At 44.8% G+C, this 64983-nt stretch overlaps 1 protein-coding gene and 1 pseudogene across 3 annotated transcripts; one reads left to right on the top strand and one right to left on the bottom strand.

The window, feature by feature from the left end:
• The first annotated feature begins 6085 nt into the window (after positions 1-6085).
• LOC103880378 lies at positions 6086-8504 on the top strand (annotated as a pseudogene).
• A 4242-nt stretch (positions 8505-12746) lies between these two features.
• Positions 12747-53360, bottom strand: C1H1orf100 (chromosome 1 C1orf100 homolog). 3 transcript variants are annotated; one of them, XM_017953295.2, is made up of 6 exons: positions 53102-53342; positions 41286-41354; positions 38522-38731; positions 30606-30701; positions 26140-26312; positions 12747-12884 (listed from the first exon to the last, which is right to left on the bottom strand). In XM_017953295.2, exons 3-6 carry the CDS (start codon positions 38590-38592, stop codon positions 12766-12768), a joined length of 459 nt encoding a protein of 152 aa, XP_017808784.1. In that variant the 5' UTR covers positions 38593-38731; positions 41286-41354; positions 53102-53342; the 3' UTR covers positions 12747-12765. The 3 variants fall into 3 exon arrangements, with proteins under 3 accessions (XP_017808784.1, XP_003893730.1, XP_009194452.1); XM_003893681.4 differs by lacking the exon at positions 38522-38731 and having other exon boundaries at positions 53102-53337; XM_009196188.3 differs by lacking the exons at positions 30606-30701; positions 38522-38731 and having other exon boundaries at positions 53102-53360.
• Between the last annotated feature and the right edge of the window lie 11623 nt (positions 53361-64983).

The raw sequence follows: 64983 nt of genomic DNA, 5'->3' as shown, positions 1-64983 counted from the left end.
TTGTGGTTTTTCTATTCTAACCTCTCTGTGGCTACCTGAAGGGCTGACACATAGTGCCCATCTGTGTTTTATCTAACTCAGAATTCACCTAGGATGGAAAAGTGGTGAGCATTGCTTGGAAACATTATAGGGAGAACAAAAAAAACCACAACTGCTTGGAGCAAAAGATGATATACAGTTGAGGCATATAATACACAATCTAAAGCCCGGGAGGAAGAACAGAGGAGAGTTTATTTGAGAAATGAGGTCTTTCAAAAGTGTAAATTAGGGAATATAGAAAGCCATATACGTGCTCAGGGCAGGACGCATGCCCAGAAAAGACCTGAGAAGATCCTAAACTCTCACCTTTGGCTGATCTCTAGGTTTAGTGTGAGAAGAGAAGCCTGAGGCAGAGTTGGAATCCCTGAGCCCAGAGCTTTGTATGTGTGTGTGTGTATGTAATCCTAGTATTTAAGAAAATCTTTGTCAAAGCAGTAGCCGAACACAAACTAAAGGAACAGAGACTTCAGTAACTAATACAATAAGGAGTACAGTTTTTGCAAAAACAAAAACAAAAAAAGGTTCGAAAAATCAGTAATACAATCTTAGCCTTCAACAATCAACAGCAAACCCTAGGGAAAAGAAAAACTGATTTACAGAGTTTCCACATTATAATATTCAAATGTCCATTTTCAATAACAGCAACAAACTGCAAAGAAACAGGAAAGTATGATCTACTCACAGGAAATAAAAGAAAAAGACTAAAGCCATCCCTCAGAAAGATGATACCTCAGACTTACTAGACAAGGACTTTAAATCAACTGTCTCAAATATGCTCAGAGAACTAAAGGAAACCAGAAAAATGATGTATGAACAAAAGAATATCCAAGAAGAGAAATGATGAAAGGGAACCAGATAGAAATTCTGGAGTTGAAAAGTACAGTGACTAAAATGAAAAAATTTACTAAAGGAATTCAGAAGATTTGAGCAGGTAGAAGTAAGAATCAGTGAACTTGAAGACAGGACAACTGAAATTATTCAATCTGAGGAGCAGAAAGGAAAATGAAGAAAAGTGAACAAAGCCTAAGGGAGCCTACCATTGAGTGGACCAACATGCATTATGGGAGTCCCAGAAAGAGGCAGAAAGAATATTTGAAGAAATAGTTCATCAAAAAGTTCCAAAATTTGATTAAAGGCATGAATCTACAAATCCAAGAAGCTCACTGCATTCGAAGTAGAATAAACACAAAAGAGATCTACAATGAGACACATAATGAAACTATCAAAAGACAAAGATGGAGCATCTTGAAAGCATCAAGAGAGAAGTTACTCATCATGTAGAAGGGATCCTCAGTAAGATTAAAAGCTGATTTCTTACAAAAATCATAGAGGCCAGAAAAAAAAATGGGATAACATTTACTTAGTGTACTAAAAGAAAAAACTAAGAATATTTGACAAAATTATCCTTCAAATATGAAGGAGAAATTAAGACATAAGTAGATAAACAAAAGTGGAGGAAGAATATTACCCATAGGCCTTTCCCATCAAGAAGTGCTACATGTCCAGGCGCAGTGGCTCCCACCTGTAATTCCAACAGTTTGGGAGGCCAAGGGATATGGATCACTTGAAGCCAGGAGTTTGAGACCAGCGTGGCCAACATGGTGAAACTCCGTCTGTACCAAAAATACTAAAAAAATTAGTCAGGTGTGGTGGTGGGTGCTTGTAATCCCAGCAACTGGGGTGGTTGAGGCAGGAGAATCACTTGACCAGGAGGTAGAGGTTGTAGTGAGCTGAGATCACCCCACTGCACTCCAGCCTGGGTGACAAAACAAGACTGTCTCAAAAAAAAAAAAAAAAGCTACAGGGGAAGAGCTACAGGGAGTCTCCCAGTTTGAAATGAGAGGAAACTAGCCAGTAACTTCAAGCTGAGTGAAGAAATAAAGATCTCCAGTAAAGTTAAAAAGGTAAAAGCCAGTATTAATGTATTTCTGTTTTGCAACTCCACTTTTTATTCTACATGATATAATAGGCAAATGCAAAATGCATAAAAAATAATTACAAATTTATGCTGTTGGGTACACTGCATAGAAATGTAATTTGTGACAACAATAAGGTCAGGAAAGAACTGTATAGGAGCAGAGTTTTTGTATGTTATTGAAGTTAGTATCACTTAAAATAATATTGTTACAAATTTAGGATGTTAATTGTAATCATCATGGTAACCATTAAGAAAATATCTAAAATATATACACAAAAGAAATGATAAGGAAATTAAACAGAACCCTACAAAAAAACATCAGCTCAGGACAAAAGAAGGCAGTAATGAAGGAAATTAGATATAAAAGATAGTTCAGGCCGAGCACGGTGGCTCACGCCTGTAGTCCCAGCACTTTGGAAGGCCGAGGTGGGCGGATCAGGAGGTCAGGAGATCAAGACCATCCTGGCTAACATGGTGAAACCCCGTCTCTACTAAAAATACAAAAAAATTAGCCAGGCGTGGTGGCGGGTGCCTGTAGTCCCAGCTACTTGGGAGGCTGAGGCAGGAGAATGGCGTGAACCTGGGAAGCAGAGCTTGCAGTGAGCCAAGATCACGCCACTGCACTCCAGCCTGGGTGACAGCGAGACTCTGTCTCAAAAAAAAAAAAAAAAATTCAACTGTATGCTATCTACAAGCAATTCACTTTAATCCAAAGATACAAATAGGTTGCAAGTGAAAGGATGGAAAAAGTTATCACGCAAAATAGACTTTACATTTAAAACTGTTACAAGAGACAAAGAAGGGAATTATCTGTTGATAAAAGGGTCAATTCATCAAGAAGATGTAACAATTATAAACATATTCATACTCAGCAAGCAACAGAGCCCCACCAAAATATATGAAGCAAACACTGACAGATTTGAATGGAGAAATGGTTCCACAATAATAGAAACTTCAGTACCCCATTTTAATAATAAAATTTATTATTATTAGAACATTTAGAACATGAATAAGGAAATAGAGGACTTAATTAACATTATAAATTAAATAGTACACTTCCCCCAACAATAGCAGAATACACAGTCTCCTCAAGTGCACATGGAACACTGTCCAGGACAGAGGATAGGTTACAAAACAAGTTTAAAAATACTGAAATCATATAGAGTATCTTCTCTGATTACAATGGAATGGAGCTAGAAATCTATAACAAAGAAAACTAGAAATTCACAAATTAAACAACACACTCTTAACCAACAGATCGAATAAGAACTTCGAAGGGAAATTAGGAAGATTGCTCTTTTGCATTTTACGGATATAACGATTTTGACAAATCTCATGTCAAATGATAAAGGTATGTGATGGTAATATGTCAACTTGACTGGGATGAGGGATGCCCAGTCCCTCGGGTTAAAACCTTGTTTCTGGGTGTGTCTATGAGGGTGTTTCTGGAAGAGATTAGCATTTGAATCAATGAACTGTAAAGACTGCCTTCACCAATGTAGATGGGCATCATCCAATTTGTTGAGTGTCCACATATTTAATAGAACAAAAAGGCAGAGGAATAGTGAATTTGCTCTCTGCTTGAGCTGGGACATTCATCTTCTCTGGCCTTTGAACTTGGGCTGGGACTTAACACCATTGGCTCCCCTGGTTGTAAGGCCTTTTGGCTTGGACTAGAACTACACCACCAGCTCTCCTGGGCCTCCAGTTTGCAGATGGTAGATTGTGGGACCTTCCAGTCGCGGTGTTCATGTGAGCCAGTCCCTCATAAGTCTCTTTGTATCTATCTGTCTATCTATCTATCTGTCTATCTATCTATCTATCTATCTATCTATCTATCTGTATATACACACACACATATTGTATTGGTTCTATTTCCTTGGAGAACCCTAATGAATGCAGATTTTGGTACCAAGAATTGTACTAGAATAAGAAAATTCTAAGAATGAGTTTTTTGAATTGTTTCTGGGGCTTCTGAAATTTGCTGTGTACTCTAATTGGATTTAAAGGGGCTGATGACTCTGTATCCAGTAGTACAGAGAGCCCTAATAGTTCATGTTTGGATACTCCCTAATCAACTCCTTATAAGAAGCAAGGGGACCGGGCAAGGTGGCTCATGCCTGTAATCCTAGCACTTTGGGAGGCCGAGGCAGGCGGATTGCCTGAGTTCAGGAGTTCAAGACCAGCCTGGGCAACACGGTGAAACCCCGTCTCTACTAAAATACAAAAAATTATCTGGGCATGGCAGCGTGTGCCTGTAGTCCTAGCTACCCGGGAGGCTGAGGCAGGAGAATGGCGTGAACGCAGGAGGCGGAGCTTGCAGTGAGCCAAGACTGTGCCACTGCACTTCAGCCTGGGCGACAGCGCAAGACTCTATCTCAGGAAAAAAAAAAAAAAAAGGAAGCGACCTCAAGGGTTCTGTATATTATATTTTTGAACATTTTTTGAAAACTAAGGAGTAAAATAGCATTGGTTATTGCTCCTAAGGTCACTGAAATTGCTGAGAATCAAATCCTGGGACTTGATGAATTTCAGCGCATGTTGAATTTCCAGCCCCACAGCATCCGCTCTTAAAGCGGGGGCATTAAATAGGAAATAGTGGAATCCTGTCAATTGAAATGGGGATGTTTGGGAAGGCCTAGATAAAGCTGGAGACATTGAGCCCCTAAAATCTGATGAGTCTTTTTTGCCAGCGGTCCCCCCATCCCAGTGGAAGTGACTTCCCCAACCCCAGTGACAGTGGCGTTCCTGCTCACAGTGACGTCAGCCTTTCCTCCGCTGAGGAAACCCTGCATTACCTAAGGAAACTGTGACAGGGTGGTGATTCCCACCACATCCCCATTCAACACTATTTGGCCTGTGCAGAAGAAGATGGATCTTGGAGAATGACAGTGGATTATCATAAGCTTAACCAGATGGTGACTCCAAATTGCAGCTGCTGTACCAGATGTGTCATTGCTTGAGAAAATCAGCACATCCCCTGCTACCTGGTATGCAGCTGTTGTCTTGGAAAATGCCTTTTCTCCATCCCTCTCCATAAGGCCCACCCTAAGCAGTTTGCTTTCAGTGACATGACCAGCAGTGCACCTTCACTGTCCTGCCTCAGAGGCATATCACTTCTCCAGCCCTAGGTCATAATTTAGTTCATGGGGATCTTGATCACCCTTCCCTTCCACAAGATATCACACTGGCCCACTACTTTAATGACATTATGCTGATTGGACATAGTGAGCAAGAAGTAGCAGTAACTGTAGACATACGGTAAGACATTACCATGTCAAAGAGTGTGCAGTAAATCCAACTGAAATCAGGGACCTTTACCTCAGTGAAATTTCTAGGGGTCCAGTGGTGTGTGGTGTTGAAATATATCTTCCTCTTTCTTTCTTCTTCCTTCCTTCCTTCCTTCCTTCTTTCCTTCCTTCCTCTCTTTCTTTCCCTTTTTCTTTCTTTCTTTTCTTTCTCTTTCTTTCTTTTTTCTCCTTCCTTCCTTAGAACGTCATTTCAAACAAATTTATTTATTTGTTTCATGAGAAAGAGCATTCTAAAAGCAGTGTAGCCAGCATACAATCACATTGCTGCAGAACATTGAATAAGCTTTTTAAAAATCACAGGGCAGAGAATGGGATGGCAAATTGTTAAAATCAGGAAAGAGAATCCAACAAAGTAGGAATCCAGTTTGTTTCCCACAGTAGGGTAATCAGTTTAGGAAGTCCATTCATGGTGTTAATTACAACAATGGAATGGAAACATTTCAGTTGATACCAGATATTTTCATATACTTGTTTTGGTAAGAGATATCCTTCCTAAGGTGAAGATTAAGTTGTTTCATCTGACTTCTCCCACAACCAAGAAAGAGGCACAGTGCCTGCTGGGCCTGTTTGGATTTTTGGAGGCAGCATATTCATTTGGGTGTGTTACACTGGGCCATTTACTGAGTGACCTGAAAAGCTGTGAGTTTTGAGGGGGGCCCAGGGCAAAAGAAGACTACAACAGGTCCAGGGTGCTGTGCAAGCTGCTCTGCCACTTGGGCCACGTGACCAGCAGATCTGTCAATGGCAGGTAGGGGAGCCTTTGGGTAGGTGAGTCACACCTCCAGCCTTTGATGCCCCACGCCCAGCCTGAGGCTGCATGGGCCCGAAAACCGCTAGGAAAAGTGAAGAGGGGATTCAGGCTCAGAGAGGGAAGGACGCTTGCCCAGGGTCACGGCACCAAGTGAAGGATAGGGCCTTGCTTGTTCATCTGGATTTTCAGGGGTTGAGTCTGGTACCAGGCCAAGGGGCCTGACCAAGGAGAACATCCAAGAAGCGGTCAGTAGAGATGGCTCACCACTGTCTCTGCAAGGCTTGCCCCAGGTCCAGCCTGGCTCCTCGGCACCACATTGGACAGTGATCTAGGTGAAGACGAAGGCCTCCTCTCCCTGGCAGGCAAAAGGAAGCTCAGGGGAAACCTATCCAAGGAGTCAGTGGAGATCCTCAGGCAATGGCTGTACTTGCACCTCTGTAATGCCTGCCCCCTGGGGCCGGGGAAGCCGAGCCTTTGTGGTCAGACCAACCTGTCAGCACTGCAGACGTGTAACTGGTTCATCAATGCCTGGCAGTGGCGTCTCCCAGACTGCAAAGATGCGAATCAGTTTACCCTTTCCCGAGGTAGGGGTGAGGCCTCAGATGTGGCCCTGCCCAGTAGCAGCAGCCCCTCAGGGCTGGCTGTGTCTGTCCCAGCTCCCACCGATGTGCCCTCCCTGTCTGTGCGCTGGGTGCTGCTCCACTCAGGCCAGCGGGGAAAGCTGCCCCGCTTCCCTCCTTGGGAGCTGGAGCCCCCCAATACCCTATGACTGCTGGTAGCACACTCACCCTGCTGACCAGGACTGAGGCTGGAAGCCCCACAGGGGACTCTCCAACATGCCACCAGCCACATCCCTAGAACAAGACAAAGAGGCTTCAGCAGCTTCCAGCTGCTTCCAGTCCTCCAACTACAGAGGGCTGCTGAGATGGAGCTTGAGAAGCAGCAGCACCCATCACTCCCATTCCTCCACAATCCTTTAGTCTCTGAAAACCTCAAGCAGGTGTCTGTCAACAGGGGTGCTCGAGGCTGAAACCAGCAGTCTTGGGTTCCCGTTTGGGTCCCCTCCATACAGAGGGTTTTCTGTGGATCACTGCCAAACATTGGGATCATGTCCTCCGTCCAGAGGTCTTCAGCAGGAAGACGCCAGCTGGCATCGCTGCGCTGTGATGGGGACGCTCTTCTCTGCTGAGTCTGCCATTTCTCCAGGCCTCCCCTCAGTGAGGAGACCAGGCGATGGGAGACAGGCATGGTGCTGCTGCTACTGCTCCAGAGAAACCCTGGGACACCTTTGTTCTGCCTGGTTTCCTGGGCTAGGCTCAGGAAACCTGCCCAGTTCAGGCCTCTGTTGGGTCCAAGCTGCCCCTGTGCTGCTCTGTCAAGCCAGGTGTGGACATTCCAAGTTCATAAGCATGGACAAAAGAAAAGAGCAACCCCGCGGATGTAACAGAACTGACTCCAGCTGAGTGTGTAGGTTTTTGCTAAACTGTTTATCCCTTTTTGCTGGGGTTTGCATTAATGGCAGTAGTTAGCCCAGGTGTGGGGAATGAGAATGCATGGCTTGATGGGATCTGATGAACTGGGAGTGACCCACCATTGCAATTGGGGATTGTTTTGCAAGGAAATAGTGTTTTTATTTGGGGGACCAGCAAAATCTCTACATTAGTGTAAAATTTCAAATAGTTGTTATATCATTGGTTTGGTTTACCAAGAAAAAAGGACAGAACAAGTTTAAAAAGAAAGAATTTTGGAGCAGGGCCCTGCCAACATACTTGGATAGCTTCTCTCCTTTTGAGAGACAGCTCTTGGCCTACTACTGGGCTTTAGCAGAGACTAAATGCTTGACCATCGGCCACCAAGTTACCGGGCAACCCTCGCTTCCCATCACGAACTGATGTCATCTGACCCACCAGGCCATAAAGTTGGACTTAGCAACACAACATCCGGTCATCACATGGACGTGGTATATATGTGATTAGGCCCTAACAGGCCCTTCTGAAGGCACAAGTAAGTTATATGAAGTGGTCTAAATGCCCATGGTCCCCACTCCTTCTACACTGCTTCTCCTCAGCCTGAGTCTGTGGCTTCACCGGGAGTTCCCTATTACCAGCTGACACAGAGAGGGAAGACTGGGGTCTAGCGTACGGATGGCCCTGCGTGATATGCAGCAGCACCTGAAAGTGGACAGCTACAGCAGCACAGTCCCTCGCGGGGGCACCCTGAAGGACAGTGGTAAAGAGAAATTCTCCCAGTGAGGCATAACTTTGCATAGTAGACTTGGTTATGCACTTTGCTTGGAAGGAGAAGGGGCCAGATGTGCAATTAAATATTAATTCATGGGCTGTAGCCAGTGGTTTGGCTGGATGGCCCAACATGATTGGAAATTTAGTGACAAATTTGGGGAAGAGGGGCCAAGTGTGGTGGCTCATGCCTGTAATCCTAGCACTTTGGGAGGCTCAGGCAGGCAGATCACTTGAGCTAAGGAGTTCAAGACCAGCCTGGGCAACATGGCAAAACGCCATCTCTATTATAATTTTTTTTTTTTTGAGACAGTCTCACTCTGTCTCCCAGGCTGGAGTGCAGTGGCATGATCTCAGCTCACTGCAACCTCCGTCTCCCGGATTCAAGCAATTCTCCTGCCTCAGCCTCCCAAGTAGCTGGGATTACAGGCACCCGCCACTACGCCCAGCTGATTTTTGTATTTTGGTAGAGACAGGGTTCCACCATGTTGGACAGGCTGGTCTCAAACTCCTGACCTCAAATCCACCGTCCTGAGCCTCCCAAAGTGCTGGGATTACAGGCATGAGCCACCATACCTAGCCACTCTATTATAATTTAAAAAAAAAAAAAAGAAAGAAAGAAATTTAGGAAACAGTATTTGGATAGATCTGTCTAAATGGGCAAAAAACACAAAGATATTTATCCCATGTGAATGTTCATTGAAGAGAACCTCAACAGAGGATTTCGTTAATTAATTAATTTTATTTCTGAGACAAGATATGCTCTGTTGCCCAGGCTGGAGTGCAGAAGTTTGATCATAGCTCACTGCAGCCTCAAAGTCCCGGGTTCAAGCCATCATCCCACCTCAGCCTTCTGAATAGTGGGACTACAGGTGCATGCCTGGCTTAGTTATTTATTTATTTAGTAGAGATGAGGTTTTATATTGACCAGGCTGGTCTCAAACTCCTGGGCTCAAGCAGTTTTTCCTGCCTCTGCCTCCCAAAGTGCTGGGAGTACAGGCATGTGCCACTGCACCCAGCCAACAGAGAAGAATTTTAATAATCAGATGGATAGGATGACCCATTCTGTGGATACCAGTTTCTTTCCCCAGCCAACACTGTCATTACCCAACGGGCTCATGAATAAAATAGCCATGGTGGCAAGGAAGGAGGTGACACATGGGCTCAGCAACATGGACTTCAACTAACCAAGGCCGACCTGGCCCCCAGTATGGCACCATTCCCTGGAGCGATCAGTCAGCTACCTGGTGGCAGGTTGTTTACATTGGATTACTTCCATCATAGAAGGGGCAGCAGTTTGTCCTTACTAAAATAGACACATACTCTGGATGTGGATTTGTCTTCCTGAACATAATACTTCCGCCAAAACTGCTATCTGTGGACTTAGGGAATGCCTTATCCACCATCATGGTATTTCATATGGCATTGCTTTCTGATTAAAGAATTCAAACTTTACAGCAAAAGAAGTGCAGCAATGGGCTTATCTCATGGAATTTTTTTGGTCTTACGATGTTCCTCACTATCTAGAAGCCACTGGCTCGATAGAGCTGTAGAATAGCCTTTCGAAGAATCAGTTACAGTGCAGCTAGGTGGCAATAGCTTGCAGGGCTGCAGCAAGGTTCTCCAGAAGGCTGCAAATGCTCTGAACCAGTGTCCGGTATACGGTGCTCGCTCTCCCATAGCTAGGATTCACAGATCCAGGAATCAAGAGGTAGAAATGGGAGTGGCATCACTCACTCTTACAGTAACCCATTAGCAAAATGTTTGCTTACTGTTCCCAGGACGTCATGCTCTGCTGGCCTAGAGACCTTCGTTCCAGAAGGAGGAATGCTTCCACCAGGAGACACAATGAACCCGCTGGACTGGACTTAACGCTGCTGCCCAGCCATTTTAGGATCCTCATGCCTCTGAGTCAGCAAGCTAAGCAGGAAGTTATGTTGCTGGTTGGGGCAGTTGATCTGGACGAGCAAGGGGAAATTGAACTACTACTCCACTCCTCCACACAGGAGGAATATGTCTGGGATATGGACCACTTAGGATGTCTGTCAGCATTACCATGCCCCAACCCAATCCAGGCAGGACTACTAATGTCCAGATCCTTCAGCAATGGAGGTTTAGGCCACTCCACCCGGTAAAGAACCATGACTGCTGAGTTGTGTGTTGAAGTCAAAAGGGATACAGAATGAATAGTAGGAGAAGGCGGCATTTTATAAATACCAGTTGCAACTGTGTGGCCAGTTATAGGAATAAGGACTGTAATTGCCATATGTCCTCATTTTTTTTTTTTTTTTTTTTTGAGACAGAGTCTCACTCTGTCGCCCAGGCTGGAGTGCAGTGGTGCGATCTCGGCTCACTGCAGCCTCCACCTCCTGGGTTCTAGTGATTCTCCTGCCTCAGCCTCCTGAGTAGCTGGGATTACAGGCACACACCACCACGCCTGGCTAATTTTTGTATTTTTAGTAGAGATGCAGTTTCACCATGTTGGCCAGGCTGGTCTCAAACTCCTGACCTCAGCTGATCCACCTGCCTCAGCCTCCCAAAATGCTAGGATTACAGGGCTGAGCCACTGCGCCCAGCCTCATTTTTTAATAAGCGTGTTTGTATGTATACATACATATTTTAGGCAAAAATGTTTGCTTTATTTCCTCTCATTCCTTTATCATATAAGATGTACTGACCTTATATATAGTATTTGAGTATTGTTAATGCTACATCATAGTATTTAAGTTATGGAATATCAGGAAAAGAGTAAACGTCATTAAAAGACTTTACCTCCTCTTCTGGGAGGTAAACACCCTGGGATTAGCGTGTTTTCAGTTATATGCAGAATGTTAATATCATGTTAGGCAGGATTATGACCTTGTTATTATCTTTTTTGGAAGTTAAGTATGGTTTAAGATGTTTATAGGTGCCAAGTTGACAAGGGGTAAACTTGTGATGGTTAATTTTTTTTTTTTCGAGACAGGGTGTCACTCTGTCACCCAGGCTAGGGTCCAGTTGTGTGATCTTGGCTCACTGCAAGGTCAAACCCCTCAGGCTCAGGTGATCCTCCCACCTTAGCCTCCTGAGTAGCTAGGACTATAGGCATGTGCCACCATGCCTGGCTAATTTTTGTATTTATTTGTAGAGATGGGGTTTCACCATGTTTCCCAGACTAGTCTCAAACTCCTTTCCTCAAGTGATCCACCCACTTCTGCCTCCCTAAGCACAGAAATTACAGGAGTGAGCCCCTATACCTGGCCTGATGGTTAACTCTATTTGTTCACTTGATTGGGCTAAGGGATGCCTAGTTAGCTAGCAGAACATTATTTCTGGGCGTGTCTGTGAAGGGTTTTCTGAAGGAGATTAGTGTTTGAGTCAGTAGACTGAATAAAGCAGATGTCCTTCACCAATAGGACAGGCATTATCCAATCCCTTGAGTGCCTTAATCGAACCAAAAGATGGAGGAAGAATGAATTTGCCGTCTCTGGTTGAGCCAGAATATACAGCTTCTCCTGTCCTTTGACATCAGCACGCCTAGTTCTCAGGCCATCAAACCTGGTCCGAGACTGACAACATTGGTTCCCCAGTTTTCCAACCTTCGAACTTGGACTGGAACCACAACACCAGCTTTCACGAGCTTTCAGCTTGCAGACGGCAGATCCTGGGACTCTCAGCTTCCATAATTGCACAAGCCAATCCATCAAAACAAATCCTCATTTCATATATATACACATACACATATTCTGTTTCTCTAGAGAACCCTATCATTTGATCATTGATTAGCCCTTCACATCTAAAACTAAGGCGATGGAAAGCTACGTGGAACTCTGCATTCTTGGAGAAGTTTATCCATCGATAGGTGTTGCTTTGGAGTGAGTGAGGAGGGAGCTAACCAGTATGCTGGGGAACGGGGGGAGGGCAGGGGTCCCTGGAAGCCAAATGTAAGGTTTTTTTCCTTGGGATCCTTTCCTCTCCTTAGAGAAGACCCTTTGGCTTTCTGCCTGAGGAGCTGATGCCTAGCTGTCAGGCTTTCTTGCTTCCAAGATGGGGGTACTAACTCCTGTGTACAGACTCTCAGTTAACCCTCTTCATCTCCCTGCAGCCCCAGACTACACCTGGGTTTCTCCATCCAGAGCCCCTTGAGGGTCTCCAGTGCTAGTTTTCTTCCTAATTGGCCAAGTCCCCCAGGTTTTTTTTTTTTTTTTTTTCCCAACAGTGATGCAATTATTGTGCAGACGCAATGATCTTACCTGATCCCACGTGTAACCATTGGCCTAAATCTAAGATAGCTTGCCAGCATCAGCAATAAGAGGGAGTGGGGCTAAAATTCAAGTTCTCTTAAGGATAGATCTTGAATCCTTGTTCTAAGCTGACCAACTTAATCTGCAAAGAATTTGCAACATGTAAATATTTTAGGATTATAGCCATCTGTATACACACTTAAATTGAAAGTAGTTCTGCTGCCATTAACTTAGTCTAAAAGAGCCACCTAAGAATGCCAAACGTTATTTTGTTCAAATGCCATGGTTATTTTAGTTTAAAAGCATTTCTTTCAAAGCCGCCTCTCTCTTCACAACAGTAGAGCTCTGGCAGTGAATTAAGTGGTCGAGGATTCAGCGAAACTGTGGCTAATTTCTGGTTCCAATCTGGAATTTAAAACAAATTAAGGATTTATTTAAAGACTACTCGCTCCTAATTTTTAACACACTGTCCTTTTAGCAGTTGTGCACAATAACAAAATAACTTTTGGGGTTTAAGACAAATGAATGCACTTAAAATATGGGAAAAAGGACTCAGTCAAAAGATTGTTTCTTTGGTTCAGTCTCTGATTAAGAGGCATATTATTGAATTATGCCAAAATGTAAATAAAATGAAATAAATTACATAAATTTGCATGTTGACATTTCATTCTGCGCCCCCAAACCTTTTTAGTCTTACCTCACCAGTGCATTATTTTGTATCAGATTGCACTTGCTGCCATCCTTAAATTCTTTTTTTCTCTTTTTTCAGAGGTTTCTTTGTTTTTTCAAATTTTATTGACTATACACCTTTGGATTAGAAAAGTTCAATGAACTCCAAAACAGAATAAACAAAGTTAAAAACCGTACAAAATCAATCAGTATGTTATTTGGGAATAGATATGTATACGGTAAAAACAGTCAATAGCAAAGGCAAGATTAACACAAATTCAGGATAGAGGGTGTGTCTGGGTAGAAGGATGGGAGACTCAAAGGCTTTAAGTATATTAGGAGATTATTTTTCACAACTGACCTAAGGGATAAATAAGTATTTTTATTATTACTCTTTAAATTGGATATGTACAAAATATTTTCTGCAGGTATGATAGATATCACAACAAATAGAAAATAGGTCAGGCATGGTGGCTCAAGCCTGTAATCCCAGCACTTTGGGAGGCCGAGGTGGGGGGATCATGTGAGGTCAGGAGTTCAAGACCAGCCTGGACAACATGGTGAAATCCCATCTCTACTAAAAATACAAAAAATTAGCTGGGCGTGGTGGCAGGTGCCTGTAATTCCAGCTACTCGGGAGGCTGAGGCAGAATTGCTTGAACCTGGAAGGCGGAGGTTGCCGTGAGCTGAGATTGCATCACTGCGCTCCGGCCTGGGCAACGAGAGGGAAACTTCATCTCAAAAGTTAAAAAAAAAAAAAAGAGAAAAGCAAAGAAATCAATGAAGTTCATCCATTCTTCTGTGTTACTTATAATAACACAGACCAGAAACCTGGGAGTCACCCTTGACCCCTCTCTCACCAACCAAATCCAATTAATTTCCACTTCCTGCTTCTCTCCACGCCCCCATCACACCCTGGCCCAGGCCACCTGGACTCTCACTAAAACACTGATATCCTTTCCTGTTCCTTACACTCCTGCTGTAACCCAACCTCCACACAGCAGCCAAAGAAAACACTTTAAACCAGTCTTTCTTCAACTTGAATCTGTTTCAACATCCCATTTGCTATCAGAAGCAACAGAGTGACAAGTACATTGCCCAAGGTCACACAGCCAGGAAATGCAGAGGCAGAACTCAAAACTACTAGTCTTACTTGAGATTTCACATGTCTTATCTCTCCTACCTTGGGTGATACTGCCATTCCTAAATTCATACCCATTGGTGTTCCCTTGTATTTTATAACCTCTAATCTATAATCATTAACAGTTTTGCTTATCTGAAAATAAGAGTTCAAAGAGGGCTTCACTTTAATACAAGTATTGCTCAAGGAACCAAAGCCTAGTGTTTCAAAAGCATTGTAAAAAAACTTTTTTTTTTTTTTCAGATGAAGTCTTACTCTGTCGTCCAGGCTGGAGTGCAGAGGCGCCATCTTGGCTCACTGCAACCTCCGCCTCCTGGGTTCAAGTGATTCTGCTGCCTCAGCAAAGTAGCTGGAATTACAGATGTCTGCCACCATCCCTAATTTTTGTATTTTTAGTAGAGATGGGGTTTTGCTATGTTGGCCAGGCTAGTCTCGAACTCCGACCTCAAGTGATCCGCCCAGCTTGGCCTCCCAAAGTGCTGGGATTACAGGCGTGAGCCATTGCACGTGGCTGCATTGTAACAAAACTTTATTATATTATTAGGTGAATATTAGAGTTTATTACATTACTCTAATATTTAGAGTAATTCTCAGTGGTACTCTGATATCGCCATCTCAAAAAGATTAATTTGCCCAAGTATACATCGCTTATAAGAGGTACAGTCCACATCTGACACAGAACAGACTCCAAAATCATTAATCCTTCATTGTTCTAGTCTACACTCCTTAGTGCTTCAACAGTATCTCAAGAAATAAACATTTCTGGATATTAAGAATGGATAACATTTCACTAGCCCAAGGAGTATGACTAGAAATGAAATCTTTGAGGATTTTTAGATTTAATCGAGTGTGATCCTGTCTGTGGTCAGCAACAACATGACTTTTCAAGGTTTTTTTATGGAGTCAAATAGCAAAGATGGCCTTCTAATTACACTATATCTGGAAATGTATTAAAGTGATTTAGAAGTGTGAGGAATTCCATTCAGCAACTCTTCGTGATCCTTGTAGGCTGTACGATGGGTTGAATCATACACAGTTCGGCCAGGTGAACTCAACAGTCAATGTTGTGAGAACAGTGGGTGTTATCAACTCTGAAACGTGCTACACAGATTGGGGATGCTATGGAAAGAAAGTGTGAAATGATTTTTTGGATTTCCTTATCATCTGACAAAATGTAATTATTGTTCACGTGGATTTGTGGTGGTGACTCCTTTGAAAGTCATTGTTGGAAAATAAAATGAACAATTAGTTGATAACCACAGAGAAACTTTAACCACCTTGCTGAGAATTCCATGTATTCCAAATACGTTAATGATTTCATATAATATCACTCTTTAACAATCAAGAGTTTTTGTTTGTTTTTGTTTGAGATGGAGTTTCACTCTGTTGCCCAGGCTGGAGTGCAGTGGTGCAATCTTGGCTCACTACAACCTCCGCCTCCTGGGGTTCAAACAATTCTCCTGCCTCAGCCTCCTGAGTAGCTGGGACTACAGGCATGAGCTAATTTGTGTGTGTGTGTGTGTGTGTGTGTGTTTTGTAGAGATAGGGTTTCACCATGTTGGCCAAGCTGGTCTCGAACTCCTGACCTCAAGTGATCCTCCCACCTCAGCCTCCCAAAGTGCTGGGATTACGGGTGTGAGCCACCACACCTGGCCAGTCTAAGATATTTTTCAAGGATAACTTTGATCATGCATGATTTTTACCTTGTGTACCGATTTTAGAACTTAATCTCAGTGATATATGCAATTCCATTGTATTGGTCTTTTACAGATATTGATTATGGGACACGTTTATTCTTGATCAATACTAATAGTAACTAACATTTTTGAAGGCATAGTAATATTACATACAGGCACAATGCTTAAATTCTTTATATCGGTATCTCAATTCTATTAGGTAGATACTATTTTTATTCTTTTCACAGATGAGAATATTGAGGGTCAGAGAGCCTAAGGGTCACGCTGTCGGTAAAGGCATATATTTTATTTCAGAAAAATGAGTTATTTGAATTATTTGGCACTAGGGTGAGTCATACAAGGGTAACTTTCCACCGAGGGGCCATCTTATCCTCCCAGGCTAGAAATTCTCTGAGGACAGCGCCTTCTACATACCCTCCACTGTGTCTTGCACATAGTCAGTGCCCGAAAAATGTTTCCTAACGAAATCAATGAAATTATGTGTGCTGAGAAATAATCTTAACTGAGGAAGAATTTCCTTAACTGAGGAAGAATTTCTTAAGCAATAACCATGCTCTATCATGGTCTATATTTAATCAGACACCTCAGAGAACTGAACATAAATGTAAATCCTTGCTAATCTAGATATATCTTCTGCCCTGAAAATCTGATCAAACACCGGCCTAGGCAGGGCACGGCAGCTCACGCCTGTAATCCCAGCACTTTGGGAGGCCGAGGCGCGTGGATCACCTGAGGTCAGGCGTTCAGCCTGGCCAACATGGTGAAACCTCTTCTCTACTAAAAATACAAAAATTAGCCAGGTATGGTGGCGGATACCTGTAATCCCAGCTATTCGGGAGGCTGAGGAAGGAGAATCGCTTGAATCTGGGAGGCAGAGGTTGTGGTGAGCTGAGATCATGCCACTGCACTCCAGCCTGGGCAACAGAGTGAGACTCCATCACAAACAAACAAACAAACAATCACTGGCCAAATCGTTAGGATAAACAGCCTATACCTTTGATAAACAACTTAATATTCTTTCTCTTATTCTGTGAAAAACTCTTCCCCAAGGAATCCTTGTCAGGCCTCTTGCAGACCAGCCCTTTGCCGGCCTGTTGTTTATAAAATCATTGCCACCTATGCATCTCTCAAATGTAGATACATCTGCTAACTATTACACTGCTAACACCCGTCATCTGCTGCCTAAATCACTGCTTCTCAAACTTGGCTGTGCTATGGAATTATCTGGGGAGTTTTTTTTTTTTAATAATTATATTTTTTATGTAAGAAAGTTGACAATTTGACAATTCAGATAGGAGAAAAAAAACTACCTCCAATCTATTCCTAAAAATAATCACTGATAAGATTTTTGTTATTCTTCTAGAATTTTTAACACATATATAATTTTTACCTTTAAAACCATTGTTATTTTATAACTTCGAATTTAGCAATATGTTACTAAATTGTTCAATTTATAGATCTATGTAATTTTTTTTTCATTATTATACTTTAAGTTCTAGGGTACATGTGCACAACGTGCAGGTTTGTTATGTATGTATACATGTGCCATGTTGGTGTGCTGCACCCATTAACTTGTCATTTACATTAGGTATATCTCCTAATGCTATCCCTTCCACCTCCCCTCTCCCCACAATAGGACCCGGTGTGTGATGTTCCCCTTCCCATGTCCAAGTGATCTCATTGTTCAATTCCCACCTATGAGTGAGAACACGCGGTATTTGGTTTTCTGTTCTTGTGATAGTTTGCTGAGAATGATGGTTTCCAGCTGCATCCATGTCCCTATAAAGGACATGAACTCATCCTTTTTTATGGCTGCATAGTATTCCATGGTGTATATGTGCCACATTTTCTTAATCCAGTCTGTCACTGAAGGACATTTGGGTTGATTCCAAGCCTTTGCTATTGTGAATAGTGCTGCAATAAACATACGTGTGCATGTGTCTTTATAGCAGCATGACTTAAAATCCTTTGGGTATATCCCCAGTAATGGGATGGCTGGGTCAAATGGTATTTCTCGTTCTAAATCCTTGAGGAATCACCACACTGTTTTCCACAATGGTTGAACTAGTTTACAGTCCCACCAACAGTGTAAAAGTGTTCCTATTTCTCCACATCCTCTCCAGCACCTGTTGTTTCCTGATTTTTTTATGGTTGCCATTCTAACTGGTGTGAGATGGTATCTCATTGTGGTTTTGATTTGCATTTCTCTGATGGCTAGTGATGATGAGCATTTTTTCATGTGTCTGTTGGCTGTATGAATTGTCTTCTTTTGAGAACTGTCTGTTTATATCCTTTGCCCACTTTTTGATGGGGTTGTTTGTTTTTTTCTTGTAAATTTTATTGAGTTTTTTATAGGTTCTGGATATTAGCCCTTTGTCAGATGAGTAGATTGCAAAAATTTTCTCCCATTCTGTAGGTTGCCTGTTCACTCTGATGGTAGTTTCTTTTGCTGTGCAGAAGCTCTTTAGTTTAATTAGATCTATCTGGGGAGTTTTAAAAACGATTGATGCCTGGGACCCCCGCTTTACCACCCCACCCAGAGATCCTGATTTAATTGGTATTGGGTATAGCCTGGGCGTCCAGATTTTTTTAAACTCCAAGCAATGTAACCAAAATTAAGAATCTTTAACCTGGCCAGGTGTGGTGGCTCATGCCTGTAATACGAGCACTTTGGGAGGCTGAGGCGGGTGGATTGCTTGAACCCAGGAGTTTGAGACCAGCCTGGGCAACATAATGAGACCCTGTCTCTACAAAAAATACAAAAAGTAGCTGGGTGTGGTGGCACGTGCCTGCAGTCCCAGCTACTCGGGGGGCTGAGGTAGGAGGATCACTTGAGCCTGGGCTGTCAAGGCTGCCGTGAGCCGAGATTGCACCACTGCACTCCAGCCTGGACAATGGGAGGGAGATCCTGTCTCAAAAAAAGAAAAAAACTTTAACCACTGCAATTTCCTCCTGACTCTCCACATTCAATCTTCGCCCCATGCTGCTCCCCACCCTGCCCCTCCTTTTCTTCTTCACACTTAGAGTAACATTTTCAAAATGAATTTAAAAAAAATTTTTATTTCCATAGGTTTGGGAGGAACAGATGGTATTTGGTTACATGGTAAGCTCTTTAGTGGTGATTTGTAAGGTTTTGGTACACCCATCACCCAAGCAGTATACACTGAACCCAGTTTGTAGTCTTTTATCCCTCACAAAATGAAATTGTAACCATTACTTCTGCCCTTCCTAAAACTTTTCAACAGTTTCCCCTTATTCTCAGACTAGAGGCCAAACCCTGAATATGACCTGTGACCTCTTTCTTACTCTGGTCTTGCCGTCCCTCCACCACACCCTGCTCCACGATCCCTCCTGATTTCTATACTCCAGCACACCCTTATTTTTTTTTAGTTCCTCAAACGTGTCATGCTCCTTCCTGCCACAGGGCCTTTGCACGTGCTGTACTCTCTGTGAACCTGTTTCCCTACTCTTTGCCCAGTTAACTTTTAGCTTATCCTTCAGCTCTTGGCTCATCATTTCCTAAGGGAAGCTTTCTTTGGCTTACCATACCCCATATAAACTCTGCTTCATAGCATTTAAGGCAGGTAGACTTTTATGTCTATTTACAGTTATTTATTTTTTAGAGTTGGGGTCTTGCTATGTTGCCCAGGCTGGAGTGCAGTAGTATAATCATAGCTCATGCAGCCCCAAACTCCTGGGCTCAAGTAATCCTCCTGACTCAGCCTCCTGAGTAGCTTGGACTACAGGGGCCACTACGCCCAGTTAATTTTTAAATGTCTTCTGTAGAAGTGGGTTCTCACTGTGTCACCCAGGCTGGTCTCAAACTCCTGTCCTCAAGCTATCCTCCCACCTCGGTCCCCCAAAGTGCTGGGATTACAGGCATGAGCCACCACACCCATCCATGGTTATTGAGTGTAGAAATCTTGTGTCTATTTTTGCTTCACGTGGTATTGCTAAAACCTGGCACATTGACTGGCACTTAAATAGGCCTTCAAATTATTTACTGAAGGGATACATATGAGTAAGTGAAAGTGTTCTTGGCATCAAATATATCACCAAGTCCAGTTGATGCCATCCCCAAAATATCTCTGGAATCCATTTACTCCTCTTTATCTTCCCTGCTGGTCCCAGGCACCATCATCTCTGGTCTAACCTACTAAATTGTTTCTCAGTGGTCTGCCTGCGAAACGTTTCCCCTCCATTTTCCCCTCCAAACAGTGTCTTAACAGCAGCCAGAGGGCGGGCGCGGTGGCTCTCGCCTGTAATCCCAGCACTTTGAGAGGCTGAGGCAGGCAGATCACGAGGTCAAGAGATTGAGACCATCCTGTCCAACATGGTGAAACCGCGCCTCTACTAAAAATACAAAAATTAGCCGGGCCTGGTGGCACACGCCTGTAGTCCCAGCTACTTGGGAGGCTGAGGCAGGAGAATTGCTTGAACCCAGGAGGTGGAGGTTGCAGTGAGCTGAGATTGTGCCACTGCACTGCAGCCTGGGCGACACAGCGACACTCCATCTCAAAAAACAAAACAAAACAAAAAAAAAACCCCGCAGCCAGAGTAATACAAATAATGCCGTTAAAATATAAGATGTCACTCTTCTGTTAAAAATCCTTCAGTGTCTTACTATTGCTCTTAGAATAAAATCCAGTTGCCTGATCCCTCTTAACTCGTTCCCCACCAAATGACACTGGTCTCCTTTCTGTTCCTCAAATATGCCAAGCCCTTCCCAGCTTCCAGGCTTTTGCACTTACTGGTACTTTTGCCTGAAATGCCCTTTATATGACTCATTCTTATTTTTCAGGGCTCAGCTAAAATTGCATAGACATTTTCCCTGACTGCCCTATTTAAAGTAACTTCCTTTAGCTATCCTCATCTCCCTGCTTATTTCCCATATAGCACTACCACAATCTATGATTTGAAAAAAAAAATGCACTTGTCTATGATCTATATCCCCCACCAGAATGTCAGCTCTGCGGAAGCAGGTATCTTGTCTTCCCTGGTCACTGTACTCGGCAGATAGCAGCGTCTGGTTCATAATAGTTGCTCAACAAACAACTAAATCATACTGGGGTCACCAGCTTCCAGCACGGACCCCAGTGATTCTCGCCCCCTGGTATTCATGCCTTGTGTAATCCTCTGCACACTGCTTTAGAGCTGACTGTATGTGACTAACAGGATACATCAGAAGTGACAGTGTATGATTTTTGTTTTCTGTTTTTTGAGACAGAGTCTTGCTCTGTCACTCAGGCTGGAGTGCAGTGGCATGACCTCAACTCACTGCAACCTCCACCTTCTGGGTTCAAATGTTTCTCCTGCCTCAGCTTCCTGAGTAGCTGGGATTACCGGCATTCACCACCATGTCTGGCTAATTTTTGTATTTTTAGTAGAGACGGGGTTTCACCACGTTGGCTAGGCTGGTCTCGAACTCCTGGCCTCAGGTGATCTGTCTGCCTTGGCCTCCCAAAGTGTTGGGATTACAGGCATGAGCCACTGTGCCTGACCAAGAAGTGTCAGTGTGTGACTTTTGAGCCTGGGTCATAAAAAGCATTGCGGTTTCCACCGTGGTCTCAGATTGCTCTGTCTAAGGGAAGCTAACTGCCATGCTGTCAGGATACTCGCACAGCCCCATGGAGAGACCCACATGGAAAGGCACTGAGGTCTCCAGCCAACAGCGAGCACCAGCTCAGCAATCACGTGTGTGGGCCCCCTTGGAGGTGGATCCTCCAGCCCCAGTCAAGCCTTCAGGCAAGACTGCAGCCCCCACTGACATCCGACCAAAACCTTAAGAGAGACCCTGAGCCAGAATGCCCAACTGAGCAGTTCTCAAATTCCTACCCACAGAAACCATGAGAACATGTAAAAAAAAAAAATCATCATTAATGTTTTCAGTCACTACATTTTGGAATGATTTGTTACTCAGCAATAGATAACAAATAGCCATTCAATCCATAATTCAATAAATGAAGGATGAATATATAAATAAAAATCATCTCTAGAATTGGTCCAGCTGCAAACCTCACTAAATAGGGGACTGTCTGAAGCTGTTTCTCCTCTTATGGTCCCCAGGCTGCACCACTTTCTGGTACTGTGTTTTTAATTGTCCCTAGATCCCAAGTTGACTACATCTCTTCTGCCTAAATCCATTCTTTCTGTCAGAAGCATCACCGATTTTGCACAAATGAGAGGGTGCAGAGTTGTCTTTCATTTCTCTCCGTTTCTTTTTCTGTTCGCACTGTCCTTTTTCACTCCAAATGCTCTGCCATATGAGTCTTCTTTCCATTTCCCCTGCAACCGCCCTCATTTAATTGAAAAGCGTGGGCTTTGGAGGGTAACATATCTCCGCTTGGGCTGGACTGATGACTTACCAGCTACTTGCTTGAGTAGAGTGTTTAAAGTCTCAAAGCCTGTTTCCTCTTCTGCTAGATGGGGCTAACAATAATTCTACTACTACCTAGTTCATGGGGACTGTTACCACTAATTGCAGCGAGGAGTGTGTACACGTACGTGTGTGTGAGTATGCCACTTAGCGCAGTTCTAGGCACATGGCAGACATCCTTAAATCCTAACAGCTATCCTCAATGGTAGACTTTGATTCTTCATCTTACGAAGGAGCAAAAAGGTTCAGAGAAGCTAAGTATGTTGCCCAACACCACGTAGCTAGAACGCTCCAGGCCTGCAGTGTTGCGATGCCTGGATCCTGTCCAATGCTTCATGCCGTTCACACTGTATCACTGCAACAGTGAGCTGCTCTTCTCACCTGCAGTCCGTGCCTTCTCCAACCCATCCTGAGCAGAACTGACAGACTCATGTCCTCTAAAACTGACTGGGTCACTCCCTTGACTATGATCCTACAATGGCTCTGGTTGTCCAAATTCAGCTTCCCACACTCCTTCAGCTGCTCTTTTGTTCGGGTATTCTCTCCTACTACTCTGCCAGTCCTCATGTCATCTTTCACTGCCCCTTCTACCCTGCCCAATCAAGCCAGTATTCGCCTCACTGCAGTCCTCTCCACTCCTGTACACGCCGCACCATCCTATGCACTGTCCCTAGTTTCAGGATCCCCATCTCTGCCGTCCTTGTTTCTTCTCCACTGTGCACACCTGACCCATCAAGGCCCAGCTCCGGTCCCCATTCCTGCACGCTGCTCTTCTGGCTATTCTAGGTCCCAGTGATCTCATTTTTTTTTTTTTTTTTTTTTTTTTGAGATGGAGTCTCGATCACCCAGGCTGGAGTGCAGTGGCACAATCTCAGCTCACCACAACGTCCACCCCGTGGGTTCAAGCGATTCTCCTGCCTCAGCCTCCCAGGTAGCTGGGATTATAGGTGCATGCCACCACACCCAGCTAATTTTTGTATTTTTTTAGTAGAGATAGGGTTTTGCCATGTTGGCCAGGCTGGTCTCGAACTTCTGACCTCAGGTGATCTTCCTGCTTTGGCCTCCCAAAGGGCTGGGATTACAGGCATGAGCCAGCGTGCCCGGCCTCATCTTTTAACTCCTGCTCCCGTATTTGGTATTTAGTCAGTCCCCAAGCTTCATCTTCCCAATTGGATTGTGAGTTCCCTGCAGGACTGAAATCATCTCCTGGACTTTCTATGAACTGGCACAATATATAGTAGATGGTAAGCATTTCATTGCTTTGCTAAAATTCATTTAGCTCCATAGGTTTGGAAAGAATTAAAAACTGTTTTCTAAACTAAGCAAGGGAGAACGCCTTTTGTATCTGTTTGTCTGTCTGTCTATGAGATCTCATAGCAGAGGAGTTGCAAAGAAGGTCCTGTTGAAGGTCACTTTGGAAACTGGAGGCCCACCTGGATTTCCTCTTGCAAAGGAAACAGATTTCAAACTCCCAGTTGGTCTTGAAAGGACAACCTGCTCAGCCAGTTCTGTGGGGACGGGAACCCCACTGACATTTTCTGATCCCTTCTTTTTAGCCCCTCCTCAACCCCCAGCAACTTCTGCCGCCCCAAGCTTCATACTTCCTTCAGCCCGAACCCATGTCCCACGAATCCCTGGCTTCTATGGCCACAACGCTCCCCAGGGTCCCCTGGGACGGCAACCCCCACCACTCTGCACACCCTCCTAGCACCTCCTTTCCCAGTGACCTTGACCTCAGCTCCAGCCTCCTCCCCAGTCCCTCAGCTCCCACCGTGGTCAGGCTCCAATCTTCTCTGAGCCTCCAGAACCCAGCTTTGCCCTGCTTGAAGCCTCTCATCCAAACCCCTGCTGGCAACCCCTGGCTCCCCTGGTGGTTCCATCTATTGCCACCCCTATCCTTGGCTCAACTCCCCCAAGATCCACCTCTCCCGCCCCGTCCTGCTCTTCCTCATGGCTGTATTTGCTATTCCCTGGGGCCCAGGGGCCCAGCCCAGGCATTCCATATTTTAAGTAAATAGAAAGTGACTCTCTTTAAAGAAAACTATTACATAAATAGCAGTACAGGTGACACTCAGGTATGACAGAGGCTGTGTATCTTCAAGCACAGCTTGAAATGACCTGGGGCTGAATTCTGCTTCTCCTACCGCCTAGCTGTGTGACCTGGGGCTCATTAATAAACTGCCTCTGACTTGGCTTTTCCTACGGTAAAATTGGGAAAATAGTAGGACTTTACTTCAGGGAGCTGCTTTCAGGACTAAATATGTGCCTACCACAGTGTAAGAGCCTCCAAAATATTGAGGTTTACTCATTTTAAAAGTCTGTTGGCCAGGCGCAGTGGCTCACGCCTGTCATCCTAGCACTTTGGGAGGCCAAGGCAGGCAGATCACTTCAGGTCAGGAGTTCGAGACCAGCCTGGCCAACAGCGTGAGAACCCGTCTCCACCAAAAATACAAAAATTAGCCAGGCATGGTGGTGTGGGCCTGTAATCCCAGTTACTCGGGAGGCTGAGGCAGGAGAATCACTTGAACCCAGGAGGCAGAGGTTGCAGTGAGCCCAGATGGTGCCACTGCACTCCAGCCTGGCCACCAGCGTGAGACTCCATTTCAAAAAAAAAAAAAAAAGTCTGTCAATGAAGTAATGCATCCCAAGAACTAAAATTCAAAGCACCAGTGACAGCAGGAACACAGCAATGTTTAAATTGGTGTCTACATGTCCTCCCCCAAGGTCCTGTATGTCGGGAGCCTCAGTCCCTTTCAGTATTTATTTAATTTATTTGAGATGGAGTTTTGCTCCTGTTGCTCAGGCTGGAGTGCAATGGCACAATCTCAGCTCACGGCAACTTCTGCCTCCTGGTTTCAAGAGATTCTCCTGCCTCAGCCTCCCGAGTAGCTGGGATTACAGGCATGCACCACCAAGCCTGGCTAATTTTGTATTTTTAGTAGAGATGGGGTTTCTCCATGTTGGGCAGGCTGGTCTCAATCTCCTGACCTCAGGTGATCTGCCTGCCTCAGCCTCCCAAATTGCTGGGATTACAGGCAGGAGCCACCGTGCCCAGCCCCCTTTCAGTATTTTTTTACATGCTGCAGCCTCACATATTACAAGGGGAACTTAGAATGTCTGAAGCATACCTCCAAATGTCAAATCATTGTTGTAAAGTTTGAAATCGGGAATAAGACAAGTTCCGTTAACACTATGTTTAGGTACAATAATGACTTTGTCATGTGACAAGGGAGTCAGTGAAGACCAGGTGTGGTGGCTGACACCTGTAATCCCAGCACTTCGAGAAGCTGAGGCGGGAGGATCACTTGAGGTCAGGAGTTTGAGGCCAGCCTGGGCAACATAGTGAGACCCTCATCTCTACAAAAAAGAATTAAGCAATTAGCTGGGTGCAGTGACTTACGCCTGTAGTCTCAGCCACTCAGGAGACTGAGTCAGGAGGATTGCTTTAGGCCGGGAGTTCAAGGCCAGCCTGGGCAACATAGCAAGACCCCGTCTCTAATTTAAAAAAAAGAAAAGAGTGGTCAGACTTGAGACCGTGTGTTAAAAAGGATATATGCATTTTCATCCCTGAAGTCTCCTCTGCAGGGAGCTAGATAGGGCGGCGCCTTGGGAGGCCCCCTCAATTCTTCCTGCACGCAGAAACACACACACATATCCATGCCTCCAACTCGACTGGTCCCAGACAGGCTCCCTGAGACAGCGAGCCCATGGGAGATGCTGATCTGTGGCCCAGGCAAGGTTAATCTCAGAGAGTTAAGAGCAGTTGGCCTGACTTACCAATCTCATAGAACGGCAGAGAATAGTCTCTTTGGTAAGTGGTTTCTTTATACCACGGCTCAGCAGGCTTTGAATGTCTTCGAAAGCAAATGTATCGAATGAGCGTTTGTTGGTCGAATTGAGGCTGATAGTGATATTTTCTCTTGGGTGGAATTGTCAAGTCTATGAGCGGTCTAAATGGAAACAGAAACAGTTTGCTGAAAACCCAGTAGGAAAAAGCCGTCCATTTTCTTACCAGCTGGAATCCATTCCCTGGAAATGGCCATGAGGCTAACAAGAGAGTATTGACAAGACTCCCATAGCTGGAAGACCAGCCCTGGCAAAGCTGTAGTAGATGGTTCAGGGACTTCTGTTCTCTGTTCTTCCCTTTAGCATCCCTCCTTCTCTCCAATGACAGGTCCCAGGAGGTGATGCATATCACACTCTCCACTGGATCTGCCCATGCACAGCCACTCCCCGTGCTCCAAGGTCCCTGGTGCCCTTTCCCAGTGTAACTGTTCTGTGGATGTTTGTTGCTTCAAGGAACCAGTGCAGGCCTGGTGTGGTGGCTCACGTCTGTAATCCCAACATTTTTGGAGGCTGATGGGGGCAGATCGCTTGAGCTCAGGAGTTCGAGGCCAGCCTGGGCAACATGGCGAAAACCCGTCTCTACAAAAAAATACAAAAAGTAGCCAGGTGTGGTGGTGTACACCTGTAATGCCAGCTACTAGGGAGGCTTAGGTAGGAGGATCCCTTGAGCCCAGGAGGCAGAGGTCGCAGAGAGCCGAGACACAGCCTGGGTGACAGAGCAAGACCCTGTCTCAAAGAAATAAATAAAATAAAATAAAATAAAATAAAATAAAATAAAAAAGGAATCAATACATCTGGTTAGACTAACCACTATGTGCCTCTTGGGGTTTGATGGACTTGAAATCAGTTATAACCTTCCTGTACCCCTGTTCAAATAGGTATCCCTTGGAAAAGAAAAGCAAAGAACAACCAAAATGTAATGGCAAAATATCGTTTGTGGCAGTGTACTTTCACTGGCCCAGCTTTGGTGATATATATCAAGACCTTGAAAATCTGCACATATTTTGTCCCAACAATTAGGATGTCAACAAAGACTTAGCTCTAAGAATGCTTGTCCAAGTGTTTTTATGATAATAAAAAGAGTGGGATAGCTTGCATGCAAAAAAACAGGAAATTATTTAGACAATGACACAGAAATATGTGGGAATGCCACGCCACCATTAAAAATGATGCTGTACGGCTGGGTGCGGTGGCTCATGCCTGTAATCCCAGCACTTTGGGAGGCCGAGGTTGGCAGATCACCTGAGGTCAGGAGTTCAAGACCAGCCTGGCCAACATGGTGAATCCCGTCTCTACTAAAAATACAAAATTAGCTGAGCGGGATGGTGGTCACCTGTAATCCTGGCTACATGGGAGGCTGAGGCAGGAGAATCACTTGAACCCAAAGGCAGAGGTTGCAGTGAGCCGAGATCGCGCCACTGCACTCCAGCCTGGGCAACAAGAGCGAGACTCATCTTAAAAAAAAAAAAAAAAAAAAAGGATGATGTAGTAGGATTATAACTTTTGAAATGGAAAAAAGTCCACAATACATGTTTATTTTTATTTTTTTTCACAATACATGTTTAAACAAAGGTTTCAGTTGAATTATGCATTGAATTGAATTCATTCAATTGAATTAAATGGATAAATCATATGGTATGTGAATTATCTCAATGCAGCTATTACCAAAAATAAAAAGGTTTCAAAATACCCATCCCGTCCTATTTTGATGTAGATCTGGATGATTCTGCATGATTATCTTTGGGTGATGATATTGTGGGTAACTTTCAATCATTCCGTTTTTGATTGTGAATGTTTTCTAAATGTTATCATACACGTTTATGTTTTTAAACTATAAAATAGGTGAGATGAGCTGCTGTTGATGTGAAAACTATTAAGTGTTAGCTGAGATTTAGGAACATCTAAATCTAAAGGGGGTGATAGCCTTCTGTGAGTTTATCGCTGTGAACTAATCACACAGCGTCACAGAGGAGACGAAGACTGCTTCATCATCAGTTACGTTTGCCTGATTGGGTAACCTCGATTGTGACGGGCCTTCTTTAAGAAAGAGTGTGCTCTTGGACTTTAAGAATGGAGTGGCTCTGCCTGACGTTCAGAAAAAGCAAGAGCAAGCATCTGACCATGCTCATGGGGTACTGAACGGGTTGAGATGCTGGATGATTGGAAGGTGCTCTGTTGAGGATGGGCCTAAAGAATCATTGAGAATACCCACCCACCTCTACTTGTTCTTATTTCATGCTTATCGGGTACGTGACCTTGTAAAGTAGGTGCCTTAAATGATGGTGAGGGTCCTCCTTTTCCTACGAAAGAATGACTCCCACTGTCAATCAAAACATTAGCGGCCTGGGGAATGCATCAGTCTCTTGTGAATTCGGATTCTGTGTGACCATCACTACCAATCTAGTCACTTCTGTGTCACAGATGGCTCTGAGTGCCGAACCAGGCCCTGGTGACTGCTCCTAGATTGCCTCTGCTGGACTGCCAGCCTGCCTCTACCTCTGACTGCGTGTTTCTCTAGCACCAGAATATTCTCCCTTTTCAAGTAATACATCAATGCCCTTCTGAAGACAAGACTTTCACTCAAAGGAAGGACTCCAATACTGAAGGACATCAAGTTGGTGGAGGAATATATCTGGGGAAGGTAAGCCGTTAGACACCTATCAAGTTATACCTTGACTACAAGAGCTGAACTTAGGTCTCGTCCTGACAACGTCATTATTTCCTAGTTGTTGTTTTGTTTGGCTTGTCTTCTTTTTCTTCTTAACTAGAAGCTTAATGAGCTCATAGACTGACATTTGCATTGAGTTTTCCACTTAAGGCTAACCTTGGGCAGGCACAAGTCTTTCAGATCAAGGTTCCCTTTAATTGAGCCGTCCTCTGGTAGGACTGATATTTGGGTGCCAGGTGAGGTGGCGGTGGGAAGTGGAGGAGAGCGATGTCAGGGTTCACACAACATGGAGGGTGTCCTGTGGAGTTGGGCCATGAGCAGCTCTGGCAGTGGGGGTCTGTCATTTCCTTTCTTGTCTATCCTCTGGCAGAAAACATAGCCCTACTAGTTTAATATAGTATGGATTTGAGTTAGAACAAAGAGTCTTGAACTGGGAACCAGAAAATGTAAATGGATTCAAGCCCAACTTTTTTTTTTTTTTTGAGTTTCGCTCTTGTTGCCCAGGCTGGAGGGCAATGGTGTGATCTCGGCTCACTGCAACCTCTGCCTCCCGGATTCAAGTGATTCTCCTGTCTCAGCCTCCTGAGTAGCTGGGATTACAGGCATGCACCACCCACCACCATGCCCAGCTAATTTTGTATTTTTAGTAGAGACAGAGTTTCTCCATGTTGGTCAGGCTGGTCTTGAACGCCTGACTTCAGGTGATCTACCCACCTCGGCCTCCCAAGTGCTGGGATTACAGGAATGAGCCACCGTGCCCGGCCACCAAGCCCAACTTTTATACCAACTAACGGGGTGACCCCAGGTCAAACATGTCACCTCTCTGAGCTCCACTTCATTCATCTAATTAAAACAGAATGGCCCTTAAAGCTACTTCTTGTTTGATCATTGATTACATTTAGACTCTGCGCTGTTTGAAGCCACACATGCTGTGGCTCCCTTCTTGCATGGAGGATACCCAGGAGCCGACTATGTCACAGGCAATTAAGAGAAATGTGTAATGTATACTAGATGTTGAGTCAAAGGATAGCAAACATACGTCGAGTGCTTACAGTGCTCTGGAATGTTACTCCAGTTATTTTATTTAATAGATAAGGCAATTGATACGTGGATAAGAAATGAAAATTGCCCAAAGTCAAACATTTTGTAATTTATTCTACTTGCTGCTTTTAACCCCTGTGGTTTCCAGCCTCCTCTAACTAGAAAATAAGGTCAAAGTGCCTGTGGGCTGGGTGCAGTGGCTCATGCCTGTAAACCCAGCACTTTGGGAGGCCAAGGTGGGCGGATCACTTGAGGCCAGGAGTTTGAGACCAGCCTGGCCAACATGGTGAATCCCTATCTCTACTAAAAATACAAAAAAATTAGCTGGATGTGGTAACGTGTGCCTGTAGTCTCAGCTACTGGGGAGGCTGAGGCACGAGAATTGCTCGAACCTGGGAGGTGGAGGTTGTGGTGAGCCAAGATCTTGCCACTGCACTCCAGCCTGGACAACAGAGCGAGACCTTGTCTCAAAACAGTAAGATATAAAGTAAGAATAATGTCACCACTCATTAAAAAAAATTTACAATTTGGTATATTTCCTTCCAAACCTCTTCTGTCCACTAAATAATACTTATTTTTGCTGTCATCATTATTATGAGGAGTAGTGTATCTTCCCCCTGCCCACCACTTTTTATCATTGGAACTTTCATGACATTCTTGGAAATTGAGACTGAGGAGGGTGTCTCACCTGGGAGCTCTCTTTGCACCATGATCAAAATGGAGTCTCGCCAGCTGCCCAGGGTAATAGCCTTGCAGGTCTCTTCCTTGGTGAGCAATGAATATACTAGAGCAGCAAGTGAGAAGAAAGCCGTTCTTACAATTAGTTCATTCCAGAAGAATGCCAGCTGCGGCGTAATACAAAACGTATTTGGTCTTTGTCCCCAGTTCCTGGCACTGAGCCCCGAAAACCCATGGAATTTCCTGGTAAGAGTCTTTTTCATGCATAACGAACCCTTTTCTACCATAGCTGAGTGTATGGGCCTTGCAGGCCTCCCTCCTCCCACCACAACCTCCTGCATCTGTAATAAAATGTTATTTATGTTCAGGATTCATAAGGAAATATTTAGTGTATCAGGTATTAAGTTCAAAATATTAGGAAAAAAGAAATAAGTGGATATACAAAACCAGCAGGTGGGCAAGCATATTTCTGGAATAAAATAAAGTTAAATGAAAGGAAAAATAAAAGAAAAATAAAACCAGTGGGGCAAATGTTGATAACGGTTGAAATGTGGGAATTGGGCTGGGCGCCGTGGACACCTGTAATCCCAGCACCTTGGGAGGCCAAGGTGGGCGGATCACTTGGGCTCAGGAGTTCGAGACCAACCTGGCCAACATGGTGAAACCCCGTCTCTACTAAAAATACAAAAAATTAGCTGGACATGGTGGCACATGCCTGTAATCCCAGCTACTAGGAAGGCTGAGCCAGGAGAATTGCTTGAACTCGGGAAGCAGAAGTTGCAGTGAGCTGAGACTGTGCCACTGCACTCCAGCCTGGGCAACATTGTGAAACCCTGTCTCACAAAAAACAAAAACAAACAAACAAAGAAAAACGAGAAATGTGGGAATCCGTAAATGGAGGGCTCTGTCTGAAAAAAATAAATAAAAATAAAAATAATAAAAGAAATGTGGGAATTGGTAAATGGGGGCTCATCATACTGTATTTTTTTTACTTTTGATGTTTACAAAATTTCATCTTTTTTTTAACTGTAACAATAAGTCTGTAAAGACTAAATGTGAAGCAGCGCTGTGATGTCAAAGCACGAGGTGCTTGCAAGCCGGGGAGGGGGACTCGAGCCCTGTCTGGAGGCTGAATTTTGAGGTGTTTTGGGAGCATCATTGAGCTAACATGTGGGGACTGGGAGGGAGTGCTTCTGTAGGGTGAACGTAAGAGGGAGTGGGACAAGGGTGGGTGGTACAAGTGGAATACAGCGGGGCTGAGGGAGACCAGGCTGGAGGGCAACGGTGCGCAGGTTTTACGCTTTAAAATACACCTATTTTAATTTATTTAATTAATTTATTTATTTTGAGACGGAGTCTCACTCTGTCACCCAGGCTGGAGTGCAGTGGCCCGATCTCGGCTCACTGCAACCTCTGCCTCCTGAGTTCAAGCTATTCTCCTGCCTCAGCCTCCTGAGTAGCTGGGATTACAGGTGCCCACCACCACATCAGGCTAAGTTTTGTGTTTTGAGAAGAGATGGGTTTCACCATGGTGGCCAGGATGGTCTGAAACTCCTGACCTCAAGTGATCTGCCCACCTCGGCCTAGCAAAGTGCTGGGATTACAGGCGTGAGCCAGCGCCCGGCCAGAAATACATCTCATTTTATAGTACATTGCTTTTCCTTTTATATTATAGTTATACAACTGTAATGAGATAGGTTGGTGTAAAAGTAATTGGGGTTTTTGCTATGACTTTCAAGGGCCATTATTTTCAATGGCAAAAACTGCGATTACTTTTGCACCAACCTAATATTTTTAAATTATATGTGGTTGGTTTATATTATTTACAGATTTTATTTCAGAAGAATAGCAGAGGTATTACAAAATATCTGTTATTTAAAAGGGGGTATTGTGTCTGAAAGTTTGAGGACTACTAATGGAGGTGATAGGAAATCTTTGTGAGGTTTGTTGTTGTTTGTTTCGTTTGCTTTTAGAGATGAAGTCTCACTCTGTTGCCCAGGCTGTAGTGCAGTGTGATCATAGCTCACTGTAGCCTCTAACTCCTAGGATCAAGAGGTTCTCCTGTCTCAGCCTCTTAAGTAGCTGGGAGGGACTACAGGCGTGTACCATGTGCCTGGCATATATATATATATATATTTTGTAGTTTCACTATGTTGCCCAGGCTACTTTGTGAGATTTTTAACAAGATTCATGACATGATATAGAAAGATCTTTTTTGATGGCAATGTGGAAAACAATTTTTTTTAAAAAGACAGGGTCTCACTATGTTGACCAGCCTGGTCTGGAACTCCTGGGCTCAAGTGATTCTCCAGCCTTGACCTCCCGAAGTGCTGGGATTGCAGGTGCGAGCCGCTGCCCCCAGCCAGAAAACAAATTTGAAGACCATCGGACTAAAAATAGAAAGACTGCTTAGGACGCGATTGGAGTGCTTTATGTGGGCTGTGATGAAGCTCTGATATGATGGAAATGTGGATGGAGAGGATAGGGCTGATTGAGGATATTTTAGGAGATAGGATAGAGGGTAAAAGACAGGGAAGTGTCCAAGACAAAGCTGCGTCTTCGAGCATTGGAAAGAATCCTGCCTTTCCCCAAGAGAGGGAACACAGTAAGTGGCCATCACTGGGAAGGTGACTTTATTTTGTGATGCTTGGACATGTGGGGTCTTTCGGGATGTCCCACAGATTCTGAGCAGTCAGTAGATGCCATAAAAATTCACAGTCAGGAGGCCAGGCACGGTGGCTCACGCCTGTAATCCCAGCACTTTGGGAGGCTGAGGCGGGCGGATCACGAGGTCAGGAGATCGAGACCATCCTGGCTAACACGGTGAAACCCCATCTCTACTAAAAATACAAAAAATCAGCCGGGCGTGGTGGTGGGCACCTGTAATCTCAGCTACTTGGGAGGCTGAGGCAGGAGAATGGCATGAACCCGGGAGGCGGAGCTTGCACTGAGCCGAGACCACGCCACTGCACTCCAGCCTGGGTGACAGAGTGAGACTCCATCTCAAAAAAAAAAAAAAAAATTCAGAGTCAGTAGAAAGTAGCACATCGTTTTGCATAAAATATCTCACTAAGTATGTGTTAGATGATGGATGAAAACTGAAACTATGCCTTCAGTTCGACTCAACCAACATTTATCGAACGCACACAAAACACCCTGCACTGTGCTAGGCTCTGCAGATACAAAGCTGACTAAGAAGCAGCCCTTGTCCTCAAAAAGCTCTTCACATGCTGAAATAGTGATCTGAATAAAGGGTCGATAGGACACAGAAGAGGGAGGAGTATCTAAGACCGGTGTAAGCAAAGGGGATGGGGAGGAGATTCCAGGCAAAGGGAATTATAGGCGCCAAGACGTAGACAGAATTGGGTTCTGAGTGGAGTGTATGAGGGCCAGAGTGGGCCCGGTTGTCTAGTATGAAAGGCAAGTGCTGAGCAGGGCGAGTTCTGTCTCTGTCTATGCAAAGAGGACCTCTGGGAGCTCTGATTTGCAGAAAAACCACAGGCTGTCTGGGCCTGCTCAGTGCCTGGGATAATCTGACTGAGCCCTGGCTGGTAAATAACAATGGGGTATTAAGTCATAAGAAGAAAGAGGAACTGGCACAATAAAGGGAACAAATGCCATTTCTGAATGCACGGGGGTGGGACACGTAGCTTTCTTAGGCACCTATCCATTTTCTGAAGCACCACCTTGGAATGTTACCCCAGGGCCACACTACAGTTTAAGAATCCACCTAAAGGACGTTGGTTTCTACAGTGGCTGGGCTGTTGGCGGTGGGCTGGGTTTTGACCATGGCGTGCATACAAACACACAGCTGCTGAATACAGGTGAATAAACTCAGCGCCGCTCCTTAGAAGCAGTCAGTAAAAGCTGGTTTGAGGATAAAGAATCCTTACACCAGCACCAAGTAACACTCCCTGCCGCCACCCCTTGGGAGCGTCTCTTGGCAGGTTTTGGGAAGAGTGGAGAGACAATGGGAAGGTGCACGTAAGGAGATGGGTGTGGAGGGAGGGCTGGCTGGGTGGAGAAGAGAGTTTTGACCTCCTAAGGGGAAATGCCTAGCCAGGCCAGAGGCTGTGCATTACCCAGCCTCAGCGAATGACTGTGAAAGCACGTGTGGACTCTTCAGACTTGGCTGTGGAGCCCAGCCCAGCTCAGGGCTCTGCTCAGAGTGATTCTGTTGACCTGGGTTTCAACCAGCTGTAGAAAGCCCTTTCCTTCGCTCTGGGCAGGTGCAGGCACCGTGCATGATTTCGAGTCCCTGATGGCTTGGCTCTTTGAGGTGGTGTATTCAGTCCACATGAGAACAAACCCGTTCCCTGGGAGTGTGGCTGTAACCGGAGCGGGATCTGGGCTTAGCCACAGTCAAAATTCAACATGCATAGGAGAGGCCAGGGGTGTCTGTCCTCCAGAGCCTGGCCCCACAGCCCCAGGTAGCCTGTGCTCTTATGACTGCACTCTGCTCTGTTCCGGCTCTGTTGGGACTCATGCTCCACAGAACATTTTTACAGAAATGATCTCACTTCATCCTCACAGTCACCTCGCAAGGTAGACCTGATTAACTCTCTGCTTTATAAGAATAGCCCAAGTCCCAGAAAGGTTAAGTGGACTTTTTAAATAGTAAAGTCCACTTAAATGAGGAAGTGCCAGCACTGTGAATCAAACCCAGGTCTCTAAACTCCATGTCGCATTCTGCCACCCAAGGGTATGTGCGATGATTTTTTTTAAAATAGGAGTCCGGTGCTATTTTCATACAAACTCTGTGATTCTCTCATTTTGGGGCAGACAGCAAATAGACATTGTACACTAAAAAATAGGAAAAGCCATAAAGACACAGCAATGTTGGCTGGAAGATGCTTTTAACTCAATGAAAAGTACTCACTGCGAGCTCTTTTGTGTCTCCAGTGTGCTAGGTGCTAGGGACACAGTGATGATAATATTGTCTTTTCACTCAGGAGTTCATAATCTGGTCAGGAAAGCCGTATTTAGGCAACTATCTAATCATAGACAATGTGGTGAGCACTATACCTGATAAGAAACTGAGGCTTGGGGGAAATAAATAACTTAGCTAAGGACATGAGCTAGTAAGTCCAGAAGACGGAACTAAAGGAAGGACTAGGAAGCCCCAGACCTGTGCCCTCATCTCCCAGGTTTTACCAGCTCCAGAAGAATCTCCTCAAGGAAGTGGGGAGCCTCAGTTTCCTCATCAGTAAAATGGAAATGACACTGTCTTCTCCATTAATGAGTACATGAGAGTAAACGAGACATTTGTACTTGGTGGCTGACATCTCCCAAGGTGATGATGTGGATACAGGAGACAGAAATTATTTAGTCAGATGGAAAAGGCAACAGAGTCCTTGGCGGAATTTCCCTTTTAACAAAAGCAGCCCCAAAGTCATTTCTTTTCTAACAAAGAGCAGCCTGTAAAATTGAGCTGCAGACATGAATAAGCAAGCTGGAAACTTGCAGGGTGAATGCCAGCAGCTGTGTCCATAGAAAAGGGCTACCTGGGGGCCAGGCATGTTCAACATAGAGGCTCCATCTTCCCTTTTCTCTGTCACCACGTGTATAGTGGTGTATATTTTGTATATAAAAACAAAAACACGCAATTGAACATGACCCGGCCAGGCGGAGAACCCATCTGCATAATAAAATATTAGGGTGGGGTGGTCAGCTTCTTCACATGCCATGCAAACAACACACCTAGTCCTAACCAGTTCTTCTCATGTTATGCAAATGGCACACCTGGTCCAACCAATCTTTTGTGCCCTACGTAAACCAGACCTCAAACACCACCTCCTCAAGCTCATCTATAAAACCTGTGCTTCACCAGGGGCCAGAAGACCCATTGGGCCTCCCTCTCTCTGCAAGAGAGAGATTTTCTCTTTCTTTAGCCTATCAAACCTCCGCTCTTAACCTCGCTCCTTGTGTGTTCACGTCCTTGATTTCGTTGGCGTGAGGCAATGAACCATGGGTCGTACCCCAGAAAAATGACGCTGCTTCAATATCATCCCACGCAGGATGGGCTGGCCACACGGCTGCCTCTGGATCTTCAGAGACTGTTTCGATCGAAGTTTTAAAAATCTATTTAAATCACACATGAATTCTGTATCTTTGATCTTCTACAACACACTGAATTTAACCCACTTAAAGTGATCTTTTCAGGAGTATCCTGCGTTCCACAAACCAACGCCACACTCAGCCCTTTTCTGAGTGACAGGCCTCCAGCCTATGGCCAGGGGATGGCACCAGGAAACAGTTGTATATAATAGGATTTTTTTTTCTTTTTTTTTGAGAAGGAGTCTGGCTCTGTCGCCAGGCTGGAGTGCAGTGGTGCAATCTTGGCTCACTGCAACCTCCACCTTCCCAGGTTCAAGCAATTCTCCTGCCTCAGCCTCCCGAGTAGCTGGGACTACAGGTGTGTGCCACCACACCCCGCTAACTTTTTATATTTTTAGTAGAGACAGGGTTTCGCCATGTTGGCCAGGATGGTCTTGATCTTTTGAACTCATGATCCACCCGCCTTGGCCTCCCAAAGTGCTGGGATTACAGGCATGAGCAGCTGCGCCCAGCCAATATGATTATGAATACAAGAATTTTATGTGGCCACTGCTAAGTGTGAACCATTTAACATTTACTTTGATTCAGTGTCCCTGCTGATTTTAATCTGGTTTTCCATAGCATAGCTCTGAGGCTTGGGCATTTAAGGATGAATTGGATACATGCTTGTGCAAAACCACACAAGGGCAGGCTCAGGTGCCATCAGTCACCAGGGGACAAACCACACATAAATGACTGGATAATTTTGCTCACTCATTCATTTTAATGTTTTCAACAACCGTGCCTACAGGGCCTACTGGGAATGGTAATCTGCAAGGCAGAGGTCATGATAGTGAGTTGCAGAGAAAGGGAAGTAAGCCCGGCCCAGGGGGCTAACCTGGAGATGCAGCAAAGTGCACTGACCATAAGCACAGACGTGAGTTTAAGATCCATGTCCGCCAGTCACTGGCTGTGGGATCTGGGACAGTCATTTAACCACACAGTGCCTTGGTTTCCTCATACGGAACTCACAGTAGTGAAGGTTAAAGGAGTTCAGATGCACCTAGGACAGTGCTTGGCACAGAGTAAGAGCTTCAGAAGTATTTACCATTATTATTCTGGGGGTGGCGACAGGCAGGAAATAAAGAAACAGATAAAATAGGCCAGGTGCGGTGGCTCACCCCTGTAATCCCAGCACTTTGGGAGGCCGAGGCGAGTGGATCATTTGAGGTCAGGAGTTCGAGACCAGCCTGGCCAACATGGTGAAACCTCGTCTCTACTAAAAATACAAAAATTAGCCAGGTATGGTGGCGGGCGCCTGTAGTCCCAGCACTCAGAGGCTGAGGCACAAGAAATCGCTTGAAATCAGGAGGCAGAGGTTGAAGTGAGCCAAGATCGTACCACTGCACTCCAGCCTGGGTGACAGCACAAGCCTTTGTCTCAAAAAAACAAAACAAAAAACCAAAACCCTTTCCATCCCGAAACCCGGATGAGGAGGAAGCAGGGGAGAGAGGAACAGAGCTGGCGCCAGTATTTCCTGATTGTCTCCCCAGCAGCTTTGCCCTTTCTGGGTGTGTTTGAGATCTGTTTTGTTCACTGTGGGGCCTATTTAACTCTGGTCTCCTCTGGGGAAAATGGAAACAAACCTCTACTGGCCACTCCTTCCTGGTGCTCTGTGGTGTCTGGACCTGGCCTGGAGTCTGGGGGTTTGGGTGGAACTGAGCACAGCAGGCCCTGGGGCCCCTGGAGGCCTAAGGCTGGGCTGTCTTCAGCTCTCTGGGGCTTGTCCTCAGAGCCGCACATGGGTCGGGGGGCAGGCACACTGACGGCTCCCACTCTTCCCGCACCTGAACTAGTCTCGTGCCCCCACCCTCCACCCATAGTGCTTACCGCGGGACAGCTCTTGATGCCTTTCCTGACCTGCCAGCACATGGGTCCAATCCATCAGCAAGTCCGTGCATTCCCCCTCCAGGCTGGATCTCCCATGGGACGGCTTTTCTCCAGCTCACGGCTGCCCCTTGGCCCAGATCACCATTGCCTCCCCCTGCTCTCTGCAATAACTCCCACTGTTGTCTTCAGACAATCTGTTCTCAGAGTGAGCTTCATAAAAAGTAAATCAGATCAGGGTCCTCCATTGCATAAAACCCTTCAACCCATTGCGTGTGTAATAGCGTAAAACTCAAATGTACTGTTGTGGGCCACAAAGCCCTCCAGGAACTTCTCCTGCCTCTACCTCCCCAACCTTCTCCCAGCTCCAGCCCCCGTGTCACCGTGTCATGGCGTCTTTCATGACTCAGGGCTTTTGGACCTGCACTTCCTCCTCCCTAGACCACTCCCTTCTCCCGCCCCCCTACCCCTATCACCCAGCATCATGCTCGGCTGTTAACTGCTCAGAGAGCTGTTCCCTGAACACCCTGGCTAGAGAAGGTATTCTCCTCTGCCTGCCTCTCCGCCTTGATTATTCTCTCTCACACCCTTTTTCATTTCCTTTATAGCCTTTATCACAACTTCCAATTATTTTATTTGTTTCTTTTTTTTTTTTTTTTTTTTTTTAATAGACAAAGTCTTGTTCTGTTGCCCACACTGGAGTGCAGTGGCACGATCTCGGCTCATTGCAACCTCTGCCTCCTGGACTCGAGCGAGTCTCCTGCCTCAGCCTCCTGAGTAGCTGGGATTGCAGGTGTGCGCCACCACGCCTGGCTAATTTTTGTATTTTTAGTAGAGATAGGTTTCACTATGTTGCCCAAGCTGCTCTTGAACTCCTGACCTCAAGTGATCCACCCGCCTTGGCCTCCCAAAGTGCTGGGATTACAGGCACGAGGTGCTGCGCCAGGTCTTAAAAGCAAATTCTTAAGGTGTACCCAAGAAGGACACATCCATCCATTCACTCCTTCTGTAGTTTCTGGAAGAAAGACTTCTCTTTTTTGACCAAACATGGCTAAAATAACTCAATATTAAAATAAACATTACGGGTGTGTTGTGGCTCACACCCGTAATCCCAGTACTTTGAGATACTAAGGAGGATTGCTTGAGGCTAGGAGTTCCAGACAGTCTGGGCAACATAGTGAGACCTGGTCTCTACAGAAAATTTAAAAATTAGCCAGGCAGCTTGTAGTCCTAGCTACTCAGGAGACTAAGGCAGCAGGAAGATCAGCTGAACCCAGGAGGTGGAAGATCATAATCCAGCCACTTCACTCCAGCCTGGGCAACAGGGCGAGACTTTGTCCCTAATAAATAAATAAAAATAAAATAAAATAAACATGAGGCTTGCTCAAAGCCACGAAGCCAATGGGGCTACAAGAGGCTGACGCCCAAATCACAGCGTGAGGTTTCTGTCACAAATTTATAGCTACTCCACTTCTGCAGACTCCATCACAGATGGTGAAGGGAGAGCGGGGTTAGGATTTACAGACTCATCTGATATCAAATTTAGTACAACAAAACATATCTAGGGCTTGTTATTCTTGTGCCATAGAGGACCTTGAAGAAAGATTGAAACGGCTCCTTAGTTTCCATCTGTGCTGTCAGCTCTCATCGTGCCAAAGCACAGGGGCAGTGTGTTTTACCCCAAGCAGAGTAAAATGGTCCGATCCAAAATGTAGGCCTGCGTTGCTCAGACTTCTCAGTAAAGCTCTTCCCAAGCAAAAACCAATATCCTTCTGGTCTTTTGGGAATTTGGAGTTGCCTGTTTGCTTGGATTCTGCAGTGAGAATCTTTCTCACAACTTCCCTAAACCCAAGGTAGAGGCTAGAGCAACTCTGTGTTGGATGCAAATTCACCATGTTGGCTTCTGATTAACCCCTTTTATTAGCCCATTTTCCTATTGCTATGAAGAAATACCTGAGACTGGGTACTTTATGAAGAAAAAGAGGTTTAATGGACTCACAGTTCCACATGGCTGGGGAGGCCTCACAATCATGGCAGAAGGCAAAGGAGGAGCAAAGGCACATCTTACATGGCAGCAGGCAAGAGAGTTTGCTCAGGGGAACTCCCACTTATAAAACCATCAGATCTCATGAGACTTATTCACTGTCAGGAGAACAGCATGGGAAAGCCCCACCCCATGATTCAATTACCTCCCACCAGGTCCCTCCCATGACACGTGGGAATTATGGGAACTACAATTCAAGATGAGATTTGAGTAGAGACACAACCAAATCATATCACCCCAGGCCTCTAAGATTTCCAGTTTCTCTATAGTTCCTGGTATCAGAGTAGGTACTTACTGTAAGTTCTGCCCTTCGGCCAAACAGCGTTGGTGTTATCATACTTCAATTGTCCCCTATATCCCTTCTGTATCACTCTTTCCCTATGGTATCTAAACCCTGGGTCTCGGGGGTAATGGTGCAGACATCCGCCATCTCATCTCACTGCCACCGAGACACATATGTGGCTTCTGTTCATAAGTCCCTGTTAAATATTTCTTTGTAAGAAACTGGATTTATCAGTCTCTTTCTTTGGCGTCTCAGCTTCCTCTGACTTTTGCCAGTGGGTTTGCATAGACCTGCTCATCAAGAAACATCCAAAGAGCTTCCCTAGAACTCCCTGGCAGTGGTCTCTCAACCACTGAGCAGTAGGATGTGCAGTTCTAACTCCCCAGGCACCTGGCTGCCTGGCCTCAGCCCTGGAGGCAGTGCCTCTGGAAGAACTATACCTTGGCGGGATCAGTGGGCGACGCTCAATAAATTCTCGTAGTCGGATGGCTGTCATGATGGATGGGAATCTGAAAAAAATATGTAGAGTAAAGGATCATATTGCCAGTTTACACATAGTTCCATGGGTGAGCTATCTAGTACCACAAAGTCCATCTTGAAAGAAATCGGTAAAAATATTTGACATGGTGGAAGGATGATGCTTATAGGCTACTTAGGGAAGGAAATACAAGATTAGTAAAGGAGCAAAAAGAAATGGCAAGCATAAGGCTAATACATACAGATATGCTTTTCTTTAAAAATCAAAGGTAAAAAAATTAAGTAAGTATAAATCAATGAGAAAATAAAAAGCAAAGGTACTGCGCTAACGTTAGCTGGGCATAGTCTCCTGTCTCACCTCATTGTTCTTTTGTTTTTGCTTTGATCAGTTGTGCCCAAGATCCTGTCTCATTTCTTGCAAGCTAAGCACAACATTTCCCAGAGTCCCTCACGACAAGAATCCCGGCCAGGAATGAGAGCCCTTTCATCGGCTGTGCTTGCTTGGGATTTGGAAGGTGGACGTGAGGCAGAGGCTGCTGCCGTGATCTCTACTGGCCAGCAAGGTTGTGGAGACATAGCACTTCTTTGCAGCAAACGTCCAGTGTCTCATCTCCAGCTTTGGGGCAGACAAGAAGCAACTGTTGTGAAGGCAGTGGCTGAAGTCTGTGTCCCAAGGTTCAAATTCCAGCTTCCTGGGTGGCAGTGGTGGTGGTGTTGAGAGTAGGTTCTTGAACTCAATACTCCTGGAAGCAGCTTCCTGATCTGGACTGACATAGCTTTACCGGTGATGGGTCAGTTTGGTGGAGATGTTCCAGATGCCTCCTGGGGGCCCCACCCAGAGCCTGTTCCTCCAGCCCTTCTGAGGATTTTTTTAAGCACTTCATTTTGTATGTTAACCCCTTTCTGTTTCCCACACTGATCCTAGACTAAACATGTATGTTGTTTCTAGTCTAAAATTTCTTATCACATTTTTTTTTTTTCCCACAGGGCCTCACTCTGTCACCCAGGCTGGAGTGCAATGGCACAATCTTGGCTCACTGCAGCCTCCACCTCCCGGGTTCAAACAATTCTCCTGCCTCAGCCTCCTGAGTAGCTGGGACTACAGGTGTGTGCCACCACACCCCGCTAACTTTTTATATTTTTAGTAGAGACAGGGTTTCGCCATGTTGGCCAGGATGGTCTTGATCTTTTGAACTCATGATCCACCCGCCTTGGCCTCTCAAAGTGCTGGGATTACAGGCATGAGCCACCGGGCCTGGCCCACATCTGATTATTTACTGGAGAATATGGCTTGCCACAAGCAAACTACTACATTTAAATAATCACATAAAGTGGTGAGACCCCACCTCTATGAAAAATACAAAAAAAGAAAAAGGCTGTGTGGAGGTGCTTGCCTGCGGTCCCAGCTACTCAGGAGGCTGAGGCAGGAGGATCGCTTGAGCCCAGGAAGTGGAGGTTGCAGTGAGCCAAGATCACACCACTGCACTCCAGCCTGGGTGACAGAGTGAGACTCTGTCTTAAAAAAAAAAAAAGAAAAATCACAGGAAAAGGAGTAAACAATGGGAAGGAAAACTGAGTGGCTGGGGGACAAAGGCACACGTTTTACCATTTACCTTAGGAATTTTGCACTCTGCCTATCTATTATGTATGCATAAAGACAAGTGGGCCTGTGGTTTGCACAAACATGGCTAGTGGTGTAGCAGGAGAACACTGGACTGAGACCTACGTGACCTGAGGCAAGTCATTTCCCCATTCTCCACATTGATTACAATAGCTCTCTGCAGGGTTCAATGAGGCAGTGATGTGTGCGAGAGTGTTCCGTGTCCTTGAAAACATCTTTGAGAAAGGAGAAATGTGAGTTCCTATTGACAATCATGGATTATGTATCAGGTAACAGGTATTAACTCCTATTAGCCTCCTAGCAACCCCACAGAGTTTTATCGCTATTTACTCCCAAGAAATTGAGGTACTGAAGAAGTCAAGTAACTTGTATGAGGTTACCAAGGAACCAGGGCTGGAACCCTCTGGCTGCAGAAATATTTATTTTAACTCTTATGCTCTATCAAAACAATCACAAGGCACCCAGACCAACAGCCAACACAAAACTAGGACTATTCCGTAACCAGGAGACAGAAAGGACTGGAAAAAAAAAGTGTATGATGTCTCCTCCTCTTCCCTTTCATAGACAACGGTTAACTCATTGCCTGCTGGCTGGCTAGCTGCTTTATTTCACCTGAGTGTGTTTTTCAAAGCAACTTGAAGATTTTAAATGCATTACATTATAATGGAATAGCTGGCTATCCAACAGAGCCTAATCATTTATAATGTACTTTTACTGCTGTGATTATTTGAAAAAAAAAGAGAGAGAGAGTGAGAAGGAAGGAAGAAACAATGAAAGAGAAAATCTGTAAATGCACCTGAGCTCTGGGTTAATTTGCTAACCCGAACTCCGAAAGCTTTGTGACTGCAGAGTTTACTTCAGTAGAAGTGATAAGCTGGACAGAAGTGATAGGCTGGACAGAAGTGATGATAGGCTGGACAGAAGTGATGAGAGGCTGGACAGAAGTGATGAGAGGCTGGACAGAAGCGATAGGCTGGACAGAAGTGATGAGAGGCTGGACAGAAGTGATGACAGGCTGGACAGAAGTGTTGATAGGCTGGACAGAAGTGATGATAGGCCGGACAGAAGAGACAGGCTGGACAGAAGTGATGATTGGCTGGACAGAAGTGATAGGCTGGACAGAATAATGCAGGGTATTCAGGGTTCTTGTGCTCCTAACAAAGACAGCCCCAACTATCCTTTCGAAGATAGAGTGAGGGCTCAGTGCCTAGAAATTCTGAATCAGTCTTGTACGGGAATAAATTGGTCATGGGTTGCCATGCTTTTTTTGGATATATAGGAGATGTACATATTTATGGGGTGCATGTGCCATTTTTATACAAGCATACAATGAGTAATGATCCAATCAGGGTAATGGGGGTGTCCATCACCTCAATCATGTATCATTTCTTTGTGTTAGGAACATTCTAATTCCACTTTTTAAGTTATTTTGAAATGTAGAACAGGCCGGGTGCGGTGGCTCAGGCCTGTAATCCCAGCACTTTGAGAGGCCAAGGCGGGTAGAACACTTGAGGTCTGGAGTTCGAGACCAGCCTGGCCAACATGGTGAAACCCCATCTTTACTAAAAATACAACAATTAACCAGGCATGGTGGCGGGCGCCTATAATCCCAGCTACTCGGGAGGCTGAGGCAGGAGAATCCTTGAACTCAGGAGGCAGAGGTTGCAGTAAGCCGAGACGGAGCCACTGCACTCCAGCCTGGGCAACAGAGGAAGACTCCATCTCAAAAAAAATAAAAATAAAAAAAGAAAGAAAAAAAAGAAATGTACAATAAATTACAGACAATAATCACCTGTTGTGCTACCAAACACTGATCTTTTTTCTTCTAACTGTATTTTTGTTCCATTAACCATCCACCGTTTATCCCCTCTTCCCCACTCCCCTTCCCAGCCTCTGCTAACCATCATTCTACCATCATTCTACCCTCCATCTCCACAAACTCAATTTCTTTTCTTCTGCAAGTTCAAATTTTTTCAAGCTCCCACATATTTGTGAGAACAGGCAACATTTGTCTTTCTGTGCCTGGCTTATTTTACTTAATATAATGTCCTCCAGTTCCCTTCATGCTGTAAATGACAGGATTTCATGCTTTTTTTTTTTTTTTGAGACGGAGTCTCGCTCTGTCACCTAGGCTGGAGTGCAATGGCGTGATCTCAGCTTGCAGCAACCTCTGCCTCCCAGGTTCAAGCAATTCTCCTGCCTTAGCCTCCTGACTAGCTGGGACTACAGGCACCTGCCATCATGCCCAGCTAATTTTTGTATTTTTGTAGAGATGGGGTTTCACCATGTCTTGGAACTGCTGACCTCAGGTGATCCTCCCGCCTCAGCCTCCCAAAGTGCTGGGATTACAGGCATGAGCCACTGTGCCCAGCCAATTTCATGCTTTTTTTATGGCTGAATAATATTCCATGCATATATATCTCTCTCACATTTTCTTTATCCATTCATCCATTGATAGACACGGGTTGATTCCATAGCTTGGCTATTGTGAATAGTGCTGCAGTAAACATGGGAGTGCAGATACCTCTTTGATATAACAATTTCCTTTCTCTTTGATATATACCCAGCAGAAAGATTGCTGGATCATATGGTAGTTCTATTTTTAGTTTTATGAGGAACCTCCACACTGTTCTCCATAGTAGCATTCATTATTGCCTGGCTTTTGGATAAAAGACATTTTAACTGAGGCGAGATGATATCCCATTGCATTTTTCTGATGATTAGTAACGTTGAATTTTTTTTTTTAGACTCACTCTGTCTCTAGGCTGGAGTGCAGTGGTACAGTGGTGTGATGTTGGCTCACTGCAACCTCTGCCTCCTGGGTTCCAGTAATTCTCCTGCCTCAGCCTCCCTAGTAGCTGGGACTACAGGCATGCATCACCACGCCCAGCTAATTTTTTGTATTTCTAGTAGAGACAAGGTTTCGCCATGTTGGCCAGTATGGCCAGATTCACCTTGTGATCTGCCTGCTCGGTCTCCCAAAGTGCTGGGATTACAGGCATAAGCCACCATGCCCGGCCATGTTGAACTTTTTTTTTTAATACACCTGTTGGCCATTTATGTGTCTTCTGAGAAATGTCTATTCAGATTTTTTGCTTATTTAATTTAATTAATTAATTAATTAATTTTTTGAGATGGAGTTTTGCTCTCATTGCTCAGGCTGGAGTTCAATGGCGTGATCTTGGCTCACTGCAGCCTCCGTCTCCTGTGTTCAAGTGATTCTCCTGCCTCAGCCTCCCAAGTAGTTGGGATTACAGGCGCCCGCCACCACACCCAGCTAATTTTTTGTATTTTTAGTAGAGGTGGGCTTTCATCATGTTGGCCAGGCTGGTCTTGAACTCTTGACCTCAGGTGATCCACCCACGTCGGTCTCCCAAAGTGCTCAGATTACAAGTGTGAGCCACTGCTCCTGGCCCTTTGGCCCATTTTAAAATCAGATTTTCTTTTCCCTGTTGAATTGTTTAAGCTCTTTATACATTCTGGTTATTAATCCCTTGTCAGGTGGGTAGTTTGCAAATGTTTTCTCCCATTCTGTGGGTTGTCTCTGGTCGCCGTGCCATGCAAATGTTTTTAGAGGAATGCATTAGCAGTGGTGGTTGAGTCTAAGTCAATGCTCCTACGATAATCAGAGGACCTTGTCTGGGAGTGGTTACCGATCTTTAGAGAATTTCCTGTACCTTATGTAAGGGATACCAAATCACTTTTTTTTTTTTTTTTGCCGTTAATCATAATCTCTTGGACACATAAAGAAGTGTAGTTTGCAATAAGATATATCAGTACATTTTATTTTAGTCCATCTTAAAAAATATAGTCACATACCAAATCCAAATGTGATAACTCAAGTATGAATATATGGTAAACTTACCATCATTTTCATAGTCACAGCCAGTACTGTACAACTGTTGTTCTCAGCACCAGGAACAACATAACTTTCATCTCCCTTAAATATGTAATTGTTTAGTTGCCTTAATAAAAGACCCTCACTTAGATGTGCCCCAAGTAAAATTCTTCCAAAGCAAACAAAAGTGCTATCTGTACCCTTGCCCTACCATTCACTCAATTTCAATTATGCCTAGGAAATCTTTGAATGTTTTTATTTACCACTGAAAACATAGTATGCCCAGAGTAAATAATGCCATAAGACAATATTAGAGCCATCCATGAATTCTACACGTAAACAACTATTTTCATGTTTTTATAGTATATATATACGTGTGTGTGTGTGTGTGTGTGTGTGTGTCTATATATATATATACACACACATATACATACTTAAATTTTTTTTTTGAGACCGTCCCACTCTGTCACTTAGGCTGGAGTGCAGTGGCACGATCTCAGCTCATTGCAACCTCTACCTCCTGGGTTCAAGCAATTCTCATGCCTCAGCCTCCTAAGTAGCTGGGATTACAGACATGCGCCACCACGCCTAGCTAATTTTTGTATTTTTAGTAGAGACAGGATTTCACCATGTTGGCCAGGCTGGTCTCGAACTCCTGACCTCAAGTAATCCACCCACTTCGGCCTCCCTAAGTGCTGGGATTACAGGTGTGAGCCATCATGCCTGGCCCATACAGAAATATTTAAACCACAGCAGATATTCTATTTTGTAATTTTTAATTTTCTCTTCTTTTCTTTTCCTTTTTGAGACAGAGTCTGGCTCTTTTCGCCCAGGCTGGAGGGCAGTGGTGCGAACTTGGCTCACTGCAACCTCCACCTCCCGGGTTCAAGTGATTCTCCTGCCTCAGCCTCCTGAGCAGCTGGGATTACAGGTGTGTACCACCATGCCCGGCTAATTTTTTTTGCTTGTTTTTAGTAGAGATGGGGTTTCACCACGTTGGCTAGGCTGGTCTCAACCTTCCGGGCTCAAGTGATCCTCCGCCTTCAGCCTCCTGAGTAGCTTGTACTGCAGGTGCATGCCACCACACTCGGCTAATTAAATAAATTTTTTTTTTTTTCTTTTTGTAGAGATGGGTCTCACTATGTTATCTGTTATCTAGGCTGGTCTTGAACTCCTAGGCCCAACCAATCCTCCCACCTCGGCTTCCCAAAGGGCTGGGATTACAGGCCTGAGCCGCTGTGCCTGGCCCTATTTTATATTCTTTGTTTCTCATTGAACAATATATCATAACACTTTTTCCACATTGCTAGACTACTTTTTTTTTTTTTTTTTTTTTTCCCAAGATGGAATCTCGCTCTGTCGCCCAGGCTGGAGTGCAGAGGCACAATCTTGGCTCACTATAACCTCTGCCTCCTGGGTTCAAATGATTCTCCTGCCTCAGCCTCCTGAGTAGCTGGGATTACAGGCGCATGCTACCACACTTGGCTAATTTTTGTATTTTTAGTAGAGACAGGGTTTCATCATGTTGGTCAGGCTGGTCTTGAACTCCTGACTTCGTGATCCATCCGCCTTGGCCCCCCAGAGTGTTGGGATTACAGGCGTGAGCCCCCTGTGCCCGGCTGAGTATTCTTAATTTTAATATTTCACATTCCTTTGTGTAGTTTAGTAAGGGCCACCCACCACTCTATTTAACATAAGACTCCACTCCACCCCACTTCTGAACTCCTTTTCCCTGCCTTTACTTTGTTTTTCTCCAAAACACTTTTCCCCATTTGCCATACTGTACGTTTACTTATGTATCTTATTTATATTTGTTTCACCCTGCCCTCATTAGAAAGTAATCTCCATGGTGGTTGCAGTAGCTCATGCCTGTCATCTCAGCGCTTAGGAGGCCAAAGTGGGTGGATCGCTTGAGATCAGGAGTTTGAGACCAGCCTGGGCAACATGGCAAAACCTCATCTGTCCAAAGGATACAAGAATTATCTGGGCAGGTGGCGTGTGTCTGTAGTCCCAGTTACTTGGGAGGCTGAGATGGGAGGATTGCTTAAGCCTGGGAGGTGGAGGTTGCAGTGGGCTGAAAAGACGCCACTGCACTCCAGCCTGGGTGACAGAATGAGACCCTGTCTCCAAAAAAAAAAAAAAAAAAAAAAAAAAGGAAAAGAAGAAAGGGCAGGGTTGTCTATTTTGTCTACTGCTATAGCAGTCAGGTCAAAGATAATAATTAGCACATGGTAGACATCTGACAAATATTCATTGCATAACTGAGTGAGTTATAATTTATTTAACCCAATACCCTAATTTTGGACATTTTGGTCATGCTGAACATCTCTTTGAATATGTTTCATTCTATTGAATTTATTTCTTAAGGTACATTGCTAAGAATGAGTCAAGGCTTGTGCAGCTTCGTGGCTCCCAGGAGGATTCAGCCACCTCCATTAACTCATGTTGGCCCCCAGACCACTGAGGTGAGACTCTCCGTGCACAGAAATTAAAATTTAACAATGCAACTTTTTATCACATTGGTATTCAGAAGGTGAACCAAGATAAATGAATTAAAAATGCACGTTGCAACAAACTTCCTCAAAGTTAATGTTCAACATGCTGACTTCAGGAACAAATCTGTAAGATTTGTCAACTTTCTCAGTACGTTTTTGGCATTATATAATATGGATTAAATCAAATTTCTACAACATACAATAATAGTAAAGAACCTAAGAAAATTCACCCATCTGTGGTAAAATTTCTTAGCAAACTGTAGGGAACCTTCTCAATCTGATAGTGAACATCTACAGAAACCTACAGCTAGCGTCATACATAATGGTTAAGGACTGAGTGCTCTCTTCCTAAAATTGGTAGCAAAACAAGCATGTTTACTGTCATTACTCGTATTAAACATAGTGCCGCAAGTCCTAGCCAGCACAATAAGAAGAAAAGGAAATAAAAGGTATACAGATGTCCTTAGCTGCAAATGACATAATTGTCCACATAGAAAATCTCAAGAAATCTACAAATAAATTCCTAAAACCAACAGCTATGCTTAGCAAGATCGTAGGATTCAAGATTAACATGTAAAAAAATCATATTTCTAGATATAAATTAAAAATTGGAACAAAAATTTAAAACACAACTATTTACAATTGCTTAAAAATGAAATATGTGAAAATCGAACAACACATATACAGGATTTGTATGCCGAAAACTCCAAAATGCTGATGAAAGAAACCGGAGAAGACCTGAGAGGTAGACTACATTCGTGGACTGGAAGAGAACAAATAAAGCTAACAATTCACCGTACAATGATCTGCTTTATCTTAACAAAATCCCAGCAGGATTTTTTTGTAGATATAGACAAATTTATTCTAAAATTTATTTGGGACTGGGCGTGGTGGCTCATGCCTGTAATCCCAGCACTATGGGAGGCTGAGGCGGGCAAATCACGAGGTCAAGAGATCGAGACCATCCTGGCCAACATGATGAAACTGTCTCTACTAAAAATACAAAAATTAACCGAGCATGGTGGCGCCTGCCTGTAGTCTCAGCTACTCGGGAGGCTGAGGCAGGAGAATCGCTTGAACCCGGGAGGCAGAGGTTGCAGTGAGCTGAGATCGTGCCACTGCACTCCAGCCTGGTGACAGAGTGAGAAAAATTAATTAATTAATTAATTAAAAGAATAAAATTTATTTGGAAATGCAAGAGAACTAAAATAGCTGAAGCGATTTTGAAAAAGAGCAACTACCCTCTGGTAGAGAGGGGTGGGGAAGAACCTCAGCCGACACCCACCATCCACCAGACCTTTCACATGGGCTGGTTCGTCCAGTGCTTGAAAGAATCCTGCACGATGTTCATGATTCCTCTTAGTTTATAGAAAGTGTTAAACCACATGTTTAAGTTCACACAGCCAGGTCTGTCTGACTCCAAGGCTCAAGCCCCTTCCACTGTAGCATCACTGATCGACTGATCCATTCAGCAAAGATTTATTAACCAACTACCTTTGCCTGACCCTGCCAGGCAGCTACAGGAAACGTGTTTAGCAAAAGACACGTGATTTCACCGTCCTGTTGCTTACAGTCTGGTGAAGGAGATAAAGTCAGATATTAATCACAGAGCCACAGAAGTGCATATAAAATTAAAGCACAGTCACTACTAAAACAGAATCCTTTCGTACCAGATTACCTTCCAGGCAGCCGGGTGGCTGCGTCTCCCTCTCCTCTTTCAGAGGTCTAAAAAAATAGACTCTAAGAGCAGACAAGTCACATTTGCTTCAGAAAACCTGGACATTTTCCGTGATATGAAGCATCTGAAAAGCTTTCCTCAAGGAGAAGGACTTTCTGAAGACTTGGTTGAAAAACATTTTTAAAATTGGCGTCTATTTTTATGATAGGAAAGAATTTTAAAAAGTGTTGTTGAATCAGGCCAGCCATGGTGGCTCACACCTATAATCCCAGCACTTTGGAAGGATGAGGCAGGCCTTCCAAAGTGCTGAGGTCAGGAGTTTGAGACCAGCCTGGTCAACCTGGTGAAACCTGTTTCAACTAAAAATATACATACACAGATAAGCCGGGTGTGGTGGTGTGCACCGGTAGTCCCAGCTACTCTGGAGGCTAAGGCAGGAGAATCGTTTGAACCAGGAGGTGGAGGCTTCAGTGAGCCAAGATTATGTTACTGCACTCTAGCCTGGGCAATAGAGTGAGACTCCATCTCAAAAAAAAATCAAAGTTTGGGTACTCCCGGTACAATGTCAAATGAAACCAGTCACAATCATTTAGCAAATTTAATCAACTTACGGGCCCCCATGAAAGACAACTAGCAAGTTATGAATTAATCTGTCCAGAGAAGGGACGGAGGAAGGATATTTGAGTCAGGGTCCCAAGACTCTGATGTTCTATATCTAGTAAGATTTGGAAAATTCAGTGAGTCAATGGAAACCTGTGGAATAGTCAGAAAATGGCATTTGAACTGGTGAGTAAACTGCATCAGTTGATTTTCTGGATGCATTTATTTTATAATGCCCCTTTTCCTTGTAAGTGTTGCATCTGTGCTCATGAAATTAGAGGAAGTTCAGCCTCTGGGGGAAGCCGTGCCCTAGTGACCTGAGGGTGTAGAGAAGGCATGGGTGGAGAAGTGCTTTAGGACTGACATGACTCACCCTGCTAAGAGCATGACGACCGTTCTAACTGCCTTTGAGCATGTGTGCTGAGAGGCTGTTTAGAAGAGGGCTCGCAGCAACTGAGTTACTTTGTCAGTCCCCTATTGCTTCTGTTTTCTCAGGCAGCCAGTTTTCCCAGTTCAGGAAGGTTGGTTCCCCTCTCCCCTGATTCTCACCAGTTCTGTAGTGAATTCTGCTGCCTGAATACTCATTCTTTAAGCCCATTCTTCAGGGCTTTGTTCAGGTCCTCCGTAAGTTCTCTACCAGGCCTCTCTTCTGAGTTTCAAATGGCCCACTTCCCTCCTCGGAATTCCCAGAGCCCCTGGTAAATTCTCCTATGCATTTTGGTTCTGAGTCTTTTCCTTTTTGGTTTATTGGTTTCTGAATTAATTTATTCTATTGTTTAAGAAAAATTAGTGACAACTCTCTGCCAGGCTTTGGATAAGGCTCCAGAAATTCTTCAAACAACAAGACATCTAGGATTTTTGTTGTTGTTGTTGTTGTTCGTTTTCTTAAATAGAGACAGGGCCTTGCTATGTTGCCCAGACTGGTCTCAAACTCCTGGGCTCAAGCGATTCTCCCTCCTCGGCCTCCCAAAATGTTGGGATGATAGGTGTGAGCCACCATGCTTGGCCAAGACATCCATTTCATACAGCACTTTGTCTCTTCAGGTAAAACATGAGCTCCTAGATGTTGGGGACCACTTCGTTTTGGTGGCCACGATCTTCGCTCTCTTTGTCCTTCCCTATCTCATTCTCTTGCAAAGTGTTCGCTCTCCAAGGAGTGCTTGATGCATACTTCAGAATGAGTGAATAAATGAAAGAATCAGTCGATCAGCTAACTCAGTGACCTGTTCATCTAGTTAACAGTTTTTAAAACCTAGGTATTCTTGTATCACAGAGAACCAGATATCTTATTAAATATAGGTGTACCCGTTTCCAAGAAAAAAAAAAAAGACACGTTGAGTTAAAACTATGACAAGAATTCAAAGTTGAGAGGGATGAGTATTCACTTTCTAAAAGAAATTTTTGCTTTACCAAAAGATTTGCCATAAAGTTTCTTTATGTTGTGAGTTCCTGTCTCTAAAATATTTGAAATGCAGTCAACCATGTAGTAATGCAGCCACTAAGCGAGGCGAGAGAGGTACAGGCAGTAACAACCACACCGCTCTTACCTGCCTCGGCTGCCGTGGGCAGAGACCTCCTTGTTCTTAAAAATACTCTGAGGACAGTGATGATTACAGCTGCCTCCTGCTGCTGGATCAACTGCAGAGTGGCAGTGGCGGGGCCTGATTCCTCTACATCATTCAAAGGGTATTGTGATGCACGATGGCTTACAAGGTTTGCCAGGCAATGCTTTTCAGGTCTTAGGCTTACAAAAAGTAGAGATCCTTTGGTCTCTAGAGACAGCCCAGCTGCGCATGAAAGAAAGGGCAGGCTGGGCGCGGTGGCTCAAGCCTGTAATCCCAGCACTTTGGGAGGCCCAGACGGGCGGATCATGAGGTCAGGAGATCGAGACCATCCTGGCTAACACGGTGAAACCCCATCTCTACTAAAAAATACAAAAAAACTAGCCGGGTGTGTTGGCGGGCGCCTGTAGTCCCAGCTACTCGGGAGGCTGAGGCAGGAGAATGGCGTGAACCCGGGAGGTGGAGCTTGCAGTGAGCTGAGATCCGGCCACTGCACTCCAGCCTGGGCGACAGAGCCAGACTCCGTCTCAAAAAAAAAAAAAAAAAAAAAAAGAAAGAAAGAAAGAAAGAAAGGGCAAAAATTAGTGTGAAAAGGAAAATCATGTAGGCAAATAATCCAGGCTATCTAATCACTAGAGCTTTCTTTTCTGTAAAGATTGTCCCAAGGACAACGTAAGGTGAAAATCTGGGTGGTGCCACACTGAGGAGTCCTGCCCTTTGCAAGCTAGAATTGAGGAAGTATGGTTTGGCACGAGGGGCAGATGAGGCCAGCTCTGCCTTGTCCAAGGCTAGATCAGGCTCCAACCTGCTTCTTTGCAGGTATCAAAGGAGAATTTTAATTATTTAAAAATATGGTTCAAACCAATCCATGAAGTGTCACAATAGCACCACTACGTAGAAGCAAGCCATAACCCGAGAAAAAGAAGTGGCAAAAATATTTATTCTGACCAACCTGTCAAAACCAAACCAAAACACTGGCATTGTCTTTTTTTTTTTTTTTTGTGATAGAGTCCTGCTGTGTTGCCAGGCTGGAGTACAGTGCCACAATCTCGGGTCACTGCAACCTCTGCCTCCCGGATTCAAGCCATTCCCCTGCCTCAGCCTCCTGAGTAGCTAGAACTACAGGCGCCCGCCACCACACCTTGCTAATTTTTTGTATTTTTTAGTAGAGATGGGGTTTCACCGTGTCAGCCAGGATGGTCTTGATCTCCTGACCTCGTGATCCTCCCGCCTGGGCCTCCCAAAGTGCTGGGATTACAGGTATAAGCCACTGCGCCCAGCCAACAGTGGCATTATCTACAGTAGGTTGTCCTGGAAACAGGGACACTTCTCAGTTAAATACAGTCTGCAAGTGAGAATGTAAAATATTTCCATAAGATTCCAGATGGCACTCAGGAGAGACCGGGGCTAGGCTGGGTTCCTGCCGGGAGCTTAGTCTATATGGAACAGGCATGAAATAATGTAATAACAGAGTCTTGGTGACACAGCATTTTGTTGAAAGCAGATAAGCTAAGGAAAACTTCAATATATGAGGACAGAAGCAACAAACTGGAACCACACTAAGAGAAATGATAAATTGGGTCTGATCTGTTGAGTAAGCACCTCATATTGTTTTAGCTATTAGACACACACCATCTAGAATCTCCATCACCACCATGGAGGGAGATTCTCTATTGAAAATGAAGTATTTCTATTTGAAATGAAGGCTAAGAGAAGCTAAGGAACTTGCCTAACAGTCCTATAACCAGGCTGTAATGAATCTATGATTTGAATCCAGCTATTTGATGTCAAAGGCGTTTTAAGAGTAATAACCCATATTCTTCACTGAGAAAAAAAATGACCAAAAAATTCCCATGTTCTTTATGTAAGATATACCTGTCAATATAACAAAATGTTCAAAGAAGAAAGTTTAAAAATGAACACAGGCCGGGCGTGGTGGCTCACGCCTGTAATCCTAGCACTCTGGGAGGCCAAGGTGAGTGGACCACTTGAGGTCAGGAGTTCGAGACCAGCCTGGCCAACATGGCAAAACCCCATCTCTACTAAAAATACAAAAAATTAGCCGGGTGTGGTGATGTGCACCTGTAATCAGAGCTACTCGGGAGGCTGAGGCAGAATTGCTTGAACCTGGGAGGCAGAGGTTGCAGTGAGCTGAGATCACACCACTGTACTCCAGCCTGGGCAACAGAGCAAGATGCTGTCTCAAAAAATAAATAAATAATAATTACAAAAAAAAGAACACAAATCTCACTGGTCAGAAATTATCATTGTCCACAGTTGGTGAATATCAGTTTCGATTTCATTCTAGAAATATAAACAGATGGGGGTTAAGAGTGAGAGAGGGGTTTTATAGACAAATAATTTTAGAAAACTGGGATCATACTATATACGCCATGTATGTAAAATATAAATATATAATTTAAGTGCATTTTAAAATACTTAACTGAAGAGTCAAACCGAAGTTATGACGAATCTACACAGTGGAAGAGGTTGTGTGGACTGCTCGTCAGAACGGCCTGTGAACGACAAGGGCTGCTTTTGCATCAAGACGCTCATTGATAGACATTTCTTCAAGCCTGTGCCGTGCTTGGTGACCTCTAACACCTAGTTCTCCATTCCCCTCAGCTTTCAAATGTCCTCCAGTCTCCCCGCTGGGTTTTGTAAATGGCAAAGTTCGTGTTTCCTTAGATAAGCGGCATTGGGATTGTCCTGCAAAATGTGAACACAACACTATTGGTCTATCTTTCCACCATGTCATATTGTCCTTTGATGCTCTCAAAAGGCAAAATATTGCCAGGCCATATTGACCACCATCCAGGTCAGCCTCATCACCTTTTCTTTTTTTTTATTTTTTTTTTATTTTTTTATTTTATTTTTTTTTTGAGACGGAGTCTCGCTCTGTCGCCCAGGCTGGAGTGCAGTGGCGCAATCTCTGCTCACTGCAAGCTCCGCCTCCCGGGTTCACGCCATTCTCGGGCCTCAGCCTCCCGAGTAGCTGGGACTACAGGCGCCCGCCACTGCGCCAGGCTAATTTTTTTCTATTTTTAGTAGAGACGGGGTTTCACCATGGTCTCGATCTCCTGACCTTGTGATCCGCCCGCCTCGGCCTTCCAAAGTGCTGGGATTACAGGCGTGAGCCACCGCGCCCGGCCCACCTTTTCTTACAATACATCCAAGTCTTATCTTCATGTTTGGAAGCACATTCGTTAAATAACTCTTCCCCAGGATCCACCATTAATTCACTGTTTGGAGTCATCTTCTGTCCACTTAATCTCATACTTCTCCCTTGGTGATGTCAGAGATCTCGGAGACCTTCCTCATCTGCGTAGAACCTTTAAATCTTTAAAATAACACATGTCCTGGCTGGGCGCAGTGGCTCACGCCTGTAATCCCAGCACTTTGGGAGGCCGAGACGGGGTGGATGACCTGAGGTCGGGAGTTCGAGACCAGCCTGACCAACATGGTGAAATCCCATCTCTACTAAAAGTACAAAATTAGCCAGGCATGGTGGTGCATGCCTGTAATCCCAGCTACTCGGGAGGCTGAGGTGGGAGAATTGCTTGAACCTGGATGGCAGAGTTTGCAGTGAGCCAAGATCACACCATCGCACTCCAGCCTGGGCAACAAGAGCAAAACCCTGTCCCCAAAAAATAAATAAATAAAAATAAATAAGTAAGTAAATAAAAAAAATTACATGTTCTCATAATTCAGAAAATACAAAAAAAGTAGGAACATTAAAATAGTATGAGATTTTTCAATCCAGAGACTCTACTATTACTATTTGAGTTCATTCAATAGATCGCAGTTAAGATTGGGGTAGGGCGCCACGTGTATTTCGGTTCCCAGGAGGGAGCCCCGGCTGGTTAGCCAGAATTCGTTCTAGGACAGAGCAACTGTGCTGCGTGCTCCTCATCCACTTTCCACCTTCGAACATGGAGCCAACCCGACACAGCAGATTCCCTGCCCTTCCTCTGTCCCCTGCCGGCTCCTCCACCTCTCCAGTCTGAAGGTGCCTTTCAAACAGATGAGCCCTCTAGTCACAGAAAGTACAGGGATCCCTGCAGTGGAAAACGCGGTGCCTTGCCTCGACTCCCCTTAGGGACCACGCTGTGTCCATCCCTGCTGAGACTGTAGGTTGCCTCTTGATAACTCACAACTAAATTGCGCTTCAAGAATTGCCCTTAGGCAAAAACAAATAAACAAAACTGATGTCCAAGGTGTGTGCTCCCCACTGCAGGCAGCCGTATCCAATGACTTGTCAATATGAGGGTGACAAGGACGAACCCCCTTGCCTGGGTTTGGGACAACTGCGAAGGGTCATCCCAGCTTCAAACCCCCTGTGGAATCAACTGGCTGAGGCAGAGCTTTTGCTGCGTCTGAGTGATTTTTCCCTCTACTCAATCCTGCTGCCTTCGTTCCGTTGTGGAGATAGTTCTTGTGCCTCTCTTCTCCAGTAAACCACCTCCACACCAATCTCCCTGTCAGAGTGTTTCCCAGTGTTTCCTGATCCGAAAGAGTTGGTCTGGGAACAGGCCGAGGATGCAGACCCTAAGATGAACTTCGGGATTCCGTCGCCCACCAGCAGGCTATCAGTAAAGTCCTCCTTACCGGTGAGGAGGAGTAGGGCTGGCCTCTGGCATTCTATAGGGAAGTAACTGTTAAAACTTTCACCTAGGCCAGGCATGGAGGCTCACGCCTGTAATCCCAGCACTTTGGGAGGCCAAGGCGGGCGGATCACCTGAGGTCAGGAGTTCGAGACCAGCCTGGCCAACATGGTGAAACCCCATCTCTACTAAAAATACAAAATTAGCTGGGCGTGGTGGTACATGCCTGTAATCCCAGCTACTCGGGAGAATGAGGCCGGAGAATCGCTTGAACCCGGGAAGTGGAGGTTGTGGTGAGCCGAGATCACGCCATTGCACTCCAGCCTGGGCAACAAGAGTGAAACTCCATTTCAAAAAAAATTTTCACTTACAGTACAAAAGGACAGAGTAGGAGGAGGAGGAAGCAACTGGCAGGTGCAGTTTCTCAGGCATTTGAGAGGTTGGAGAAGTAATTATGAGAGTAATGAAACTGGATAGTTCCTGACGAATACAATCTATGCTTTGCAGTGAGACGGCAAACATCATCATTAATTTAGGCGAAGTGTGAAAGCAGGGCTCCCCCTTTGCAGCATACAGAGAGGCTCTCATTTCCTGCAGCAGGGGGGCCGGAAAAGATGAGAATTAGACTAAGGATTTAAACACAAGGGTAGTGGGGCCCCCAAGAAGAACCCAGCAAATCTGCTCTACCAACATCATGGCTGAATTTGGAAAGGATTGGTGACCTCAGATGTGGTTGAGGACAAAGAGGTCAATGCACTTGATAGCTTGCAAACTCAGATTCATCTCTGTGCAGGGTTATTGTTCCTCCCTGGCCTGATGGCTTGAAGATAATGCAGGGGCCATCTCACCACCGCCTCAGGGTTTACCCCATTTCCTCTGCTGGCCGCCAGATGATAATTACATGGAGCAGCAGCATGACCTGCAGGGGAAGTGCCTGGCCCACCAAGAGAGGAAAGAAGTGATGACTCAAAGGAAAGTCATCTGAATTTCAGTCATAAGGAAATAGACAAATTCAAACATTCTGCAACATAACTGGCCTGAACGCTTTAAAAATGATAAAGTCCGCCGGGCGTGGTGGCTCACGCCTGTAAGGCGGGCAGATCACGAGGTCAGGAGATCAAGACCATCCTGGCTAACACGGTGAAACCCCGTCTCTACTAAAAATACAAAAAATTAGCTGGACGTGGTGGCAAGTGCCCGTAGTCCCAGCTACTCGGGAGGCTGAGGCAGGAGAATGGCATGAACCCGGGAGGCGGAGCTTGCAGTGAGCTGAGATCGCGCCACCGCACTCCAGCCTGGGCAACAGAGGGAGACTCCGCCTCAAAACAAAACAAAAGAAAAAAAATTTTTGTTTTTAAATTTACAAAAGCCACATTTTGGAGAACTATCTGACATAATATTCTCAATGACAATTTAAAAATGTCTCTTTTTCAGACACTCAGTACATAGTGTTTAAGGAGAACCTGCGAGGTATTCATTCCTGTACTGGCCAGCCAGGAGTGAGGAAATTCTAGGAGACGTGGAGACCAACATAGACCAAAAGTGCAGCTCTGCATCTTGGCTATAAAACAGGGCAATAAAACCTACCACATGATGCTCATTCACATCGAGATTCCAAGCAGAATGTGACAGCACTGTGTGGTTTGCAAATGTTAGTTATAATTATATAGGACAGCCATAAACCTCAAAAACTGTGTAGACTGGGAGTTCTCACTCTGACTCATTAACATAAACTGTCCTTTGGGACAATGGCATATTGGGTATTCTCCTCAAGCATTTTTTTCACTTTCCTCTATTGTAAATTGACCATTTATAATTGTATAATCAAATATTTTATTTAGAAAATTTCAAACTTACAGAAAAGTTGAAAGAATACAATAAGCATTCATGTACCTTCAACCTAGTTTCACCAATTTTTAATATTTTCACCACATTATATATTTTTTTCCTGAAGCATTTGAAAGTAGACATCATGACAGTTAATTCTAAATATTTCAGCATGCATTTCCTCAGAATAGGAACATTTTCTGTTAACCCCAGTCGGCTGTCTCATCTAAGAAAAGAAACACTAATTTTATAATACCATCACATATACAGTCCAAATTTGAATTTTCATAAATGACCCAAAAAATGTTTTTCAAAGTTGATCTTTTCTTCGTCTCTTTTTTTCAGTGACCTGTGATCGAATCACATTCTATTTGGTTGTTATGGCTCTGGCTTCTTCTAATCTATTCCCCCTCATTCTTTTGTTTGCTTTTCATGATAATAACTTGCTTTAAAGAGTCCGTGCCAGTTGTAGAATGCTGTAGAGTCAATTTTTTTCTCCTTTGCTCATGATTAGATTCTAAGGAAACACTGTGACACAAGTACCGCATGTGGGCATTTGCGGCATACCGTATACCTTTAAAGATCTTATCAAGGACTTAAATAAAGTTCTTTTGGTTTTAAGTTATGAAATAATTACTATTAACTTGATAAAAAATTAATTTCTTGGAAGGCAGTTTATTGGAGTGGACTATAGAACTGAAGGAAGGATGGGACTTACCATGCCTCAAGGAGGCAGTACCAGGTCAGGTCTTGGGATCCCAGAAGCAGGGGTTCATGGTCCCTCGGGCACTGCCATTGATATGACGCAGCTTCCATGACACCCTGTCTGTCGGGGTCAGGTCACATAGACACAGCCACCAGGGAAATAAGATCAGGCAGCCACTCCGGCTGCTTTCTATTTAAGAGATGGGACATTTACCATTGTATAAGGCTTATAGAAAAAGGCTTTTCTTGCTTTCTTTATTTGTTTGCCCAGCAGATCAAGAGACAGGAAAGTCTCTGAAGGATCCCCCAAGCAACAGATCGTCTCCTAAGTCATAAGATCATTTTATGCATCTCATTAACCTGTGTTCCCCAGTCCTCACCGTCCTCCCCCAGTTAATTAAATCACTGACATCCCAGTCACCCAAGTCACACAGTTTGGGAATAGCCAAAGAATCCTTCTCCTCCGCCTTCGCTTTCGGTAGCTCACCAAGTACTTTCGCTTCTGCTTCCTGATAGTCTCACCGTGCTGCTCTCAACTCATCTGCTGGTGCAGTTCCTTATCACCTCTTGTTTGGACCTGTTTGAAAGACTGTGAGCTGAGCCTGTAGGTCCCCTCCCCATGGCGCAGCCCTCATATCTTCCTGGCTAACACAACCACAGTTTCGTTCAGGTTGCAGTAGGCCCAGCCCAAGAGAATGATCACGGTTGATCTCAGCCAAGTTTGGAGATCCCGTTCCCTTTTGTGTGCGTGTATATGTGTGTGTGTGTGCGTGTGTGTGTGCGCGCGTGCGTGTGTGTGCGTGTGTGTGTGTGTGTGTGTGCATGTGTGTGTATGTGTGTGTATGTGTGCGTGCATGTGTGTATGTGTGTGTATGTGTGCATGTGTGTGTGCGCACGCACGTATGTGTGTGTGTGTTTTTTTGTTCACTTTTTGGTCTCTGGGTTTTTTGTTTTGTTTTGTTTTTGAGACAAGGTCTCTCTATGTTGCCCAGGATGGTCTCAAACTCCGGTGCTCAGGTAATCTTCCCACTCCAACCTCCTATAGCTAGTACTCCAGGTGCAACCTCCTGAGTAGCTAGTACTGCAGGTGCACACTGCGACACCCAGTTCCCATTCCTTTCAGTTCTATGCTCATGGTTCTCTCCTTCGTCACAGCTCAGAGCACCTTTGTGACTTAGTTCTAACCAACATAACCAACAAGATGTAAGGAAACATCTGTTGGGGGTTTGCTACAGAATGTTTTCCTCGCTGAAAAACGAACTATCTTTTTCCACCCTCCCCTTCCATTCTCTGTGATGGGAAACAATGTCTGCAGCCCAGCAGCCACTACGCAGTCGACGCAGCCATGCTGTCACGCGTGCTGCTTCCTGGCTGCAGACACATCGCCTGTCTGCCTGGCTGATTTCTATTCATTCTTCATCTAGGGAGTGTCCCCTCCACCTAACCTTGTAATCCCTCTCCCACACCACTGATCACGATGTACTTTCTCCCTGTGTGCCAGCCCAGTTACACCTGAAGGTTGGCACGTATCTTCTCTTCTTTGTGAGAAGCAGCAGAAGTTTGTTAAGAGCAAGAAGTCTGGCCACAGAGCCCTGGTTTCATTATTTTATTTTATTTTGAGACAGGGGCTCACTTGTCACCCAGGCTGGAGTGCAGTGGCACAACCATGGTTCACTGCAGCCTTGACCTCCTGAGCTCAAAATATCCTCACAGCTCAGCCTCCAGAGTGGCTGGGACTACAGGCATGTGCCATCACACCTCATTAATTGTTAAATTTTTTGTAGAGATGGGGTCTCACCATGTTGCCGTGTCTGAGCCTGGGTTTTAAATTCTCATGCTACTACTTTACTGGTTCATTCGTCATTCTTTACTTTCAGAGCCTTAATTTTCTCATTTGAAAAATGGCAGTAAGATCATTATTATCTAGATTGTAGGATTATTACAGGGAATAAAGAATCAATGTGCATTAGCTTAGCACAGCGCCTGGTCCGTGATAACTTCTCATCGTGCATTCATTGTCCTTATTATTTCCGTTTCTGGCGCCTACACAAAATCAGTCGCTTACTAGATAGCTGAGCTCTGATTCACCTTGGAGATCTTGACTCCAAGTCCAGTGCTCCTTTTACTGACCTGAAGTTTGTGGGGTTAAAGAGGCACAGGCCTCCTCGCTAGCTCAGGCCCAAGTGGGCTGCTGGTGCTGAATGTGTGGTGACAAATGCACAGGTCCATGGCACCATTCATTTATGCCCAGATGCCACTTGGTCATCTGACTGCTTAGGATCTAGGTAGGAGTGTCTCAAATCCACAGCACCACTACAGGAATACATCCGAAGCCTGCTGGGGAGGGAGCAGGGCTATGGTTATTTTTACTTTAAACTCTACTTTTTTTTTTTTTTTTTTTTTTTTGTAGAAGCAGGGTCTCGCTCTGTCATCCAGGCTGGAGGGCAGTGGTGTGATCAGGGCTCACTGCAACCTTGAAATCCTGGGCTCAAGCAATCCTCCCACCTCAGCCTTCTGAGTAGCTAGGACGACAGGTGCGCACCACCGTGACTGGCTAATTTGTAAAAATTTTTTGTAGAGATGAGATTTCGCCACGTTGCCCAGACAGGTCTTGAACTACTGGCCTCTAGTGATCCTCCCAAAGTGCTGTGATTACAGGCGTGAGCCACCATGTTTTTTTTAAACCAACTTATGGGTGTGATAGAGACTGCTATTTGTCCCTCATATCTATTCTGTCCTTACAGAACCTCACTTTTTAGCTGCGCTCAGGGGTGACGCAACTAAAGACTGTATTCCTCAGCCTCCCTTTCCTTCGTTCAAGAAAAAAATACAGAAAGACTAAGAGCGTACAGATGGTGCAGTGAGTGGGAAAGTTACATTCTTGAGCAGGAAACCCGATCTACACAGATTCTAGGTTCTAGGGGATTTGGTTCAAGGGAGGCCAAAGGCCAAGTCGGTTTTTAAAGCCAAGAGACTGAGGACTGCGTATGTCTCATGTCAGAATATCGCAGTGTCTCAGTGTTGTGTTGACTGGCAACATCTAGTTTTGCTGGTTAGGTAAGCACTGGGCTGGTTGAAACTGTGCAGTATCTGTGGGTACCTGCTTTGGGACGGTGGCATCTGGCAGCCTCTGTTGAGTGAAGATTGTAGCGTTCAGTGAAACATGCATTAGTGGCAGCAGGCTGGGTGGCCAGGTCCTTGTATGTCACATTTAAGTGTGGCTATGTGTCTAATTTTGGCCAAGGAAATGCAAGGGGGAGTGTTTTGTGCTATTTTTAAAAGGCATGGTCTTCTCCGTCCTATTTGGTGGAGATGCAGACAAGGTGCGGGGCTTCAAGTAGTCCTGGGTCCCTGCGGTGGGAGCCGGGAATGTAGGATGGTGGAACAATACATTTGGAGAAAGCTGGTTCCCTGATGCTTGTGGAGCCACCGAACCAGCTCCTGACTGCTTTCCTCGGGACTTGGTTTAGATGAAAGAGCAATGAGCTTCCATCTCGTTGAAGCCCATCCCCCCCCTTTTTTTTCAAGACCAAGTCCTGCTGTGTGGCCCAGGGTGGAGCGCAGTGGCAGGATCTCAGCACCTCCACCTCCCATGTTCAGGCAATTCTCTTGCCTCAGCCTCCCGAGTAGCTGGAATCACAGGTGCGCACCACCACTTTCAGCTAATTTTTGTATTTTTAGTAGAGACAGGGTTTTGCCATGTGAGCCGGGTTGGTCTAGAACTCCTGACCTCAGGTGATCCACCTGCCTGGGCCTCCTAATGTGCTAGGATTACAGGCGTGAGCCACCACACCTGGCCTTGAAGCCCGTCTCTGCAGAGCCAGACTCACATATGTGTTGAGCAGGACAAGATCTACGTGTCTGTAAAGGAATTTTGTTTTTAAATAGGAATTTTCTACCCAGTCACCTCCCTTCATTCATTCACTTGTTGAAAAAATGTTAGATATTGTATACCAATATTTCCTTTACCTTTATACTTAGGAAAGATGGGAGTTATAAAAAAAGAAAAAACACAACAGGGGTACTGAGAAAGAGCCAGATGCCATTGTCACTAAAATCCCAGTTCCCGAGCCTTGTGTGGCCTCTGGGAAGCAAAGGTTGACAATAACATGTTTGTCACAGCACAGTCAGAGCTGACAGTCATGTTTCAGTGCTAATCATAACCACAGTAGAAGATGAGCTATGTACTGTTTTACTATGGAAACTTGTTTTACTTCTCTTGCCCCTGCCTTTTTTTTTTTTTTTTTTTTTTTGCAGCCACACATAGGATGGCAGCAAGTGCAATAATTTCTCCTGGCCTCCTAGGAGGCTGTGAAAACTCGGTGCAGTTTTTCTTACGATGACTATTTGGACTCTGGCTCCTTGATAGGGTGTCATCAATAAGTAGAAAGATCCTGGAGGGAAATCCCTGAAATGGGAAGCTGGAAGGTAGACCACAGTCAAAATTAAGTGTATGGAAAATAAAGAAATGTAAAACAAAGTTATTTATGTAAGTTTTGGAACAAGATTCATGCTTACTACATAACTTCCATTTGTGGAGTCCTTATTATAAGCCTGACATGTTGCTAAAGTCTCCTCATAAGGTTATTTTTCTTTTTCTCCTTTTTTTTTTTTTTTTTGGACAGGGTTTCACTTTGTCCCCCAGGCTGGAGTGCAGTGGTGCAATCATGATTCACGACAGTCTCGACCTCCCGGGCTCAAGCAAACCTCCCACCTCAGCTTCCCAACTGA

This window comes from Papio anubis, chromosome 1, assembly GCF_008728515.1.
Source record: "Papio anubis isolate 15944 chromosome 1, Panubis1.0, whole genome shotgun sequence".
Lineage (NCBI taxonomy): Eukaryota > Metazoa > Chordata > Mammalia > Primates > Cercopithecidae > Papio > Papio anubis.
Note: the sequence above shows the minus strand (reverse complement) of the source record. Positions and strands in the feature narration are given on the sequence as shown.

Bases quoted from the DNA above. Each gene is read 5' to 3' on its own strand.
- C1H1orf100 (XM_017953295.2), bottom strand. From the start codon at position 38,592: ATGCACGGACTTGCTGATGGATTGGACCCATGTGCTGGCAGGTCAGGA. The intron at 26,313-30,605 runs GTGAGACACCCT...GTTTCCATTTAG, and splicing joins GGTGCAAAGAGAGCTCCCAG to ACCGCTCATAGACTTGACAA. The intron at 12,885-26,139 runs GTAAGTCAGGCC...TTTAAATTCCAG, and splicing joins TCTGCCGTTCTATGAGATTG to ATTGGAACCAGAAATTAGCC.